The sequence below is a fragment of the Electrophorus electricus genome, chromosome 1 (assembly GCF_041902795.1).
Source record: "Electrophorus electricus isolate QZ-2024a chromosome 1, ASM4190279v1, whole genome shotgun sequence".
Taxonomy (NCBI): domain Eukaryota; kingdom Metazoa; phylum Chordata; class Actinopteri; order Gymnotiformes; family Gymnotidae; genus Electrophorus; species Electrophorus electricus.
In genome coordinates this window covers 27887291-27959379 of record NC_137497.1, presented here as the reverse complement: position 1 = coordinate 27959379, position 72089 = coordinate 27887291, and positions in this window count along the sequence as shown.

Here is a 72089-nt window from a genome sequence, read left to right as displayed (position 1 = left end):
CTGAAACAGTGTATAAGCCGATTACAATGCATAGAAGCCCTGTTTCTTTCTGGTTAGAGGTGTAGAAACAGAGTTGCAATTACTTTAAATGGTCAAATTACAAACATGTTAAATCCCCTTGTTTCTCCCCTGTATAAAATCTTTTTACTTGAAATATGTGTTTTCTTAGGATATTGTAAGTTATTCAGTTTGCTTAAAAACAAGATGTCTTGCTCTGAAACAGTGTATAAGCCGATTACAATGCATAGAAGCCCTGTTTCTTTCTGGTTAGAGGTGTAGAAACAGAGTTGCAATTACTTTAAATGGTCAAATTACAAACATGTTAAAACACCTTGTTTCTCCCCTGTATAAAATCTTTTCACTTGAAATATGTGTTTTCTTAGCATATTGTAAGTTATTCAGTTTGGTTAAAAACAGTATTTCTTGCTCTGAAACCATGTATAAGCCGATTACAATGCATAGAAACCCTGTTTCTTTATGGTTAGAGGTGTAGAAACAGAGTTGCAATTACTTTAAATGGTCAAATTACAAACATGTTAAAACACCTTGTTTCTCCCCTGTATAAAATATTTTCACTTGAAATATGTGTTTTCTTAGGATATTGCAAGTTGTTCAGTTTGCTTAAAAACAAGATGTCTTGCTCTGAAACAGTGTATAAGCCGATTACAATGCATAGAAGCCCTGTTTCTTTCTGGTTAGAGGTGTAGAAACAGAGTTGCAATTACTTTAAATGGTCAAATTACAAACATGTTAAAACACCTTGTTTCTCCCCTGTATAAAATCTTTTTACTTGAAATATGTGTTTTCTTAGGATATTGTAAGTTATTCAGTTTGCTTAAAAACAAGATGTCTTGCTCTGAAACAGTGTATAAGCCGATTACAATGCATAGAAGCCCTGTTTCTTTCTGGTTAGAGGTGTAGAAACAGAGTTGCAATTACTTTAAATGGTCAAATTACAAACATGTTAAATCCCCTTGTTTCTCCCCTGTATAAAATCTTTTTACTTGAAATATGTGTTTTCTTAGGATATTGTAAGTTATTCAGTTTGCTTAAAAACAAGATGTCTTGCTCTGAAACAGTGTATAAGCCGATTACAATGCATAGAAGCCCTGTTTCTTTCTGGTTAGAGGTGTAGAAACAGAGTTGCAATTACTTTAAATGGTCAAATTACAAACATGTTAAATCCCCTTGTTTCTCCCCTGTATAAAATCTTTTTACTTGAAATATGTGTTTTCTTAGGATATTGTAAGTTATTCAGTTTGCTTAAAAACAAGATGTCTTGCTCTGAAACAGTGTATAAGCCGATTACAATGCATAGAAGCCCTGTTTCTTTCTGGTTAGAGGTGTAGAAACAGAGTTGCAATTACTTTAAATGGTCAAATTACAAACATGTTAAAACACCTTGTTTCTCCCCTGTATAAAATCTTTTCACTTGAAATATGTGTTTTCTTAGGATATTATAAGTTATTCAGTTTGGTTAAAAACAGTATTTCTTGCTCTGAAACCATGTATAAGCCGATTACAATGCATAGAAACCCTGTTTCTTTCTGGTTAGAGGTGTAGAAACAGAGTTGCAATTACTTTAAATGGTCAAATTACAAACATGTTAAAACACCTTGTTTCTCCCCTGTATAAAATCTTTTCACTTGAAATATGTGTTTTCTTAGCATATTGTAAGTTATTCAGTTTGGTTAAAAACAGTATTTCTTGCTCTGAAACCATGTATAAGCCGATTACAATGCATAGAAACCCTGTTTCTTTATGGTTAGAGGTGTAGAAACAGAGTTGCAATTACTTTAAATGGTCAAATTACAAACATGTTAAAACACCTTGTTTCTCCCCTGTATAAAATATTTTTGCTTGAAATATGTGTTTTCTTAGGATATTGTAAGTTGTTCAGTTTGCTTAAAAACAAGATGTCTTGCTCTTAAACAGTGTATAAGCCGATTACAATGCATAGAAGCCCTGTTTCTTTCTGGTTAGAGGTGTAGAAACAGAGTTGCAATTACTTTAAATGGTCAAATTACAAACATGTTAAAACACCTTGTTTCTCCCCTGTATAAAATCTTTTCACTTGAAATATGTGTTTTCTTAGGATATTGTAAGTTATTCACTTTGGTTAAAAACAGTATTTCTTGCTCTGAAACCATGTATAAGCCGATTACAATGCATAGAAACCCTGTTTCTTTCTGGTTAGAGGTGTAGAAACAGAGTTGCAATTACTTTAAATGGTCAAATTACAAACATGTTAAAACACCTTGTTTCTCCCCTGTATAAAATCTTTTTACTTGAAATATGTGTTTTCTTAGGATATTGTAAGTTTTTCAGTTTGCTTAAAAACAAGATGTCTTGCTCTGAAACAGTGTATAAGCTGATTACAATGCATAGAAGCCCTGTTTCTTTCTGGTTAGAGGTGTAGAAACAGAGTTGCAATTACTTTAAATGGTCAAATTACAAACATGTTAAAACCCCTTGTTTCTCCCCTGGATAAAATCTGTTTATATGTGTTTTCTTAGGATATTGTAAGTTGTTCAGTTTGCTTAAAAACAAGATGTCTTGCTCTGAAACAGTGTATAAGCCGATTACAATACTTCGAAACGTTGCCTCCTTGTGGTTAGAGGTGTAGAAACAGAGTTGCAATTACTTTAAATGGTCAAATTACAAACATGTTAAAACACCTTGTTTCTCCCCTGGATAAAATCTGTTTATATGAAATATGTGTTTTCTTAGGATATTGTAAGTTGTTCAGTTTGCTTAAAAACAAGATGTCTTGCTCTGAAACAGTGTATAAGCCGATTACAATGCATAGAAGCCCTGTTTCTTTCTGGTTAGAGGTGTAGAAACAGAGTTGCAATTACTTTAAATGGTCAAATTACAAACATGTTAAATCCCCTTGTTTCTCCCCTGTATAAAATCTTTTTACTTGAAATATGTGTTTTCTTAGGATATTGTAAGTTATTCAGTTTGCTTAAAAACAAGATGTCTTGCTCTGAAACAGTGTATAAGCCGATTACAATGCATAGAAGCCCTGTTTCTTTCTGGTTAGAGGTGTAGAAACAGAGTTGCAATTACTTTAAATGGTCAAATTACAAACATGTTAAAACACCTTGTTTCTCCCCTGTATAAAATCTTTTCACTTGAAATATGTGTTTTCTTAGGATATTATAAGTTATTCAGTTTGGTTAAAAACAGTATTTCTTGCTCTGAAACCATGTATAAGCCGATTACAATGCATAGAAACCCTGTTTCTTTCTGGTTAGAGGTGTAGAAACAGAGTTGCAATTACTTTAAATGGTCAAATTACAAACATGTTAAAACACCTTGTTTCTCCCCTGTATAAAATCTTTTCACTTGAAATATGTGTTTTCTTAGCATATTGTAAGTTATTCAGTTTGGTTAAAAACAGTATTTCTTGCTCTGAAACCATGTATAAGCCGATTACAATGCATAGAAACCCTGTTTCTTTATGGTTAGAGGTGTAGAAACAGAGTTGCAATTACTTTAAATGGTCAAATTACAAACATGTTAAAACAACTTGTTTCTCCCCTGTATAAAATATTTTCACTTGAAATATGTGTTTTCTTAGGATATTGTAAGTTGTTCAGTTTGCTTAAAAACAAGATGTCTTGCTCTGAAACAGTGTATAAGCCGATTACAATGCATAGAAGCCCTGTTTCTTTCTGGTTAGAGGTGTAGAAACAGAGTTGCAATTACTTTAAATGGTCAAATTACAAACATGTTAAAACACCTTGTTTCTCCCCTGTATAAAATCTTTTCACTTGAAATATGTGTTTTCTTAGGATATTGTAAGTTATTCAGTTTGGTTAAAAACAGTATTTCTTGCTCTGAAACCATGTATAAGCCGATTACAATGCATAGAAACCCTGTTTCTTTCTGGTTAGAGGTTTAGAAACAGAGTTGCAATTACTTTAAATGGTCAAATTACAAACATGTTAAAACACCTTGTTTCTCCCCTGTATAAAATCTTTTTACTTGAAATATGTGTTTTCTTAGGATATTGTAAGTTTTTCAGTTTGCTTAAAAACAAGATGTCTTGCTCTGAAACAGTGTATAAGCTGATTACAATGCATAGAAGCCCTGTTTCTTTCTGGTTAGAGGTGTAGAAACAGAGTTGCAATTACTTTAAATGGTCAAATTACAAACATGTTAAAACCCCTTGTTTCTCCCCTGGATAAAATCTGTTTATATGTGTTTTCTTAGGATATTGTAAGTTGTTCAGTTTGCTTAAAAACAAGATGTCTTGCTCTGAAACAGTGTATAAGCCGATTACAATACTTCGAAACGTTGCCTCCTTGTGGTTAGAGGTGTAGAAACAGAGTTGCAATTACTTTAAATGGTCAAATTACAAACATGTTAAAACACCTTGTTTCTCCCCTGGATAAAATCTGTTTATATGAAATATGTGTTTTCTTAGGATATTGTAAGTTGTTCAGTTTGCTTAAAAACAAGATGTCTTGCTCTGAAACAGTGTATAAGCCGATTACAATGCATAGAAGCCCTGTTTCTTTCTGGTTAGAGGTGTAGAAACAGAGTTGCAATTACTTTAAATGGTCAAATTACAAACATGTTAAATCCCCTTGTTTCTCCCCTGTATAAAATCTTTTTACTTGAAATATGTGTTTTCTTAGGATATTGTAAGTTATTCAGTTTGCTTAAAAACAAGATGTCTTGCTCTGAAACAGTGTATAAGCCGATTACAATGCATAGAAGCCCTGTTTCTTTCTGGTTAGAGGTGTAGAAACAGAGTTGCAATTACTTTAAATGGTCAAATTACAAACATGTTAAAACACCTTGTTTCTCCCCTGTATAAAATCTTTTCACTTGAAATATGTGTTTTCTTAGGATATTATAAGTTATTCAGTTTGGTTAAAAACAGTATTTCTTGCTCTGAAACCATGTATAAGCCGATTACAATGCATAGAAACCCTGTTTCTTTCTGGTTAGAGGTGTAGAAACAGAGTTGCAATTACTTTAAATGGTCAAATTACAAACATGTTAAAACACCTTGTTTCTCCCCTGTATAAAATCTTTTCACTTGAAATATGTGTTTTCTTAGCATATTGTAAGTTATTCAGTTTGGTTAAAAACAGTATTTCTTGCTCTGAAACCATGTATAAGCCGATTACAATGCATAGAAACCCTGTTTCTTTATGGTTAGAGGTGTAGAAACAGAGTTGCAATTACTTTAAATGGTCAAATTACAAACATGTTAAAACAACTTGTTTCTCCCCTGTATAAAATATTTTCACTTGAAATATGTGTTTTCTTAGGATATTGTAAGTTGTTCAGTTTGCTTAAAAACAAGATGTCTTGCTCTGAAACAGTGTATAAGCCGATTACAATGCATAGAAGCCCTGTTTCTTTCTGGTTAGAGGTGTAGAAACAGAGTTGCAATTACTTTAAATGGTCAAATTACAAACATGTTAAAACACCTTGTTTCTCCCCTGTATAAAATCTTTTCACTTGAAATATGTGTTTTCTTAGGATATTGTAAGTTATTCAGTTTGGTTAAAAACAGTATTTCTTGCTCTGAAACCATGTATAAGCCGATTACAATGCATAGAAACCCTGTTTCTTTCTGGTTAGAGGTTTAGAAACAGAGTTGCAATTACTTTAAATGGTCAAATTACAAACATGTTAAAACACCTTGTTTCTCCCCTGTATAAAATCTTTTTACTTGAAATATGTGTTTTCTTAGGATATTGTAAGTTTTTCAGTTTGCTTAAAAACAAGATGTCTTGCTCTGAAACAGTGTATAAGCTGATTACAATGCATAGAAGCCCTGTTTCTTTCTGGTTAGAGGTGTAGAAACAGAGTTGCAATTACTTTAAATGGTCAAATTACAAACATGTTAAAACCCCTTGTTTCTCCCCTGGATAAAATCTGTTTATATGTGTTTTCTTAGGATATTGTAAGTTGTTCAGTTTGCTTAAAAACAAGATGTCTTGCTCTGAAACAGTGTATAAGCCGATTACAATACTTCGAAACGTTGCCTCCTTGTGGTTAGAGGTGTAGAAACAGAGTTGCAATTACTTTAAATGGTCAAATTACAAACATGTTAAAACACCTTGTTTCTCCCCTGGATAAAATCTGTTTATATGAAATATGTGTTTTCTTAGGATATTGTAAGTTATTCAGTTTGGTTAAAAACAGTATTTCTTGCTCTGAAACCATGTATAAGCCGATTACAATGCATGGAAACATTGCCTCCTTGTGGTTAGAGGTGTAGAAACAGAGTTGCAATTACTTTAAATGGTCAAATTACAAACATGTTAAAACCCCTTGTTTCTCCCCTGGATAAAATCTGTTTATATGAAATATGTGTTTTCTTAGGATATTGTAAGTTTTTCAGTTTGCTTAAAAACAAGATGTCTTGCTCTGAAACAGTGTATAAGCTGATTACAATGCATAGAAGCCCTGTTTCTTTATGGTTAGAGGTGTAGAAACAGAGTTGCAATTACTTTAAATGGTCAAATTACAAACATTTTAAAACACCTTGTTTATCCCCTGTATAAAATCTTTTTACTTGAAATATGTGTTTTCTTAGGATATTGTAAGTTATTCAGTTTGCTTAAAAACAAGATGTCTTGCTCTGAAACAGTGTATAAGCCGATTACAATGCATAGAAGCCCTGTTTCTTTCTGGTTAGAGGTGTAGAAACAGAGTTGCAATTACTTTAAATGGTCAAATTACAAACATGTTAAATCCCCTTGTTTCTCCCCTGTATAAAATCTTTTTACTTGAAATATGTGTTTTCTTAGGATATTGTAAGTTATTCAGTTTGCTTAAAAACAAGATGTCTTGCTCTGAAACAGTGTATAAGCTTATTACAATGCATAGAAGCCCTGTTTCTTTCTGGTTAGAGGAGTAGAAACAGAGTTGCAATTACTTTAAATGGTCAAATTACAAACATGATAAAACACCTTGTTTCTCCCCTGTATAAAATCTTTTCACTTGAAATATGTGTTTTCTTAGCATATTGTAAGTTATTCAGTTTGGGTAAAAACAGTATTTCTTGCTCTGAAACCATGTATAAGCCGATTACAATGCATAGAAACCCTGTTTCTTTATGGTTAGAGGTGTAGAAACAGAGTTGCAATTACTTTAAATGGTCAAATTACAAACATGTTAAAACACCTTGTTTCTCCCCTGTATAAAATCTTTTTACTTGAAATATGTGTTTTCTTAGGATATTGTAAGTTTTTCAGTTTGCTTAAAAACAAGATGTCTTGCTCTGAAACAGTGTATAAGCTGATTACAATGCATAGAAGCCCTGTTTCTTTCTGGTTAGAGGTGTAGAAACAGAGTTGCAATTACTTTAAATGGTCAAATTACAAACATGTTAAAACCCCTTGTTTCTCCCCTGGATAAAATCTGTTTATATGTGTTTTCTTAGGATATTGTAAGTTGTTCAGTTTGCTTAAAAACAAGATGTCTTGCTCTGAAACAGTGTATAAGCCGATTACAATACTTCGAAACGTTGCCTCCTTGTGGTTAGAGGTGTAGAAACAGAGTTGCAATTACTTTAAATGGTCAAATTACAAACATGTTAAAACACCTTGTTTCTCCCCTGGATAAAATCTGTTTATATGAAATATGTGTTTTCTTAGGATATTGTAAGTTGTTCAGTTTGCTTAAAAACAAGATGTCTTGCTCTGAAACAGTGTATAAGCCGATTACAATGCATAGAAGCCCTGTTTCTTTCTGGTTAGAGGTGTAGAAACAGAGTTGCAATTACTTTAAATGGTCAAATTACAAACATGTTAAATCCCCTTGTTTCTCCCCTGTATAAAATCTTTTTACTTGAAATATGTGTTTTCTTAGGATATTGTAAGTTATTCAGTTTGCTTAAAAACAAGATGTCTTGCTCTGAAACAGTGTATAAGCCGATTACAATGCATAGAAGCCCTGTTTCTTTCTGGTTAGAGGTGTAGAAACAGAGTTGCAATTACTTTAAATGGTCAAATTACAAACATGTTAAAACACCTTGTTTCTCCCCTGTATAAAATCTTTTCACTTGAAATATGTGTTTTCTTAGGATATTATAAGTTATTCAGTTTGGTTAAAAACAGTATTTCTTGCTCTGAAACCATGTATAAGCCGATTACAATGCATAGAAACCCTGTTTCTTTCTGGTTAGAGGTGTAGAAACAGAGTTGCAATTACTTTAAATGGTCAAATTACAAACATGTTAAAACACCTTGTTTCTCCCCTGTATAAAATCTTTTCACTTGAAATATGTGTTTTCTTAGCATATTGTAAGTTATTCAGTTTGGTTAAAAACAGTATTTCTTGCTCTGAAACCATGTATAAGCCGATTACAATGCATAGAAACCCTGTTTCTTTATGGTTAGAGGTGTAGAAACAGAGTTGCAATTACTTTAAATGGTCAAATTACAAACATGTTAAAACAACTTGTTTCTCCCCTGTATAAAATATTTTCACTTGAAATATGTGTTTTCTTAGGATATTGTAAGTTGTTCAGTTTGCTTAAAAACAAGATGTCTTGCTCTGAAACAGTGTATAAGCCGATTACAATGCATAGAAGCCCTGTTTCTTTCTGGTTAGAGGTGTAGAAACAGAGTTGCAATTACTTTAAATGGTCAAATTACAAACATGTTAAAACACCTTGTTTCTCCCCTGTATAAAATCTTTTCACTTGAAATATGTGTTTTCTTAGGATATTGTAAGTTATTCAGTTTGGTTAAAAACAGTATTTCTTGCTCTGAAACCATGTATAAGCCGATTACAATGCATAGAAACCCTGTTTCTTTCTGGTTAGAGGTGTAGAAACAGAGTTGCAATTACTTTAAATGGTCAAATTACAAACATGTTAAAACACCTTGTTTCTCCCCTGTATAAAATCTTTTTACTTGAAATATGTGTTTTCTTAGGATATTGTAAGTTTTTCAGTTTGCTTAAAAACAAGATGTCTTGCTCTGAAACAGTGTATAAGCTGATTACAATGCATAGAAGCCCTGTTTCTTTCTGGTTAGAGGTGTAGAAACAGAGTTGCAATTACTTTAAATGGTCAAATTACAAACATGTTAAAACCCCTTGTTTCTCCCCTGGATAAAATCTGTTTATATGTGTTTTCTTAGGATATTGTAAGTTGTTCAGTTTGCTTAAAAACAAGATGTCTTGCTCTGAAACAGTGTATAAGCCGATTACAATACTTCGAAACGTTGCCTCCTTGTGGTTAGAGGTGTAGAAACAGAGTTGCAATTACTTTAAATGGTCAAATTACAAACATGTTAAAACACCTTGTTTCTCCCCTGGATAAAATCTGTTTATATGAAATATGTGTTTTCTTAGGATATTGTAAGTTATTCAGTTTGGTTAAAAACAGTATTTCTTGCTCTGAAACCATGTATAAGCCGATTACAATGCATGGAAACATTGCCTCCTTGTGGTTAGAGGTGTAGAAACAGAGTTGCAATTACTTTAAATGGTCAAATTACAAACATGTTAAAACCCCTTGTTTCTCCCCTGGATAAAATCTGTTTATATGAAATATGTGTTTTCTTAGGATATTGTAAGTTTTTCAGTTTGCTTAAAAACAAGATGTCTTGCTCTGAAACAGTGTATAAGCTGATTACAATGCATAGAAGCCCTGTTTCTTTATGGTTAGAGGTGTAGAAACAGAGTTGCAATTACTTTAAATGGTCAAATTACAAACATTTTAAAACACCTTGTTTATCCCCTGTATAAAATCTTTTTACTTGAAATATGTGTTTTCTTAGGATATTGTAAGTTATTCAGTTTGCTTAAAAACAAGATGTCTTGCTCTGAAACAGTGTATAAGCCGATTACAATGCATAGAAGCCCTGTTTCTTTCTGGTTAGAGGTGTAGAAACAGAGTTGCAATTACTTTAAATGGTCAAATTACAAACATGTTAAATCCCCTTGTTTCTCCCCTGTATAAAATCTTTTTACTTGAAATATGTGTTTTCTTAGGATATTGTAAGTTATTCAGTTTGCTTAAAAACAAGATGTCTTGCTCTGAAACAGTGTATAAGCTTATTACAATGCATAGAAGCCCTGTTTCTTTCTGGTTAGAGGAGTAGAAACAGAGTTGCAATTACTTTAAATGGTCAAATTACAAACATGATAAAACACCTTGTTTCTCCCCTGTATAAAATCTTTTCACTTGAAATATGTGTTTTCTTAGCATATTGTAAGTTATTCAGTTTGGGTAAAAACAGTATTTCTTGCTCTGAAACCATGTATAAGCCGATTACAATGCATAGAAACCCTGTTTCTTTATGGTTAGAGGTGTAGAAACAGAGTTGCAATTACTTTAAATGGTCAAATTACAAACATGTTAAAACACCTTGTTTCTCCCCTGTATAAAATCTTTTTACTTGAAATATGTGTTTTCTTAGGATATTGTAAGTTTTTCAGTTTGCTTAAAAACAAGATGTCTTGCTCTGAAACAGTGTATAAGCTGATTACAATGCATAGAAGCCCTGTTTCTTTCTGGTTAGAGGTGTAGAAACAGAGTTGCAATTACTTTAAATGGTCAAATTACAAACATGTTAAAACCCCTTGTTTCTCCCCTGGATAAAATCTGTTTATATGTGTTTTCTTAGGATATTGTAAGTTGTTCAGTTTGCTTAAAAACAAGATGTCTTGCTCTGAAACAGTGTATAAGCCGATTACAATACTTCGAAACGTTGCCTCCTTGTGGTTAGAGGTGTAGAAACAGAGTTGCAATTACTTTAAATGGTCAAATTACAAACATGTTAAAACACCTTGTTTCTCCCCTGGATAAAATCTGTTTATATGAAATATGTGTTTTCTTAGGATATTGTAAGTTATTCAGTTGGGTTAAAAACAGTATTTCTTGCTCTGAAACCATGTATAAGCCGATTACAATGCATGGAAACGTTGCCTCCTTGTGGTTAGAGGTGTAGAAACAGAGTTGCAATTACTTTAAATGGTCAAATTACAAACATGTTAAAACCCCTTGTTTCTCCCCTGGATAAAATCTGTTTATATGAAATATGTGTTTTCTTAGGATATTGTAAGTTTTTCAGTTTGCTTAAAAACAAGATGTCTTGCTCTGAAACAGTGTATAAGCTGATTACAATGCATAGAAGCCCTGTTTCTTTATGGTTAGAGGTGTAGAAACAGAGTTGCAATTACTTTAAATGGTCAAATTACAAACATTTTAAAACACCTTGTTTCTCCCCTGTATAAAATCTTTTTACTTGAAATATGTGTTTTCTTAGGATATTGTAAGTTATTCAGTTTGCTTAAAAACAAGATGTCTTGCTCTGAAACAGTGTATAAGCCGATTACAATGCATAGAAGCCCTGTTTCTTTCTGGTTAGAGGTGTAGAAACAGAGTTGCAATTACTTTAAATGGTCAAATTACAAACATGTTAAATCCCCTTGTTTCTCCCCTGTATAAAATCTTTTTACTTGAAATATGTGTTTTCTTAGGATATTGTAAGTTATTCAGTTTGCTTAAAAACAAGATGTCTTGCTCTGAAACAGTGTATAAGCTGATTACAATGCATAGAAGCCCTGTTTCTTTCTGGTTAGAGGAGTAGAAACAGAGTTGCAATTACTTTAAATGGTCAAATTACAAACATGATAAAACACCTTGTTTCTCCCCTGTATAAAATCTTTTCACTTGAAATATGTGTTTTCTTAGCATATTGTAAGTTATTCAGTTTGGGTAAAAACAGTATTTCTTGCTCTGAAACCATGTATAAGCCGATTACAATGCATAGAAACCCTGTTTCTTTATGGTTAGAGGTGTAGAAACAGAGTTGCAATTACTTTAAATGGTCAAATTACAAACATGATAAAACACCTTGTTTCTCCCCTGTATAAAATCTTTTCACTTGAAATATGTGTTTTCTTAGCATATTGTAAGTTATTCAGTTTGGGTAAAAACAATATTTCTTGCTCTGAAACCATGTATAAGCCGATTACAATGCATAGAAACCCTGTTTCTTTATGGTTAGAGGTGTAGAAACAGAGTTGCAATTACTTTAAATGGTCAAATTACAAACATGTTAAAACACCTTGTTTCTCCCCTGTATAAAATATTTTCACTTGAAATATGTGTTTTCTTAGGATATTGTAAGTTGTTCAGTTTGCTTAAAAACAAGATGTCTTGCTCTGAAACAGTGTATAAGCCGATTAGAATGCATAGAAGCCTTGTTTCTTTCTGGTTAGAGGTGTAGAAACAGAGTTGCAATTACTTTAAATGGTCAAATTACAAACATGTTAAAACACCTTGTTTCTCCCCTGTATAAAATCTTTTTACTTGAAATATGTGTTTTCTTAGGATATTGTAAGTTATTCAGTTTGCTTAAAAACAAGATGTCTTGCTCTGAAACAGTGTATAAGCCGATTACAATGCATAGAAGCCCTGTTTCTTTCTGGTTAGAGGTGTAGAAACAGAGTTGCAATTACTTTAAATGGTCAAATTACAAACATGTTAAAACACCTTGTTTCTCCCCTGTATAAAATCTTTTCACTTGAAATATGTGTTTTCTTAGGATATTGTAAGTTATTCAGTTTGGTTAAAAACAGTATTTCTTGCTCTGAAACCATGTATAAGCCGATTACAATGCATAGAAACCCTGTTTCTTTCTGGTTAGAGGTGTAGAAACAGAGTTGCAATTACTTTAAAAGGTCAAATTACAAACATGTTAAAACCCCTTGTTTCTCCCCTGGATAAAATCTGTTTATATGAAATATGTGTTTTCTTAGGATATTGTAAGTTATTCAGTTTGGTTAAAAACAGTATTTCTTGCTCTGAAACCATGTATAAGCCGATTACAATGCATGGAAACGTTGCCTCCTTGTGGTTAGAGGTGTAGAAACAGAGTTGCAATTACTTTAAATGGTCAAATTACAAACATGTTAAAACCCCTTGTTTCTCCCCTGGATAAAATCTGTTTATATGAAATATGTGTTTTCTTAGGATATTGTAAGTTGTTCAGTTTGCTTAAAAACAAGATGTCTTGCTCTGAAACAGTGTATAAGCTGATTACAATGCATAGAAGCCCTGTTTCTTTCTGGTTAGAGGAGTAGAAACAGAGTTGCAATTACTTTAAATGGTCAAATTACAAACATGATAAAACACCTTGTTTCTCCCCTGTATAAAATCTTTTCACTTGAAATATGTGTTTTCTTAGCATATTGTAAGTTATTCAGTTTGGGTAAAAACAGTATTTCTTGCTCTGAAACCATGTATAAGCCGATTACAATGCATAGAAACCCTGTTTCTTTATGGTTAGAGGTGTAGAAACAGAGTTGCAATTACTTTAAATGGTCAAATTACAAACATGATAAAACACCTTGTTTCTCCCCTGTATAAAATCTTTTTACTTGAAATATGTGTTTTCTTAGGATATTGTAAGTTATTCAGTTTGCTTAAAAACAAGATGTCTTGCTCTGAAACAGTGTATAAGCTGATTACAATGCATAGAAGCCCTGTTTCTTTCTGGTTAGAGGAGTAGAAACAGAGTTGCAATTACTTTAAATGGTCAAATTACAAACATGATAAAACACCTTGTTTCTCCCCTGTATAAAATCTTTTCACTTGAAATATGTGTTTTCTTAGCATATTGTAAGTTATTCAGTTTGGGTAAAAACAGTATTTCTTGCTCTGAAACCATGTATAAGCCGATTACAATGCATAGAAGCCCTGTTTCTTTCTGGTTAGAGGTGTAGAAACAGAGTTGCAATTACTTTAAATGGTCAAATTACAAACATGTTAAATCCCCTTGTTTCTCCCCTGTATAAAATCTTTTCACTTGAAATATGTGTTTTCTTAGCATATTGTAAGTTATTCAGTTTGGGTAAAAACAGTATTTCTTGCTCTGAAACCATGTATAAGCCGATTACAATGCATAGAAGCCTTGTTTCTTTCTGGTTAGAGGTGTAGAAACAGAGTTGCAATTACTTTAAATGGTCAAATTACAAACATGTTAAAACACCTTGTTTCTCCCCTGTATAAAATCTTTTTACTTGAAATATGTGTTTTCTTAGGATATTGTAAGTTATTCAGTTTGCTTAAAAACAAGATGTCTTGCTCTGAAACAGTGTATAAGCCGATTACAATGCATAGAAGCCCTGTTTCTTTCTGGTTAGAGGTGTAGAAACAGAGTTGCAATTACTTTAAATGGTCAAATTACAAACATGTTAAAACACCTTGTTTCTCCCCAGTATAAAATCTTTTCACTTGAAATATGTGTTTTCTTAGGATATTGTAAGTTATTCAGTTTGGTTAAAAACAGTATTTCTTGCTCTGAAACCATGTATAAGCCGATTACAATGCATAGAAACCCTGTTTCTTTCTGGTTAGAGGTGTAGAAACAGAGTTGCAATTACTTTAAAAGGTCAAATTACAAACATGTTAAAACCCCTTGTTTCTCCCCTGGATAAAATCTGTTTATATGAAATATGTGTTTTCTTAGGATATTGTAAGTTATTCAGTTTGGTTAAAAACAGTATTTCTTGCTCTGAAACCATGTATAAGCCGATTACAATGCATGGAAACGTTGCCTCCTTGTGGTTAGAGGTGTAGAAACAGAGTTGCAATTACTTTAAATGGTCAAATTACAAACATGTTAAAACCCCTTGTTTCTCCCCTGGATAAAATCTGTTTATATGAAATATGTGTTTTCTTAGGATATTGTAAGTTGTTCAGTTTGCTTAAAAACAAGATGTCTTGCTCTGAAACAGTGTATAAGCTGATTACAATGCATAGAAGCCCTGTTTCTTTCTGGTTAGAGGAGTAGAAACAGAGTTGCAATTACTTTAAATGGTCAAATTACAAACATGATAAAACACCTTGTTTCTCCCCTGTATAAAATCTTTTCACTTGAAATATGTGTTTTCTTAGGATATTGTAAGTTATTCAGTTTGGGTAAAAACAGTATTTCTTGCTCTGAAACCATGTATAAGCCGATTACAATGCATAGAAACCCTGTTTCTTTATGGTTAGAGGTGTAGAAACAGAGTTGCAATTACTTTAAATGGTCAAATTACAAACATTTTAAAACACCTTGTTTCTCCCCTGTATAAAATCTTTTTACTTGAAATATGTGTTTTCTTAGGATATTGTAAGTTATTCAGTTTGCTTAAAAACAAGATGTCTTGCTCTGAAACAGTGTATAAGCCGATTACAATGCATAGAAGCCCTGTTTCTTTCTGGTTAGAGGTGTAGAAACAGAGTTGCAATTACTTTAAATGGTCAAATTACAAACATGTTAAATCCCCTTGTTTCTCCCCTGTATAAAATCTTTTTACTTGAAATATGTGTTTTCTTAGGATATTGTAAGTTATTCAGTTTGCTTAAAAACAAGATGTCTTGCTCTGAAACAGTGTATAAGCCGATTACAATGCATAGAAGCCCTGTTTCTTTCTGGTTAGAGGTGTAGAAACAGAGTTGCAATTACTTTAAATGGTCAAATTACAAACATGTTAAATCCCCTTGTTTCTCCCCTGTATAAAATCTTTTTACTTGAAATATGTGTTTTCTTAGGATATTGTAAGTTATTCAGTTTGCTTAAAAACAAGATGTCTTGCTCTGAAACAGTGTATAAGCTGATTACAATGCATAGAAGCCCTGTTTCTTTCTGGTTAGAGGAGTAGAAACAGAGTTGCAATTACTTTAAATGGTCAAATTACAAACATGATAAAACACCTTGTTTCTCCCCTGTATAAAATCTTTTCACTTGAAATATGTGTTTTCTTAGCATATTGTAAGTTATTCAGTTTGGGTAAAAACAGTATTTCTTGCTCTGAAACCATGTATAAGCCGATTACAATGCATAGAAACCCTGTTTCTTTATGGTTAGAGGTGTAGAAACAGAGTTGCAATTACTTTAAATGGTCAAATTACAAACATTTTAAAACACCTTGTTTCTCCCCTGTATAAAATCTTTTTACTTGAAATATGTGTTTTCTTAGGATATTGTAAGTTATTCAGTTTGCTTAAAAACAAGATGTCTTGCTCTGAAACAGTGTATAAGCCGATTACAATGCATAGAAGCCCTGTTTCTTTCTGGTTAGAGGTGTAGAAACAGAGTTGCAATTACTTTAAATGGTCAAATTACAAACATGTTAAATCCCCTTGTTTCTCCCCTGTATAAAATCTTTTCACTTGAAATATGTGTTTTCTTAGCATATTGTAAGTTATTCAGTTTGGGTAAAAACAGTATTTCTTGCTCTGAAACCATGTATAAGCCGATTACAATGCATAGAAACCCTGTTTCTTTATGGTTAGAGGTGTAGAAACAGAGTTGCAATTACTTTAAATGGTCAAATTACAAACATGATAAAACACCTTGTTTCTCCCCTGTATAAAATCTTTTCACTTGAAATATGTGTTTTCTTAGCATATTGTAAGTTATTCAGTTTGGGTAAAAACAGTATTTCTTGCTCTGAAACCATGTATAAGCCGATTACAATGCATAGAAACCCTGTTTCTTTATGGTTAGAGGTGTAGAAACAGAGTTGCAATTACTTTAAATGGTCAAATTACAAACATTTTAAAACACCTTGTTTCTCCCCTGTATAAAATCTTTTTTCTTGAAATATGTGTTTTCTTAGGATATTGTAAGTTATTCAGTTTGCTTAAAAACAAGATGTCTTGCTCTGAAACAGTGTATAAGCCGATTACAATGCATAGAAGCCCTGTTTCTTTCTGGTTAGAGGTGTAGAAACAGAGTTGCAATTACTTTAAATGGTCAAATTACAAACATGTTAAATCCCCTTGTTTCTCCCCTGTATAAAATCTTTTTACTTGAAATATGTGTTTTCTTAGGATATTGTAAGTTATTCAGTTTGCTTAAAAACAAGATGTCTTGCTCTGAAACAGTGTATAAGCTGATTACAATGCATAGAAGCCCTGTTTCTTTCTGGTTAGAGGAGTAGAAACAGAGTTGCAATTACTTTAAATGGTCAAATTACAAACATGATAAAACACCTTGTTTCTCCCCTGTATAAAATCTTTTCACTTGAAATATGTGTTTTCTTAGCATATTGTAAGTTATTCAGTTTGGGTAAAAACAGTATTTCTTGCTCTGAAACCATGTATAAGCCGATTACAATGCATAGAAACCCTGTTTCTTTATGGTTAGAGGTGTAGAAACAGAGTTGCAATTACTTTAAATGGTCAAATTACAAACATGTTAAAACACCTTGTTTCTCCCCTGTATAAAATATTTTCACTTGAAATATGTGTTTTCTTAGGATATTGTAAGTTGTTCAGTTTGCTTAAAAACAAGATGTCTTGCTCTGAAACAGAGTATAAGCCGATTACAATGCATAGAAGCCTTGTTTCTTTCTGGTTAGAGGTGTAGAAACAGAGTTGCAATTACTTTAAATGGTCAAATTACAAACATGTTAAAACACCTTGTTTCTCCCCTGTATAAAATCTTTTTACTTGAAATATGTGTTTTCTTAGGATATTGTAAGTTATTCAGTTTGCTTAAAAACAAGATGTCTTGCTCTGAAACAGTGTATAAGCCGATTACAATGCATAGAAGCCCTGTTTCTTTCTGGTTAGAGGTGTAGAAACAGAGTTGCAATTACTTTAAATGGTCAAATTACAAACATGTTAAATCCCCTTGTTTCTCCCCTGTATAAAATCTTTTTACTTGAAATATGTGTTTTCTTAGGATATTGTAAGTTATTCAGTTTGCTTAAAAACAAGATGTCTTGCTCTGAAACAGTGTATAAGCTGATTACAATGCATAGAAGCCCTGTTTCTTTCTGGTTAGAGGAGTAGAAACAGAGTTGCAATTACTTTAAATGGTCAAATTACAAACATGATAAAACACCTTGTTTCTCCCCTGTATAAAATCTTTTCACTTGAAATATGTGTTTTCTTAGCATATTGTAAGTTATTCAGTTTGGGTAAAAACAGTATTTCTTGCTCTGAAACCATGTATAAGCCGATTACAATGCATAGAAACCCTGTTTCTTTATGGTTAGAGGTGTAGAAACAGAGTTGCAATTACTTTAAATGGTCAAATTACAAACATTTTAAAACACCTTGTTTCTCCCCTGTATAAAATCTTTTTACTTGAAATATGTGTTTTCTTAGGATATTGTAAGTTATTCAGTTTGCTTAAAAACAAGATGTCTTGCTCTGAAACAGTGTATAAGCCGATTACAATGCATAGAAGCCCTGTTTCTTTCTGGTTAGAGGTGTAGAAACAGAGTTGCAATTACTTTAAATGGTCAAATTACAAACATGTTAAATCCCCTTGTTTCTCCCCTGTATAAAATCTTTTCACTTGAAATATGTGTTTTCTTAGCATATTGTAAGTTATTCAGTTTGGGTAAAAACAGTATTTCTTGCTCTGAAACCATGTATAAGCCGATTACAATGCATAGAAGCCCTGTTTCTTTCTGGTTAGAGGTGTAGAAACAGAGTTGCAATTACTTTAAATGGTCAAATTACAAACATGATAAAACACCTTGTTTCTCCCCTGTATAAAATCTTTTCACTTGAAATATGTGTTTTCTTAGCATATTGTAAGTTATTCAGTTTGGTTAAAAACAGTATTTCTTGCTCTGAAACCATGTATAAGCCGATTACAATGCATAGAAACCCTGTTTCTTTATGGTTAGAGGTGTAGAAACAGAGTTGCAATTACTTTAAATGGTCAAATTACAAACATGTTAAAACACCTTGTTTCTCCCCTGTATAAAATATTTTCACTTGAAATATGTGTTTTCTTAGGATATTGTAAGTTGTTCAGTTTGCTTAAAAACAAGATGTCTTGCTCTGAAACAGTGTATAAGCCGATTACAATGCATAGAAGCCCTGTTTCTTTCTGGTTAGAGGTGTAGAAACAGAGTTGCAATTACTTTAAATGGTCAAATTACAAACATGTTAAAACACCTTGTTTCTCCCCTGTATAAAATCTTTTCACTTGAAATATGTGTTTTCTTAGGATATTGTAAGTTATTCAGTTTGGTTAAAAACAGTATTTCTTGCTCTGAAACCATGTATAAGCCGATTACAATGCATAGAAACCCTGTTTCTTTCTGGTTAGAGGTGTAGAAACAGAGTTGCAATTACTTTAAATGGTCAAATTACAAACATGTTAAATCCCCTTGTTTCTCCCCTGTATAAAATCTTTTTACTTGAAATATGTGTTTTCTTAGGATATTGTAAGTTATTCAGTTTGCTTAAAAACAAGATGTCTTGCTCTGAAACAGTGTATAAGCCGATTACAATGCATAGAAGCCCTGTTTCTTTCTGGTTAGAGGTGTAGAAACAGAGTTGCAATTACTTTAAATGGTCAAATTACAAACATGTTAAAACACCTTGTTTCTCCCCTGTATAAAATCTTTTTACTTGAAATATGTGTTTTCTTAGGATATTGTAAGTTTTTCAGTTTGCTTAAAAACAAGATGTCTTGCTCTGAAACAGTGTATAAGCCGATTACAATGCATAGAAGCCCTGTTTCTTTCTGGTTAGAGGTGTAGAAACAGAGTTGCAATTACTTTAAATGGTCAAATTACAAACATGTTAAAACACCTTGTTTCTCCCCTGTATAAAATCTTTTCACTTGAAATATGTGTTTTCTTAGGATATTGTAAGTTATTCAGTTTGGGTAAAAACAGTATTTCTTGCTCTGAAACCATGTATAAGCCGATTACAATGCATAGAAACCCTGTTTCTTTCTGGTTAGAGGTGTAGAAACAGAGTTGCAATTACTTTAAATGGTCAAATTACAAACATGTTAAAACCCCTTGTTTCTCCCCTGGATAAAATCTGTTTATATGAAATATGTGTTTTCTTAGGATATTGTAAGTTATTTAGTTTGGTTAAAAACAGTATTTCTTGCTCTGAAACCATGTATAAGCCGATTACAATGCATGGAAACGTTGCCTCCTTGTGGTTAGAGGTGTAGAAACAGAGTTGCAATTACTTTAAATGGTCAAATGACAAACATTTTAAAACACCTTGTTTCTCCCCTGTATAAAATCTTTTTACTTGAAATATGTGTTTTCTTAGGATATTGTAAGTTATTCAGTTTGCTTAAAAACAGTATTTCTTGCTCTGAAACCATGTATAAGCCGATAACAATGCATAGAAACCCTGTTTCTTTATGGTTAGAGGTGTAGAAACAGAGTTGCAATTACTTTAAATGGTCAAATTACAAACATTTTAAAACACCTTGTTTCTCCCCTGTATAAAATCTTTTTACTTGAAATATGTGTTTTCTTAGGATATTGTAAGTTTTTCAGTTTGCTTAAAAACAAGATGTCTTGCTCTGAAACAGTGTATAAGCCGATTACAATGCATAGAAGCCCTGTTTCTTTCTGGTTAGAGGTGTAGAAACAGAGTTGCAATTACTTTAAATGGTCAAATTACAAACATGTTAAATCCCCTTGTTTCTCCCCTGTATAAAATCTTTTCACTTGAAATATGTGTTTTCTTAGGATATTGTAAGTTATTCAGTTTGGGTAAAAACAGTATTTCTTGCTCTGAAACCATGTATAAGCCGATTACAATGCATAGAAACCCTGTTTCTTTCTGGTTAGAGGTGTAGAAACAGAGTTGCAATTACTTTAAATGGTCAAATTACAAACATGATAAAACACCTTGTTTCTCCCCTGTATAAAATCTTTTCACTTGAAATATGTGTTTTCTTAGCATATTGTAAGTTATTCAGTTTGGGTAAAAACAGTATTTCTTGCTCTGAAACCATGTATAAGCCGATTACAATGCATAGAAACCCTGTTTCTTTATGGTTAGAGGTGTAGAAACAGAGTTGCAATTACTTTAAATGGTCAAATTACAAACATTTTAAAACACCTTGTTTCTCCCCTGGATAAAATCTGTTTATATGAAATATGTGTTTTCTTAGGATATTGTAAGTTATTCAGTTTGCTTAAAAACAAGATGTCTTGCTCTGAAACAGTGTATAAGCCGATTACAATGCATAGAAGCCCTGTTTCTTTCTGGTTAGAGGTGTAGAAACAGAGTTGCAATTACTTTAAATGGTCAAATTACAAACATGTAAAACACCTTGTTTCTCCCCTGTATAAAATCTTTTTACTTGAAATATGTGTTTTCTTAGGATATTGTAAGTTATTCAGTTTGCTTAAAAACAAGATGTCTTGCTCTGAAACAGTGTATAAGCCGATTACAATGCATAGAAGCCCTGTTTCTTTCTGGTTAGAGGTGTAGAAACAGAGTTGCAATTACTTTAAATGGTCAAATTACAAACATGATAAAACACCTTGTTTCTCCCCTGTATAAAATCTTTTCACTTGAAATATGTGTTTTCTTAGCATATTGTAAGTTATTCAGTTTGGGTAAAAACAGTATTTCTTGCTCTGAAACCATGTATAAGCCGATTACAATGCATAGAAACCCTGTTTCTTTATGGTTAGAGGTGTAGAAACAGAGTTGCAATTACTTTAAATGGTCAAATTACAAACATGATAAAACACCTTGTTTCTCCCCTGTATAAAATCTTTTCACTTGAAATATGTGTTTTCTTAGCATATTGTAAGTTATTCAGTTTGGTTAAAAACAGTATTTCTTGCTCTGAAACCATGTATAAGCCGATTACAATGCATGGAAACGTTGCCTCCTTGTGGTTAGAGGTGTAGAAACAGAGTTGCAATTACTTTAAATGGTCAAATTACAAACATGTTAAAACACCTTGTTTCTCCCCTGTATAAAATCTTTTTACTTGAAATATGTGTTTTCTTAGGATATTGTAAGTTTTTCAGTTTGCTTAAAAACAAGATGTCTTGCTCTGAAACAGTGTATAAGCTGATTACAATGCATAGAAGCCCTGTTTCTTTCTGGTTAGAGGTGTAGAAACAGAGTTGCAATTACTTTAAATGGTCAAATTACAAACATGTTAAAACAACTTGTTTCTCCCCTGTATAAAATATTTTCACTTGAAATATGTGTTTTCTTAGGATATTGTAAGTTGTTCAGTTTGCTTAAAAACAAGATGTCTTGCTCTGAAACAGTGTATAAGCTGATTACAATGCATAGAAGCCCTGTTTCTTTCTGGTTAGAGGTGTAGAAACAGAGTTGCAATTACTTTAAATGGTCAAATTACAAACATGTTAAAACACCTTGTTTCTCCCCTGTATAAAATCTTTTCACTTGAAATATGTGTTTTCTTAGCATATTGTAAGTTATTCAGTTTGGTTAAAAACAGTATTTCTTGCTCTGAAACCATGTATAAGCCGATTACAATGCATAGAACCCTGTTTCTTTATGGTTAGAGGTGTAGAAACAGAGTTGCAATTACTTTAAATGGTCAAATTACAAACATGATAAAACACCTTGTTTCTCCCCTGTATAAAATCTTTTCACTTGAAATATGTGTTTTCTTAGCATATTGTAAGTTATTCAGTTTGGGTAAAAACAGTATTTCTTGCTCTGAAACCATGTATAAGCCGATTACAATGCATAGAAACCCTGTTTCTTTATGGTTAGAGGTGTAGAAACAGAGTTGCAATTACTTTAAATGGTCAAATTACAAACATGTTAAAACACCTTGTTTCTCCCCTGTATAAAATATTTTCACTTGAAATATGTGTTTTCTTAGGATATTGTAAGTTGTTCAGTTTGCTTAAAAACAAGATGTCTTGCTCTGAAACCATGAATAAGCTGATTACAATGCATAGAAACCCTGTTTCTTTCTGGTTAGAGGTGTAGAAACAGAGTTGCAATTACTTTAAATGGTCAAATTACAAACATGTTAAAACCCCTTGTTTCTCCCCTGGATAAAATCTGTTTATATGAAATATGTGTTTTCTTAGGATATTGTAAGTTATTCAGTTTGGTTAAAAACAGTATTTCTTGCTCTGAAACCATGTATATCCCGATTACAATGCATGGAAACGTTGCCTCCTTGTGGTTAGAGGTGTAGAAACAGAGTTGCAATTACTTTAAATGGTCAAATTACAAACATGTTAAATCCCCTTGTTTCTCCCCTGTATAAAATCTTTTTACTTGAAATATGTGTTTTCTTAGGATATTGTAAGTTATTCAGTTTGCTTAAAAACAAGATGTCTTGCTCTGAAACAGTGTATAAGCCGATTACAATGCATAGAAGCCCTGTTTCTTTCTGGTTAGAGGTGTAGAAACAGAGTTGCAATTACTTTAAATGGTCAAATTACAAACATGTTAAATCCCCTTGTTTCTCCCCTGTATAAAATCTTTTTACTTGAAATATGTGTTTTCTTAGGATATTGTAAGTTGTTCAGTTTGCTTAAAAACAAGATGTCTTGCTCTGAAACAGTGTATAAGCTGATTACAATGCATAGAAGCCCTGTTTCTTTCTGGTTAGAGGTGTAGAAACAGAGTTGCAATTACTTTAAATGGTCAAATTACAAACATGTTAAATCCCCTTGTTTCTCCCCTGGATAAAATCTGTTTATATGAAATATGTGTTTTCTTAGGATATTGTAAGTTGTTCAGTTTGCTTAAAAACAAGATGTCTTGCTCTGAAACAGTGTATAAGCCGATTACAATGCATCGAAACGTTGCCTCCTTGTGGTTAGAGGTGTAGAAACAGAGTTGCAATTACTTTAAATGGTCAAATTACAAACATGTTAAATCCCCTTGTTTCTCCCCTGTATAAAATATTTTCACTTGAAATATGTGTTTTCTTAGGATATTGTAAGTTGTTCAGTTTGCTTAAAAACAAGATGTCTTGCTCTGAAACAGTGTATAAGCTGATTACAATGCATAGAAGCCCTGTTTCTTTCTGGTTAGAGGTGTAGAAACAGAGTTGCAATTACTTTAAATGGTCAAATTACAAACATGTTAAAACACCTTGTTTCTCCCCTGTATAAAATATTTTCACTTGAAATATGTGTTTTCTTAGGATATTGTAAGTTGTTCAGTTTGCTTAAAAACAAGATGTCTTGCTCTGAAACAGTGTATAAGCTGATTACAATGCATAGAAGCCCTGTTTCTTTCTGGTTAGAGGTGTAGAAACAGAGTTGCAATTACTTTAAATGGTCAAATTACAAACATGTTAAAACCCCTTGTTTCTCCCCTGGATAAAATCTGTTTATATGTGTTTTCTTAGGATATTGTAAGTTGTTCAGTTTGCTTAAAAACAAGATGTCTTGCTCTGAAACAGTGTATAAGCCGATTACAATGCATAGAAGCCCTGTTTCTTTCTGGTTAGAGGTGTAGAAACAGAGTTGCAATTACTTTAAATGGTCAAATTACAAACATGTTAAATCCCCTTGTTTCTCCCCTGTATAAAATCTTTTTACTTGAAATATGTGTTTTCTTAGGATATTGTAAGTTATTCAGTTTGCTTAAAAACAAGATGTCTTGCTCTGAAACAGTGTATAAGCCGATTACAATGCATAGAAGCCCTGTTTCTTTCTGGTTAGAGGTGTAGAAACAGAGTTGCAATTACTTTAAATGGTCAAATTACAAACATGTTAAAACACCTTGTTTCTCCCCTGTATAAAATCTTTTCACTTGAAATATGTGTTTTCTTAGGATATTGTAAGTTATTCAGTTTGGTTAAAAACAGTATTTCTTGCTCTGAAACCATGTATAAGCCGATTACAATGCATAGAAACCCTGTTTCTTTATGGTTAGAGGTGTAGAAACAGAGTTGCAATTACTTTAAATGGTCAAATTACAAACATGTTAAAACACCTTGTTTCTCCCCTGTATAAAATATTTTCACTTGAAATATGTGTTTTCTTAGGATATTGTAAGTTGTTCAGTTTGCTTAAAAACAAGATGTCTTGCTCTGAAACAGTGTATAAGCCGATTACAATGCATAGAAGCCCTGTTTCTTTCTGGTTAGAGGTGTAGAAACAGAGTTGCAATTACTTTAAATGGTCAAATTACAAACATGTTACAGCACCTTGTTTCTCCCCTGTATAAAATCTTTTTACTTGAAATATGTGTTTTCTTAGGATATTGTAAGTTATTCAGTTTGCTTAAAAACAAGATGTCTTGCTCTGAAACAGTGTATAAGCCGATTACAATGCATAGAAGCCCTGTTTCTTTCTGGTTAGAGGTGTAGAAACAGAGTTGCAATTACTTTAAATGGTCAAATTACAAACATGTTAAATCCCCTTGTTTCTCCCCTGTATAAAATCTTTTTACTTGAAATATGTGTTTTCTTAGGATATTGTAAGTTGTTCAGTTTGCTTAAAAACAAGATGTCTTGCTCTGAAACAGTGTATAAGCCGATTACAATGCATCGAAACGTTGCCTCCTTGTGGTTAGAGGTGTAGAAACAGAGTTGCAATTACTTTAAATGGTCAAATTACAAACATGTTAAATCCCCTTGTTTCTCCCCTGTATAAAATATTTTCACTTGAAATATGTGTTTTCTTAGGATATTGTAAGTTGTTCAGTTTGCTTAAAAACAAGATGTCTTGCTCTGAAACAGTGTATAAGCTGATTACAATGCATAGAAGCCCTGTTTCTTTCTGGTTAGAGGTGTAGAAACAGAGTTGCAATTACTTTAAATGGTCAAATTACAAACATGTTAAAACACCTTGTTTCTCCCCTGTATAAAATATTTTCACTTGAAATATGTGTTTTCTTAGGATATTGTAAGTTGTTCAGTTTGCTTAAAAACAAGATGTCTTGCTCTGAAACAGTGTATAAGCTGATTACAATGCATAGAAGCCCTGTTTCTTTCTGGTTAGAGGTGTAGAAACAGAGTTGCAATTACTTTAAATGGTCAAATTACAAACATGTTAAAACCCCTTGTTTCTCCCCTGGATAAAATCTGTTTATATGTGTTTTCTTAGGATATTGTAAGTTGTTCAGTTTGCTTAAAAACAAGATGTCTTGCTCTGAAACAGTGTATAAGCCGATTACAATGCATAGAAGCCCTGTTTCTTTCTGGTTAGAGGTGTAGAAACAGAGTTGCAATTACTTTAAATGGTCAAATTACAAACATGTTAAATCCCCTTGTTTCTCCCCTGTATAAAATCTTTTTACTTGAAATATGTGTTTTCTTAGGATATTGTAAGTTATTCAGTTTGCTTAAAAACAAGATGTCTTGCTCTGAAACAGTGTATAAGCCGATTACAATGCATAGAAGCCCTGTTTCTTTCTGGTTAGAGGTGTAGAAACAGAGTTGCAATTACTTTAAATGGTCAAATTACAAACATGTTAAAACACCTTGTTTCTCCCCTGTATAAAATCTTTTCACTTGAAATATGTGTTTTCTTAGGATATTGTAAGTTATTCAGTTTGGTTAAAAACAGTATTTCTTGCTCTGAAACCATGTATAAGCCGATTACAATGCATAGAAACCCTGTTTCTTTATGGTTAGAGGTGTAGAAACAGAGTTGCAATTACTTTAAATGGTCAAATTACAAACATGTTAAAACACCTTGTTTCTCCCCTGTATAAAATATTTTCACTTGAAATATGTGTTTTCTTAGGATATTGTAAGTTGTTCAGTTTGCTTAAAAACAAGATGTCTTGCTCTGAAACAGTGTATAAGCCGATTACAATGCATAGAAGCCCTGTTTCTTTCTGGTTAGAGGTGTAGAAACAGAGTTGCAATTACTTTAAATGGTCAAATTACAAACATGTTAAAGCACCTTGTTTCTCCCCTGTATAAAATCTTTTTACTTGAAATATGTGTTTTCTTAGGATATTGTAAGTTATTCAGTTTGCTTAAAAACAAGATGTCTTGCTCTGAAACAGTGTATAAGCCGATTACAATGCATAGAAGCCCTGTTTCTTTCTGGTTAGAGGTGTAGAAACAGAGTTGCAATTACTTTAAATGGTCAAATTACAAACATGTTAAATCCCCTTGTTTCTCCCCTGTATAAAATCTTTTTACTTGAAATATGTGTTTTCTTAGGATATTGTAAGTTATTCAGTTTGCTTAAAAACAAGATGTCTTGCTCTGAAACAGTGTATAAGCCGATTACAATGCATAGAAGCCCTGTTTCTTTCTGGTTAGAGGTGTAGAAACAGAGTTGCAATTACTTTAAATGGTCAAATTACAAACATGTTAAATCCCCTTGTTTCTCCCCTGTATAAAATCTTTTTACTTGAAATATGTGTTTTCTTAGGATATTGTAAGTTATTCAGTTTGCTTAAAAACAAGATGTCTTGCTCTGAAACAGTGTATAAGCCGATTACAATGCATAGAAGCCCTGTTTCTTTCTGGTTAGAGGTGTAGAAACAGAGTTGCAATTACTTTAAATGGTCAAATTACAAACATGTTAAATCCCCTTGTTTCTCCCCTGTATAAAATCTTTTTACTTGAAATATGTGTTTTCTTAGGATATTGTAAGTTATTCAGTTTGCTTAAAAACAAGATGTCTTGCTCTGAAACAGTGTATAAGCCGATTACAATGCATAGAAGCCCTGTTTCTTTCTGGTTAGAGGTGTAGAAACAGAGTTGCAATTACTTTAAATGGTCAAATTACAAACATGTTAAAACACCTTGTTTCTCCCCTGTATAAAATCTTTTTACTTGAAATATGTGTTTTCTTAGGATATTGTAAGTTTTTCAGTTTGCTTAAAAACAAGATGTCTTGCTCTGAAACAGTGTATAAGCCGATTACAATGCATAGAAGCCCTGTTTCTTTCTGGTTAGAGGTGTAGAAACAGAGTTGCAATTACTTTAAATGGTCAAATTACAAACATGTTAAAACACCTTGTTTCTCCCCTGTATAAAATCTTTTCACTTGAAATATGTGTTTTCTTAGGATATTGTAAGTTATTCAGTTTGGTTAAAAACAGTATTTCTTGCTCTGAAACCATGTATAAGCCGATTACAATGCCTAGAAACCCTGTTTCTTTCTGGTTAGAGGTGTAGAAACAGAGTTGCAATTACTTTAAATGGTCAAATTACAAACATGTTAAAACCCCTTGTTTCTCCCCTGGATAAAATCTGTTTATATGAAATATGTGTTTTCTTAGGATATTGTAAGTTATTTAGTTTGGTTAAAAACAGTATTTCTTGCTCTGAAACCATGTATAAGCCGATTACAAGGCATGGAAACGTTGCCTCCTTGTGGTTAGAGGTGTAGAAACAGAGTTGCAATTACTTTAAATGGTCAAATTACAAACATGTTAAAACCCCTTGTTTCTCCCCTGGATAAAATCTGTTTATATGAAATATGTGTTTTATTAGGATATTGTAAGTTATTCAGTTTGCTTAAAAACAAGATGTCTTGCTCTGAAACAGTGTATAAGCCGATTACAATGCATAGAAGCCCTGTTTCTTTCTGGTTAGAGGTGTAGAAACAGAGTTGCAATTACTTTAAATGGTCAAATTACAAACATGTAAAACACCTTGTTTCTCCCCTGTATAAAATCTTTTCACTTGAAATATGTGTTTTCTTAGCATATTGTAAGTTATTCAGTTTGGGTAAAAACAGTATTTCTTGCTCTGAAACCATGTATAAGCCGATTACAATGCATAGAAACCCTGTTTCTTTATGGTTAGAGGTGTAGAAACAGAGTTGCAATTACTTTAAATGGTCAAATGACAAACATTTTAAAACACCTTGTTTATCCCCTGTATAAAATCTTTTTACTTGAAATATGTGTTTTCTTAGGATATTGTAAGTTGTTCAGTTTGCTTAAAAACAAGATGTCTTGCTCTGAAACAGTGTATAAGCTGATTACAATGCATAGAAGCCCTGTTTCTTTCTGGTTAGAGGTGTAGAAACAGAGTTGCAATTACTTTAAATGGTCAAATTACAAACATGTTAAAACACCTTGTTTCTCCCCTGTATAAAATATTTTCACTTGAAATATGTGTTTTCTTAGGATATTGTAAGTTGTTCAGTTTGCTTAAAAACAAGATGTCTTGCTCTGAAACAGTGTATAAGCTGATTACAATGCATAGAAGCCCTGTTTCTTTCTGGTTAGAGGTGTAGAAACAGAGTTGCAATTACTTTAAATGGTCAAATTACAAACATGTTAAAACCCCTTGTTTCTCCCCTGGATAAAATCTGTTTATATGTGTTTTCTTAGGATATTGTAAGTTGTTCAGTTTGCTTAAAAACAAGATGTCTTGCTCTGAAACAGTGTATAAGCCGATTACAATGCATAGAAGCCCTGTTTCTTTCTGGTTAGAGGTGTAGAAACAGAGTTGCAATTACTTTAAATGGTCAAATTACAAACATGTTAAATCCCCTTGTTTCTCCCCTGTATAAAATCTTTTTACTTGAAATATGTGTTTTGTTAGGATATTGTAAGTTATTCAGTTTGCTTAAAAACAAGATGTCTTGCTCTGAAACAGTGTATAAGCCGATTACAATGCATAGAAACCCTGTTTCTTTATGGTTAGAGGTGTAGAAACAGAGTTGCAATTACTTTAAATGGTCAAATTACAAACATGTTAAAACACCTTGTTTCTCCCCTGTATAAAATATTTTCACTTGAAATATGTGTTTTCTTAGGATATTGTAAGTTGTTCAGTTTGCTTAAAAACAAGATGTCTTGCTCTGAAACAGTGTATAAGCCGATTACAATGCATAGAAGCCCTGTTTCTTTCTGGTTAGAGGTGTAGAAACAGAGTTGCAATTACTTTAAATGGTCAAATTACAAACATGTTAAAGCACCTTGTTTCTCCCCTGTATAAAATCTTTTTACTTGAAATATGTGTTTTCTTAGGATATTGTAAGTTATTCAGTTTGCTTAAAAACAAGATGTCTTGCTCTGAAACAGTGTATAAGCCGATTACAATGCATAGAAGCCCTGTTTCTTTCTGGTTAGAGGTGTAGAAACAGAGTTGCAATTACTTTAAATGGTCAAATTACAAACATGTTAAAACACCTTGTTTCTCCCCTGTATAAAATCTTTTTACTTGAAATATGTGTTTTCTTAGGATATTGTAAGTTGTTCAGTTTGCTTAAAAACAAGATGTCTTGCTCTGAAACAGTGTATAAGCCGATTACAATGCATAGAAGCCCTGTTTCTTTCTGGTTAGAGGTGTAGAAACAGAGTTGCAATTACTTTAAATGGTCAAATTACAAACATGTTAAAGCACCTTGTTTCTCCCCTGTATAAAATCTTTTTACTTGAAATATGTGTTTTCTTAGGATATTGTAAGTTATTCAGTTTGCTTAAAAACAAGATGTCTTGCTCTGAAACAGTGTATAAGCCGATTACAATGCATAGAAGCCCTGTTTCTTTCTGGTTAGAGGTGTAGAAACAGAGTTGCAATTACTTTAAATGGTCAAATTACAAACATGTTAAATCCCCTTGTTTCTCCCCTGTATAAAATCTTTTTACTTGAAATATGTGTTTTCTTAGGATATTGTAAGTTATTCAGTTTGCTTAAAAACAAGATGTCTTGCTCTGAAACAGTGTATAAGCCGATTACAATGCATAGAAACCCTGTTTCTTTCTGGTTAGAGGTGTAGAAACAGAGTTGCAATTACTTTAAATGGTCAAATTACAAACATGTTAAATCCCCTTGTTTCTCCCCTGTATAAAATCTTTTTACTTGAAATATGTGTTTTCTTAGGATATTGTAAGTTATTCAGTTTGCTTAAAAACAAGATGTCTTGCTCTGAAACAGTGTATAAGCCGATTACAATGCATAGAAGCCCTGTTTCTTTCTGGTTAGAGGTGTAGAAACAGAGTTGCAATTACTTTAAATGGTCAAATTACAAACATGTTAAATCCCCTTGTTTCTCCCCTGTATAAAATCTTTTTACTTGAAATATGTGTTTTCTTAGGATATTGTAAGTTATTCAGTTTGCTTAAAAACAAGATGTCTTGCTCTGAAACAGTATATAAGCCGATTACAATGCATAGAAGCCCTGTTTCTTTCTGGTTAGAGGTGTAGAAACAGAGTTGCAATTACTTTAAATGGTCAAATTACAAACATGTTAAAACACCTTGTTTCTCCCCTGTATAAAATCTTTTTACTTGAAATATGTGTTTTCTTAGGATATTGTAAGTTTTTCAGTTTGCTTAAAAACAAGATGTCTTGCTCTGAAACAGTGTATAAGCCGATTACAATGCATAGAAGCCCTGTTTCTTTCTGGTTAGAGGTGTAGAAACAGAGTTGCAATTACTTTAAATGGTCAAATTACAAACATGTTAAAACACCTTGTTTCTCCCCTGTATAAAATCTTTTCACTTGAAATATGTGTTTTCTTAGGATATTGTAAGTTATTCAGTTTGGTTAAAAACAGTATTTCTTGCTCTGATACCATGTATAAGCCGATTACAATGCATGGAAACGTTGCCTCCTTGTGGTTAGAGGTGTAGAAACAGAGTTGCAATTACTTTAAATGGTCAAATTACAAACATGTTAAAACCCCTTGTTTCTCCCCTGGATAAAATCTGTTTATATGAAATATGTGTTTTCTTAGGATATTGTAAGTTGTTCAGTTTGCTTAAAAACAAGATGTCTTGCTCTGAAACAGTGTATAAGCTGATTACAATGCATAGAAGCCCTGTTTCTTTCTGGTTAGAGGTGTAGAAACAGAGTTGCAATTACTTTAAATGGTCAAATTACAAACATGTTAAAACACCTTGTTTCTCCCCTGTATAAAATCTTTTTACTTGAAATATGTGTTTTCTTAGGATATTGTAAGTTTTTCAGTTTGCTTAAAAACAAGATGTCTTGCTCTGAAACAGTGTATAAGCTGATTACAATGCATAGAAGCCCTGTTTCTTTCTGGTTAGAGGTGTAGAAACAGAGTTGCAATTACTTTAAATGGTCAAATTACAAACATGTTAAAACAACTTGTTTCTCCCCTGTATAAAATATTTTCACTTGAAATATGTGTTTTCTTAGGATATTGTAAGTTGTTCAGTTTGCTTAAAAACAAGATGTCTTGCTCTGAAACAGTGTATAAGCTGATTACAATGCATAGAAGCCCTGTTTCTTTCTGGTTAGAGGTGTAGAAACAGAGTTGCAATTACTTTAAATGGTCAAATTACAAACATGTTAAAACACCTTGTTTCTCCCCTGTATAAAATCTTTTCACTTGAAATATGTGTTTTCTTAGCATATTGTAAGTTATTCAGTTTGGTTAAAAACAGTATTTCTTGCTCTGAAACCATGTATAAGCCGATTACAATGCATAGAAACCCTGTTTCTTTATGGTTAGAGGTGTAGAAACAGAGTTGCAATTACTTTAAATGGTCAAATTACAAACATGATAAAACACCTTGTTTCTCCCCTGTATAAAATCTTTTCACTTGAAATATGTGTTTTCTTAGCATATTGTAAGTTATTCAGTTTGGGTAAAAACAGTATTTCTTGCTCTGAAACCATGTATAAGCCGATTACAATGCATAGAAACCCTGTTTCTTTATGGTTAGAGGTGTAGAAACAGAGTTGCAATTACTTTAAATGGTCAAATTACAAACATGTTAAAACACCTTGTTTCTCCCCTGTATAAAATATTTTCACTTGAAATATGTGTTTTCTTAGGATATTGTAAGTTGTTCAGTTTGCTTAAAAACAAGATGTCTTGCTCTGAAACCATGAATAAGCTGATTACAATGCATAGAAACCCTGTTTCTTTCTGGTTAGAGGTGTAGAAACAGAGTTGCAATTACTTTAAATGGTCAAATTACAAACATGTTAAAACCCCTTGTTTCTCCCCTGGATAAAATCTGTTTATATGAAATATGTGTTTTCTTAGGATATTGTAAGTTATTCAGTTTGGTTAAAAACAGTATTTCTTGCTCTGAAACCATGTATATCCCGATTACAATGCATGGAAACGTTGCCTCCTTGTGGTTAGAGGTGTAGAAACAGAGTTGCAATTACTTTAAATGGTCAAATTACAAACATGTTAAATCCCCTTGTTTCTCCCCTGTATAAAATCTTTTTACTTGAAATATGTGTTTTCTTAGGATATTGTAAGTTATTCAGTTTGCTTAAAAACAAGATGTCTTGCTCTGAAACAGTGTATAAGCCGATTACAATGCATAGAAGCCCTGTTTCTTTCTGGTTAGAGGTGTAGAAACAGAGTTGCAATTACTTTAAATGGTCAAATTACAAACATGTTAAATCCCCTTGTTTCTCCCCTGTATAAAATCTTTTTACTTGAAATATGTGTTTTCTTAGGATATTGTAAGTTGTTCAGTTTGCTTAAAAACAAGATGTCTTGCTCTGAAACAGTGTATAAGCTGATTACAATGCATAGAAGCCCTGTTTCTTTCTGGTTAGAGGTGTAGAAACAGAGTTGCAATTACTTTAAATGGTCAAATTACAAACATGTTAAATCCCCTTGTTTCTCCCCTGGATAAAATCTGTTTATATGAAATATGTGTTTTCTTAGGATATTGTAAGTTGTTCAGTTTGCTTAAAAACAAGATGTCTTGCTCTGAAACAGTGTATAAGCCGATTACAATGCATCGAAACGTTGCCTCCTTGTGGTTAGAGGTGTAGAAACAGAGTTGCAATTACTTTAAATGGTCAAATTACAAACATGTTAAATCCCCTTGTTTCTCCCCTGTATAAAATATTTTCACTTGAAATATGTGTTTTCTTAGGATATTGTAAGTTGTTCAGTTTGCTTAAAAACAAGATGTCTTGCTCTGAAACAGTGTATAAGCTGATTACAATGCATAGAAGCCCTGTTTCTTTCTGGTTAGAGGTGTAGAAACAGAGTTGCAATTACTTTAAATGGTCAAATTACAAACATGTTAAAACACCTTGTTTCTCCCCTGTATAAAATCTTTTCACTTGAAATATGTGTTTTCTTAGGATATTGTAAGTTATTCAGTTTGGTTAAAAACAGTATTTCTTGCTCTGAAACCATGTATAAGCCGATTACAATGCCTAGAAACCCTGTTTCTTTCTGGTTAGAGGTGTAGAAACAGAGTTGCAATTACTTTAAATGGTCAAATTACAAACATGTTAAAACCCCTTGTTTCTCCCCTGGATAAAATCTGTTTATATGAAATATGTGTTTTCTTAGGATATTGTAAGTTATTTAGTTTGGTTAAAAACAGTATTTCTTGCTCTGAAACCATGTATAAGCCGATTACAAGGCATGGAAACGTTGCCTCCTTGTGGTTAGAGGTGTAGAAACAGAGTTGCAATTACTTTAAATGGTCAAATTACAAACATGTTAAAACCCCTTGTTTCTCCCCTGGATAAAATCTGTTTATATGAAATATGTGTTTTATTAGGATATTGTAAGTTATTCAGTTTGCTTAAAAACAAGATGTCTTGCTCTGAAACAGTGTATAAGCCGATTACAATGCATAGAAGCCCTGTTTCTTTCTGGTTAGAGGTGTAGAAACAGAGTTGCAATTACTTTAAATGGTCAAATTACAAACATGTAAAACACCTTGTTTCTCCCCTGTATAAAATCTTTTCACTTGAAATATGTGTTTTCTTAGCATATTGTAAGTTATTCAGTTTGGGTAAAAACAGTATTTCTTGCTCTGAAACCATGTATAAGCCGATTACAATGCATAGAAACCCTGTTTCTTTATGGTTAGAGGTGTAGAAACAGAGTTGCAATTACTTTAAATGGTCAAATGACAAACATTTTAAAACACCTTGTTTATCCCCTGTATAAAATCTTTTTACTTGAAATATGTGTTTTCTTAGGATATTGTAAGTTGTTCAGTTTGCTTAAAAACAAGATGTCTTGCTCTGAAACAGTGTATAAGCTGATTACAATGCATAGAAGCCCTGTTTCTTTCTGGTTAGAGGTGTAGAAACAGAGTTGCAATTACTTTAAATGGTCAAATTACAAACATGTTAAAACACCTTGTTTCTCCCCTGTATAAAATATTTTCACTTGAAATATGTGTTTTCTTAGGATATTGTAAGTTGTTCAGTTTGCTTAAAAACAAGATGTCTTGCTCTGAAACAGTGTATAAGCTGATTACAATGCATAGAAGCCCTGTTTCTTTCTGGTTAGAGGTGTAGAAACAGAGTTGCAATTACTTTAAATGGTCAAATTACAAACATGTTAAAACCCCTTGTTTCTCCCCTGGATAAAATCTGTTTATATGTGTTTTCTTAGGATATTGTAAGTTGTTCAGTTTGCTTAAAAACAAGATGTCTTGCTCTGAAACAGTGTATAAGCCGATTACAATGCATAGAAGCCCTGTTTCTTTCTGGTTAGAGGTGTAGAAACAGAGTTGCAATTACTTTAAATGGTCAAATTACAAACATGTTAAATCCCCTTGTTTCTCCCCTGTATAAAATCTTTTTACTTGAAATATGTGTTTTGTTAGGATATTGTAAGTTATTCAGTTTGCTTAAAAACAAGATGTCTTGCTCTGAAACAGTGTATAAGCCGATTACAATGCATAGAAACCCTGTTTCTTTATGGTTAGAGGTGTAGAAACAGAGTTGCAATTACTTTAAATGGTCAAATTACAAACATGTTAAAACACCTTGTTTCTCCCCTGTATAAAATATTTTCACTTGAAATATGTGTTTTCTTAGGATATTGTAAGTTGTTCAGTTTGCTTAAAAACAAGATGTCTTGCTCTGAAACAGTGTATAAGCCGATTACAATGCATAGAAGCCCTGTTTCTTTCTGGTTAGAGGTGTAGAAACAGAGTTGCAATTACTTTAAATGGTCAAATTACAAACATGTTAAAGCACCTTGTTTCTCCCCTGTATAAAATCTTTTTACTTGAAATATGTGTTTTCTTAGGATATTGTAAGTTATTCAGTTTGCTTAAAAACAAGATGTCTTGCTCTGAAACAGTGTATAAGCCGATTACAATGCATAGAAGCCCTGTTTCTTTCTGGTTAGAGGTGTAGAAACAGAGTTGCAATTACTTTAAATGGTCAAATTACAAACATGTTAAAACACCTTGTTTCTCCCCTGTATAAAATCTTTTTACTTGAAATATGTGTTTTCTTAGGATATTGTAAGTTGTTCAGTTTGCTTAAAAACAAGATGTCTTGCTCTGAAACAGTGTATAAGCCGATTACAATGCATAGAAGCCCTGTTTCTTTCTGGTTAGAGGTGTAGAAACAGAGTTGCAATTACTTTAAATGGTCAAATTACAAACATGTTAAAGCACCTTGTTTCTCCCCTGTATAAAATCTTTTTACTTGAAATATGTGTTTTCTTAGGATATTGTAAGTTATTCAGTTTGCTTAAAAACAAGATGTCTTGCTCTGAAACAGTGTATAAGCCGATTACAATGCATAGAAGCCCTGTTTCTTTCTGGTTAGAGGTGTAGAAACAGAGTTGCAATTACTTTAAATGGTCAAATTACAAACATGTTAAATCCCCTTGTTTCTCCCCTGTATAAAATCTTTTTACTTGAAATATGTGTTTTCTTAGGATATTGTAAGTTATTCAGTTTGCTTAAAAACAAGATGTCTTGCTCTGAAACAGTGTATAAGCCGATTACAATGCATAGAAACCCTGTTTCTTTCTGGTTAGAGGTGTAGAAACAGAGTTGCAATTACTTTAAATGGTCAAATTACAAACATGTTAAATCCCCTTGTTTCTCCCCTGTATAAAATCTTTTTACTTGAAATATGTGTTTTCTTAGGATATTGTAAGTTATTCAGTTTGCTTAAAAACAAGATGTCTTGCTCTGAAACAGTGTATAAGCCGATTACAATGCATAGAAGCCCTGTTTCTTTCTGGTTAGAGGTGTAGAAACAGAGTTGCAATTACTTTAAATGGTCAAATTACAAACATGTTAAATCCCCTTGTTTCTCCCCTGTATAAAATCTTTTTACTTGAAATATGTGTTTTCTTAGGATATTGTAAGTTATTCAGTTTGCTTAAAAACAAGATGTCTTGCTCTGAAACAGTATATAAGCCGATTACAATGCATAGAAGCCCTGTTTCTTTCTGGTTAGAGGTGTAGAAACAGAGTTGCAATTACTTTAAATGGTCAAATTACAAACATGTTAAAACACCTTGTTTCTCCCCTGTATAAAATCTTTTTACTTGAAATATGTGTTTTCTTAGGATATTGTAAGTTTTTCAGTTTGCTTAAAAACAAGATGTCTTGCTCTGAAACAGTGTATAAGCCGATTACAATGCATAGAAGCCCTGTTTCTTTCTGGTTAGAGGTGTAGAAACAGAGTTGCAATTACTTTAAATGGTCAAATTACAAACATGTTAAAACACCTTGTTTCTCCCCTGTATAAAATCTTTTCACTTGAAATATGTGTTTTCTTAGGATATTGTAAGTTATTCAGTTTGGTTAAAAACAGTATTTCTTGCTCTGATACCATGTATAAGCCGATTACAATGCATGGAAACGTTGCCTCCTTGTGGTTAGAGGTGTAGAAACAGAGTTGCAATTACTTTAAATGGTCAAATTACAAACATGTTAAAACCCCTTGTTTCTCCCCTGGATAAAATCTGTTTATATGAAATATGTGTTTTCTTAGGATATTGTAAGTTGTTCAGTTTGCTTAAAAACAAGATGTCTTGCTCTGAAACAGTGTATAAGCTGATTACAATGCATAGAAGCCCTGTTTCTTTCTGGTTAGAGGTGTAGAAACAGAGTTGCAATTACTTTAAATGGTCAAATTACAAACATGTTAAAACACCTTGTTTCTCCCCTGTATAAAATCTTTTTACTTGAAATATGTGTTTTCTTAGGATATTGTAAGTTTTTCAGTTTGCTTAAAAACAAGATGTCTTGCTCTGAAACAGTGTATAAGCTGATTACAATGCATAGAAGCCCTGTTTCTTTCTGGTTAGAGGTGTAGAAACAGAGTTGCAATTACTTTAAATGGTCAAATTACAAACATGTTAAAACAACTTGTTTCTCCCCTGTATAAAATATTTTCACTTGAAATATGTGTTTTCTTAGGATATTGTAAGTTGTTCAGTTTGCTTAAAAACAAGATGTCTTGCTCTGAAACAGTGTATAAGCTGATTACAATGCATAGAAGCCCTGTTTCTTTCTGGTTAGAGGTGTAGAAACAGAGTTGCAATTACTTTAAATGGTCAAATTACAAACATGTTAAAACACCTTGTTTCTCCCCTGTATAAAATCTTTTCACTTGAAATATGTGTTTTCTTAGCATATTGTAAGTTATTCAGTTTGGTTAAAAACAGTATTTCTTGCTCTGAAACCATGTATAAGCCGATTACAATGCATAGAAACCCTGTTTCTTTATGGTTAGAGGTGTAGAAACAGAGTTGCAATTACTTTAAATGGTCAAATTACAAACATGATAAAACACCTTGTTTCTCCCCTGTATAAAATCTTTTCACTTGAAATATGTGTTTTCTTAGCATATTGTAAGTTATTCAGTTTGGGTAAAAACAGTATTTCTTGCTCTGAAACCATGTATAAGCCGATTACAATGCATAGAAACCCTGTTTCTTTATGGTTAGAGGTGTAGAAACAGAGTTGCAATTACTTTAAATGGTCAAATTACAAACATGTTAAAACACCTTGTTTCTCCCCTGTATAAAATATTTTCACTTGAAATATGTGTTTTCTTAGGATATTGTAAGTTGTTCAGTTTGCTTAAAAACAAGATGTCTTGCTCTGAAACCATGAATAAGCTGATTACAATGCATAGAAACCCTGTTTCTTTCTGGTTAGAGGTGTAGAAACAGAGTTGCAATTACTTTAAATGGTCAAATTACAAACATGTTAAAACCCCTTGTTTCTCCCCTGGATAAAATCTGTTTATATGAAATATGTGTTTTCTTAGGATATTGTAAGTTATTCAGTTTGGTTAAAAACAGTATTTCTTGCTCTGAAACCATGTATATCCCGATTACAATGCATGGAAACGTTGCCTCCTTGTGGTTAGAGGTGTAGAAACAGAGTTGCAATTACTTTAAATGGTCAAATTACAAACATGTTAAATCCCCTTGTTTCTCCCCTGTATAAAATCTTTTTACTTGAAATATGTGTTTTCTTAGGATATTGTAAGTTATTCAGTTTGCTTAAAAACAAGATGTCTTGCTCTGAAACAGTGTATAAGCCGATTACAATGCATAGAAGCCCTGTTTCTTTCTGGTTAGAGGTGTAGAAACAGAGTTGCAATTACTTTAAATGGTCAAATTACAAACATGTTAAATCCCCTTGTTTCTCCCCTGTATAAAATCTTTTTACTTGAAATATGTGTTTTCTTAGGATATTGTAAGTTGTTCAGTTTGCTTAAAAACAAGATGTCTTGCTCTGAAACAGTGTATAAGCTGATTACAATGCATAGAAGCCCTGTTTCTTTCTGGTTAGAGGTGTAGAAACAGAGTTGCAATTACTTTAAATGGTCAAATTACAAACATGTTAAATCCCCTTGTTTCTCCCCTGGATAAAATCTGTTTATATGAAATATGTGTTTTCTTAGGATATTGTAAGTTGTTCAGTTTGCTTAAAAACAAGATGTCTTGCTCTGAAACAGTGTATAAGCCGATTACAATGCATCGAAACGTTGCCTCCTTGTGGTTAGAGGTGTAGAAACAGAGTTGCAATTACTTTAAATGGTCAAATTACAAACATGTTAAATCCCCTTGTTTCTCCCCTGTATAAAATATTTTCACTTGAAATATGTGTTTTCTTAGGATATTGTAAGTTGTTCAGTTTGCTTAAAAACAAGATGTCTTGCTCTGAAACAGTGTATAAGCTGATTACAATGCATAGAAGCCCTGTTTCTTTCTGGTTAGAGGTGTAGAAACAGAGTTGCAATTACTTTAAATGGTCAAATTACAAACATGTTAAAACACCTTGTTTCTCCCCTGTATAAAATCTTTTTACTTGAAATATGTATTTTCTTAGGATATTGTAAGTTATTCAGTTTGCTTAAAAACAAGATGTCTTGCTCTGAAACAGTGTATAAGCCGATTACAATGCATAGAAGCCCTGTTTCTTTCTGGTTAGAGGTGTAGAAACAGAGTTGCAATTACCTTAAATGGTCAAATTACAAACATGTTAAATCCCCTTGTTTCTCCCCTGTATAAAATCTTTTTACTTGAAATATGTGTTTTCTTAGGATATTGTAAGTTATTCAGTTTGCTTAAAAACAAGATGTCTTGCTCTGAAACAGTGTATAAGCCGATTACAATGCATAGAAGCCCTGTTTCTTTCTGGTTAGAGGTGTAGAAACAGAGTTGCAATTACTTTAAATGGTCAAATTACAAACATGTTAAATCCCCTTGTTTCTCCCCTGTATAAAATCTTTTTACTTGAAATATGTGTTTTCTTAGGATATTGTAAGTTATTCAGTTTGCTTAAAAACAAGATGTCTTGCTCTGAAACAGTGTATAAGCCGATTACAATGCATAGAAGCCCTGTTTCTTTCTGGTTAGAGGTGTAGAAACAGAGTTGCAATTACTTTAAATGGTCAAATTACAAACATGTTAAAACACCTTGTTTCTCCCCTGTATAAAATCTTTTTACTTGAAATATGTGTTTTCTTAGGATATTGTAAGTTTTTCAGTTTGCTTAAAAACAAGATGTCTTGCTCTGAAACAGTGTATAAGCCGATTACAATGCATAGAAGCCCTGTTTCTTTCTGGTTAGAGGTGTAGAAACAGAGTTGCAATTACTTTAAATGGTCAAATTACAAACATGTTAAAACACCTTGTTTCTCCCCTGTATAAAATCTTTTCACTTGAAATATGTGTTTTCTTAGGATATTGTAAGTTATTCAGTTTGGTTAAAAACAGTATTTCTTGCTCTGAAACCATGTATAAGCCGATTACAATGCCTAGAAACCCTGTTTCTTTCTGGTTAGAGGTGTAGAAACAGAGTTGCAATTACTTTAAATGGTCAAATTACAAACATGTTAAAACCCCTTGTTTCTCCCCTGGATAAAATCTGTTTATATGAAATATGTGTTTTCTTAGGATATTGTAAGTTATTTAGTTTGGTTAAAAACAGTATTTCTTGCTCTGAAACCATGTATAAGCCGATTACAATGCATGGAAACGTTGCCTCCTTGTGGTTAGAGGTGTAGAAACAGAGTTGCAATTACTTTAAATGGTCAAATTACAAACATGTTAAAACCCCTTGTTTCTCCCCTGTATAAAATATTTTCACTTGAAATATGTGTTTTCTTAGGATATTGTAAGTTGTTCAGTTTGCTTAAAAACAAGATGTCTTGCTCTGAAACAGTGTATAAGCTGATTACAATGCATAGAAGCCCTGTTTCTTTCTGGTTAGAGGTGTAGAAACAGAGTTGCAATTACTTTAAATGGTCAAATTACAAACATGTTAAAACCCCTTGTTTCTCCCCTGGATAAAATCTGTTTATATGTGTTTTCTTAGGATATTGTAAGTTGTTCAGTTTGCTTAAAAACAAGATGTCTTGCTCTGAAACAGTGTATAAGCTGATTACAATGCATAGAAGCCCTGTTTCTTTCTGGTTAGAGGTGTAGAAACAGAGTTGCAATTACTTTAAATGGTCAAATTACAAACATGTTAAAACACCTTGTTTCTCCCCTGTATAAAATCTTTTTACTTGAAATATGTATTTTCTTAGGATATTGTAAGTTATTCAGTTTGCTTAAAAACAAGATGTCTTGCTCTGAAACAGTGTATAAGCCGATTACAATGCATAGAAGCCCTGTTTCTTTCTGGTTAGAGGTGTAGAAACAGAGTTGCAATTACCTTAAATGGTCAAATTACAAACATGTTAAATCCCCTTGTTTCTCCCCTGTATAAAATCTTTTTACTTGAAATATGTGTTTTCTTAGGATATTGTAAGTTATTCAGTTTGCTTAAAAACAAGATGTCTTGCTCTGAAACAGTGTATAAGCCGATTACAATGCATAGAAGCCCTGTTTCTTTCTGGTTAGAGGTGTAGAAACAGAGTTGCAATTACTTTAAATGGTCAAATTACAAACATGTTAAATCCCCTTGTTTCTCCCCTGTATAAAATCTTTTTACTTGAAATATGTGTTTTCTTAGGATATTGTAAGTTATTCAGTTTGCTTAAAAACAAGATGTCTTGCTCTGAAACAGTGTATAAGCCGATTACAATGCATAGAAGCCCTGTTTCTTTCTGGTTAGAGGTGTAGAAACAGAGTTGCAATTACTTTAAATGGTCAAATTACAAACATGTTAAATCCCCTTGTTTCTCCCCTGTATAAAATCTTTTTACTTGAAATATGTGTTTTCTTAGGATATTGTAAGTTATTCAGTTTGCTTAAAAACAAGATGTCTTGCTCTGAAACAGTGTATAAGCCGATTACAATGCATAGAAGCCCTGTTTCTTTCTGGTTAGAGGTGTAGAAACAGAGTTGCAATTACTTTAAATGGTCAAATTACAAACATGTTAAAACACCTTGTTTCTCCCCTGTATAAAATCTTTTTACTTGAAATATGTGTTTTCTTAGGATATTGTAAGTTTTTCAGTTTGCTTAAAAACAAGATGTCTTGCTCTGAAACAGTGTATAAGCCGATTACAATGCATAGAAGCCCTGTTTCTTTCTGGTTAGAGGTGTAGAAACAGAGTTGCAATTACTTTAAATGGTCAAATTACAAACATGTTAAAACACCTTGTTTCTCCCCTGTATAAAATCTTTTCACTTGAAATATGTGTTTTCTTAGGATATTGTAAGTTATTCAGTTTGGTTAAAAACAGTATTTCTTGCTCTGAAACCATGTATAAGCCGATTACAATGCCTAGAAACCCTGTTTCTTTCTGGTTAGAGGTGTAGAAACAGAGTTGCAATTACTTTAAATGGTCAAATTACAAACATGTTAAAACCCCTTGTTTCTCCCCTGGATAAAATCTGTTTATATGAAATATGTGTTTTCTTAGGATATTGTAAGTTATTTAGTTTGGTTAAAAACAGTATTTCTTGCTCTGAAACCATGTATAAGCCGATTACAATGCATGGAAACGTTGCCTCCTTGTGGTTAGAGGTGTAGAAACAGAGTTGCAATTACTTTAAATGGTCAAATTACAAACATGTTAAAACCCCTTGTTTCTCCCCTGGATAAAATCTGTTTATATGAAATATGTGTTTTATTAGGATATTGTAAGTTATTCAGTTTGCTTAAAAACAAGATGTCTTGCTCTGAAACAGTGTATAAGCCGATTACAATGCATAGAAGCCCAGTTTCTTTCTGGTTAGAGGTGTAGAAACAGAGTTGCAATTACTTTAAATGGTCAAATTACAAACATGTAAAACACCTTGTTTCTCCCCTGTATAAAATCTTTTCACTTGAAATATGTGTTTTCTTAGCATATTGTAAGTTATTCAGTTTGGGTAAAAACAGTATTTCTTGCTCTGAAACCATGTATAAGCCGATTACAATGCATAGAAACCCTGTTTCTTTATGGTTAGAGGTGTAGAAACAGAGTTGCAATTACTTTAAATGGTCAAATGACAAACATTTTAAAACACCTTGTTTATCCCCTGTATAAAATCTTTTTACTTGAAATATGTGTTTTCTTAGGATATTGTAAGTTGTTCAGTTTGCTTAAAAACAAGATGTCTTGCTCTGAAACAGTGTATAAGCTGATTACAATGCATAGAAGCCCTGTTTCTTTCTGGTTAGAGGTGTAGAAACAGAGTTGCAATTACTTTAAATGGTCAAATTACAAACATGTTAAAACACCTTGTTTCTCCCCTGTATAAAATATTTTCACTTGAAATATGTGTTTTCTTAGGATATTGTAAGTTGTTCAGTTTGCTTAAAAACAAGATGTCTTGCTCTGAAACAGTGTATAAGCTGATTACAATGCATAGAAGCCCTGTTTCTTTCTGGTTAGAGGTGTAGAAACAGAGTTGCAATTACTTTAAATGGTCAAATTACAAACATGTTAAAACCCCTTGTTTCTCCCCTGGATAAAATCTGTTTATATGTGTTTTCTTAGGATATTGTAAGTTGTTCAGTTTGGTTAAAAACAGTATTTCTTGCTCTGAAACCATGTATAAGCCGATTACAATGCATAGAAACCCTGTTTCTTTATGGTTAGAGGTGTAGAAACAGAGTTGCAATTACTTTAAATGGTCAAATTACAAACATGTTAAAACACCTTGTTTCTCCCCTGTATAAAATATTTTCACTTGAAATATGTGTTTTCTTAGGATATTGTAAGTTGTTCAGTTTGCTTAAAAACAAGATGTCTTGCTCTGAAACAGTGTATAAGCCGATTACAATGCATAGAAGCCCTGTTTCTTTCTGGTTAGAGGTGTAGAAACAGAGTTGCAATTACTTTAAATGGTCAAATTACAAACATGTTAAAGCACCTTGTTTCTCCCCTGTATAAAATCTTTTTACTTGAAATATGTGTTTTCTTAGGATATTGTAAGTTATTCAGTTTGCTTAAAAACAAGATGTCTTGCTCTGAAACAGTGTATAAGCCGATTACAATGCATAGAAGCCCTGTTTCTTTCTGGTTAGAGGTGTAGAAACAGAGTTGCAATTACTTTAAATGGTCAAATTACAAACATGTTAAAACACCTTGTTTCTCCCCTGTATAAAATCTTTTTACTTGAAATATGTGTTTTCTTAGGATATTGTAAGTTGTTCAGTTTGCTTAAAAACAAGATGTCTTGCTCTGAAACAGTGTATAAGCCGATTACAATGCATAGAAGCCCTGTTTCTTTCTGGTTAGAGGTGTAGAAACAGAGTTGCAATTACTTTAAATGGTCAAATTACAAACATGTTAAAGCACCTTGTTTCTCCCCTGTATAAAATCTTTTTACTTGAAATATGTGTTTTCTTAGGATATTGTAAGTTATTCAGTTTGCTTAAAAACAAGATGTCTTGCTCTGAAACAGTGTATAAGCCGATTACAATGCATAGAAGCCCTGTTTCTTTCTGGTTAGAGGTGTAGAAACAGAGTTGCAATTACTTTAAATGGTCAAATTACAAACATGTTAAATCCCGTTGTTTCTCCCCTGTATAAAATCTTTTTACTTGAAATATGTGTTTTCTTAGGATATTGTAAGTTATTCAGTTTGCTTAAAAACAAGATGTCTTGCTCTGAAACAGTGTATAAGCCGATTACAATGCATAGAAACCCTGTTTCTTTCTGGTTAGAGGTGTAGAAACAGAGTTGCAATTACTTTAAATGGTCAAATTACAAACATGTTAAATCCCCTTGTTTCTCCCCTGTATAAAATCTTTTTACTTGAAATATGTGTTTTCTTAGGATATTGTAAGTTATTCAGTTTGCTTAAAAACAAGATGTCTTGCTCTGAAACAGTGTATAAGCCGATTACAATGCATAGAAGCCCTGTTTCTTTCTGGTTAGAGGTGTAGAAACAGAGTTGCAATTACTTTAAATGGTCAAATTACAAACATGTTAAATCCCCTTGTTTCTCCCCTGTATAAAATCTTTTTACTTGAAATATATGTTTTCTTAGGATATTGTAAGTTATTCAGTTTGCTTAAAAACAAGATGTCTTGCTCTGAAACAGTATATAAGCCGATTACAATGCATAGAAGCCCTGTTTCTTTCTGGTTAGAGGTGTAGAAACAGAGTTGCAATTACTTTAAATGGTCAAATTACAAACATGTTAAAACACCTTGTTTCTCCCCTGTATAAAATCTTTTTACTTGAAATATGTGTTTTCTTAGGATATTGTAAGTTTTTCAGTTTGCTTAAAAACAAGATGTCTTGCTCTGAAACAGTGTATAAGCCGATTACAATGCATAGAAGCCCTGTTTCTTTCTGGTTAGAGGTGTAGAAACAGAGTTGCAATTACTTTAAATGGTCAAATTACAAACATGTTAAAACACCTTGTTTCTCCCCTGTATAAAATCTTTTCACTTGAAATATGTGTTTTCTTAGGATATTGTAAGTTATTCAGTTTGGTTAAAAACAGTATTTCTTGCTCTGAAACCATGTATAAGCCGATTACAATGCATAGAAACCCTGTTTCTTTCTGGTTAGAGGTGTAGAAACAGAGTTGCAATTACTTTAAATGGTCAAATTACAAACATGTTAAAACCCCTTGTTTCTCCCCTGGATAAAATCTGTTTATATGAAATATGTGTTTTCTTAGGATATTGTAAGTTATTTAGTTTGGTTAAAAACAGTATTTCTTGCTCTGAAACCATGTATAAGCCGATTACAATGCATGGAAACGTTGCCTCCTTGTGGTTAGAGGTGTAGAAACAGAGTTGCAATTACTTTAAATGGTCAAATGACAAACATTTTAAAACACCTTGTTTCTCCCCTGTATAAAATCTTTTTACTTGAAATATGTGTTTTCTTAGGATATTGTAAGTTTTTCAGTTTGCTTAAAAACAAGATGTCTTGCTCTGAAACAGTGTATAAGCTGATTACAATGCATAGAAGCCCTGTTTCTTTCTGGTTAGAGGTGTAGAAACAGAGTTGCAATTACTTTAAATGGTCAAATTACAAACATGTTAAAACACCTTGTTTCTCCCCTGTATAAAATATTTTCACTTGAAATATGTGTTTTCTTAGGATATTGTAAGTTGTTCAGTTTGCTTAAAAACAAGATGTCTTGCTCTGAAACAGTGTATAAGCTGATTACAATGCATAGAAGCCCTGTTTCTTTCTGGTTAGAGGTGTAGAAACAGAGTTGCAATTACTTTAAATGGTCAAATTACAAACATGTTAAAACCCCTTGTTTCTCCCCTGGATAAAATCTGTTTATATGTGTTTTCTTAGGATATTGTAAGTTGTTCAGTTTGCTTAAAAACAAGATGTCTTGCTCTGAAACAGTGTATAAGCCGATTACAATGCATAGAAGCCCTGTTTCTTTCTGGTTAGAGGTGTAGAAACAGAGTTGCAATTACTTTAAATGGTCAAATTACAAACATGTTAAATCCCCTTGTTTCTCCCCTGTATAAAATCTTTTTACTTGAAATATGTGTTTTGTTAGGATATTGTAAGTTATTCAGTTTGCTTAAAAACAAGATGTCTTGCTCTGAAACAGTGTATAAGCCGATTACAATGCATAGATGCCCTGTTTCTTTCTCGTTAGAGGTGTAGAAACAGAGTTGCAATTACTTTAAATGGTCAAATTACAAACATGTTAAAACACCTTGTTTCTCCCCTGTATAAAATCTTTTCACTTGAAATATGTGTTTTCTTAGCATATTGTAAGTTATTCAGTTTGGTTAAAAACAGTATTTCTTGCTCTGAAACCATGTATAAGCCGATTACAATGCATAGAAACCCTGTTTCTTTATGGTTAGAGGTGTAGAAACAGAGTTGCAATTACTTTAAATGGTCAAATTACAAACATGTTAAAACACCTTGTTTCTCCCCTGTATAAAATATTTTCACTTGAAATATGTGTTTTCTTAGGATATTGTAAGTTGTTCAGTTTGCTTAAAAACAAGATGTCTTGCTCTGAAACAGTGTATAAGCCGATTACAATGCATAGAAGCCCTGTTTCTTTCTGGTTAGAGGTGTAGAAACAGAGTTGCAATTACTTTAAATGGTCAAATTACAAACATGTTAAAGCACCTTGTTTCTCCCCTGTATAAAATCTTTTTACTTGAAATATGTGTTTTCTTAGGATATTGTAAGTTATTCAGTTTGCTTAAAAACAAGATGTCTTGCTCTGAAACAGTGTATAAGCCGATTACAATGCATAGAAGCCCTGTTTCTTTCTGGTTAGAGGTGTAGAAACAGAGTTGCAATTACTTTAAATGGTCAAATTACAAACATGTTAAAACACCTTGTTTCTCCCCTGTATAAAATCTTTTTACTTGAAATATGTGTTTTCTTAGGATATTGTAAGTTGTTCAGTTTGCTTAAAAACAAGATGTCTTGCTCTGAAACAGTGTATAAGCCGATTACAATGCATAGAAGCCCTGTTTCTTTCTGGTTAGAGGTGTAGAAACAGAGTTGCAATTACTTTAAATGGTCAAATTACAAACATGTTAAAGCACCTTGTTTCTCCCCTGTATAAAATCTTTTTACTTGAAATATGTGTTTTCTTAGGATATTGTAAGTTATTCAGTTTGCTTAAAAACAAGATGTCTTGCTCTGAAACAGTGTATAAGCCGATTACAATGCATAGAAGCCCTGTTTCTTTCTGGTTAGAGGTGTAGAAACAGAGTTGCAATTACTTTAAATGGTCAAATTACAAACATGTTAAATCCCCTTGTTTCTCCCCTGTATAAAATCTTTTTACTTGAAATATGTGTTTTCTTAGGATATTGTAAGTTATTCAGTTTGCTTAAAAACAAGATGTCTTGCTCTGAAACAGTGTATAAGCCGTATACAATGCATAGAAACCCTGTTTCTTTCTGGTTAGAGGTGTAGAAACAGAGTTGCAATTACTTTAAATGGTCAAATTACAAACATGTTAAATCCCCTTGTTTCTCCCCTGTATAAAATCTTTTTACTTGAAATATGTGTTTTCTTAGGATATTGTAAGTTATTCAGTTTGCTTAAAAACAAGATGTCTTGCTCTGAAACAGTGTATAAGCCGATTACAATGCATAGAAGCCCTGTTTCTTTCTGGTTAGAGGTGTAGAAACAGAGTTGCAATTACTTTAAATGGTCAAATTACAAACATGTTAAATCCCCTTGTTTCTCCCCTGTATAAAATCTTTTTACTTGAAATATGTGTTTTCTTAGGATATTGTAAGTTATTCAGTTTGCTTAAAAACAAGATGTCTTGCTCTGAAACAGTATATAAGCCGATTACAATGCATAGAAGCCCTGTTTCTTTCTGGTTAGAGGTGTAGAAACAGAGTTGCAATTACTTTAAATGGTCAAATTACAAACATGTTAAAACACCTTGTTTCTCCCCTGTATAAAATCTTTTTACTTGAAATATGTGTTTTCTTAGGATATTGTAAGTTTTTCAGTTTGCTTAAAAACAAGATGTCTTGCTCTGAAACAGTGTATAAGCCGATTACAATGCATAGAAGCCCTGTTTCTTTCTGGTTAGAGGTGTAGAAACAGAGTTGCAATTACTTTAAATGGTCAAATTACAAACATGTTAAAACACCTTGTTTCTCCCCTGTATAAAATCTTTTCACTTGAAATATGTGTTTTCTTAGGATATTGTAAGTTATTCAGTTTGGTTAAAAACAGTATTTCTTGCTCTGAAACCATGTATAAGCCGATTACAATGCATAGAAACCCTGTTTCTTTCTGGTTAGAGGTGTAGAAACAGAGTTGCAATTACTTTAAATGGTCAAATTACAAACATGTTAAAACCCCTTGTTTCTCCCCTGGATAAAATCTGTTTATATGAAATATGTGTTTTCTTAGGATATTGTAAGTTATTTAGTTTGGTTAAAAACAGTATTTCTTGCTCTGAAACCATGTATAAGCCGATTACAATGCATGGAAACGTTGCCTCCTTGTGGTTAGAGGTGTAGAAACAGAGTTGCAATTACTTTAAATGGTCAAATGACAAACATTTTAAAACACCTTGTTTCTCCCCTGTATAAAATCTTTTTACTTGAAATATGTGTTTTCTTAGGATATTGTAAGTTTTTCAGTTTGCTTAAAAACAAGATGTCTTGCTCTGAAACAGTGTATAAGCTGATTACAATGCATAGAAGCCCTGTTTCTTTCTGGTTAGAGGTGTAGAAACAGAGTTGCAATTACTTTAAATGGTCAAATTACAAACATGTTAAAACACCTTGTTTCTCCCCTGTATAAAATATTTTCACTTGAAATATGTGTTTTCTTAGGATATTGTAAGTTGTTCAGTTTGCTTAAAAACAAGATGTCTTGCTCTGAAACAGTGTATAAGCTGATTACAATGCATAGAAGCCCTGTTTCTTTCTGGTTAGAGGTGTAGAAACAGAGTTGCAATTACTTTAAATGGTCAAATTACAAACATGTTAAAACACCTTGTTTCTCCCCTGTATAAAATCTTTTCACTTGAAATATGTGTTTTCTTAGCATATTGTAAGTTATTCAGTTTGGTTAAAAACAGTATTTCTTGCTCTGAAACCATGTATAAGCCGATTACAATGCATAGAAACCCTGTTTCTTTATGGTTAGAGGTGTAGAAACAGAGTTGCAATTACTTTAAATGGTCAAATTACAAACATGTTAAAACCCCTTGTTTCTCCCCTGGATAAAATCTGTTTATATGTGTTTTCTTAGGATATTGTAAGTTGTTCAGTTTGCTTAAAAACAAGATGTCTTGCTCTGAAACAGTGTATAAGCCGATTACAATGCATCGAAACGTTGCCTCCTTGTGGTTAGAGGTGTAGAAACAGAGTTGCAATTACTTTAAATGGTCAAATTACAAACATGTTAAATCCCCTTGTTTCTCCCCTGTATAAAATCTTTTTACTTGAAATATGTGTTTTCTTAGGATATTGTAAGTTATTCAGTTTGCTTAAAAACAAGATGTCTTGCTCTGAAACAGTGTATAAGCCGATTAAAATGCATAGAAGCCCTGTTTATTTCTGGTTAGAGGTGTAGAAACAGAGTTGCAATTACTTTAAATGGTCAAATTACAAACATGTTAAAACACCTTGTTTCTCCCCTGTATAAAATCTTTTCACTTGAAATATGTGTTTTCTTAGCATATTGTAAGTTATTCAGTTTGGGTAAAAATAGTATTTCTTGCTCTGAAACCATGTATAAGCCGATTACAATGCATAGAAACCCTGTTTCTTTATGGTTAGAGGTGTAGAAACAGAGTTGCAATTACTTTAAATGGTCAAATTACAAACATGTTAAAACACCTTGTTTCTCCCCTGTATAAAATCTTTTCACTTGAAATATGTGTATCTTAGGATATTGTAAGTTATTCAGTTTGCTTAAAAACAAGATGTCTTGCTCTGAAACAGTGTATAAGCCGATTACAATGCATAGAAGCCCTGTTTCTTTCTGGTTAGAGGTGTAGAAACAGAGTTGCAATTACTTTAAATGGTCAAATTACAAACATGTTAAATCCCCTTGTTTCTCCCCTGTATAAAATCTTTTTACTTGAAATATGTGTTTTCTTAGGATATTGTAAGTTATTTAGTTTGGTTAAAAACAGTATTTCTTGCTCTGAAACCATGTATAAGCCGATTACAATGCATGGAAACGTTGCCTCCTTGTGGTTAGAGGTGTAGAAACAGAGTTGCAATTACTTTAAATGGTCAAATGACAAACATTTTAAAACACCTTGTTTCTCCCCTGTATAAAATCTTTTTACTTGAAATATGTGTTTTCTTAGGATATTGTAAGTTTTTCAGTTTGCTTAAAAACAAGATGTCTTGCTCTGAAACAGTGTATAAGCTGATTACAATGCATAGAAGCCCTGTTTCTTTCTGGTTAGAGGTGTAGAAACAGAGTTGCAATTACTTTAAATGGTCAAATTACAAACATGTTAAAACACCTTGTTTCTCCCCTGTATAAAATATTTTCACTTGAAATATGTGTTTTCTTAGGATATTGTAAGTTGTTCAGTTTGCTTAAAAACAAGATGTCTTGCTCTGAAACAGTGTATAAGCTGATTACAATGCATAGAAGCCCTGTTTCTTTCTGGTTAGAGGTGTAGAAACAGAGTTGCAATTACTTTAAATGGTCAAATTACAAACATGTTAAAACACCTTGTTTCTCCCCTGTATAAAATCTTTTCACTTGAAATATGTGTTTTCTTAGCATATTGTAAGTTATTCAGTTTGGTTAAAAACAGTATTTCTTGCTCTGAAACCATGTATAAGCCGATTACAATGCATAGAAACCCTGTTTCTTTCTGGTTAGAGGTGTAGAAACAGAGTTGCAATTACTTTAAATGGTCAAATTACAAACATGTTAAAACCCCTTGTTTCTCCCCTGGATAAAATCTGTTTATATGTGTTTTCTTAGGATATTGTAAGTTGTTCAGTTTGCTTAAAAACAAGATGTCTTGCTCTGAAACAGTGTATAAGCCGATTACAATGCATCGAAACGTTGCCTCCTTGTGGTTAGAGGTGTAGAAACAGAGTTGCAATTACTTTAAATGGTCAAATTACAAACATGTTAAATCCCCTTGTTTCTCCCCTGTATAAAATCTTTTTACTTGAAATATGTGTTTTCTTAGGATATTGTAAGTTATTCAGTTTGCTTAAAAACAAGATGTCTTGCTCTGAAACAGTGTATAAGCCGATTACAATGCATAGAAGCCCTGTTTCTTTCTGGTTAGAGGTGTAGAAACAGAGTTGCAATTACTTTAAATGGTCAAATTACAAACATGTTAAATCCCCTTGTTTCTCCCCTGTATAAAATCTTTTTACTTGAAATATGTGTTTTCTTAGGATATTGTAAGTTATTCAGTTTGCTTAAAAACAAGATGTCTTGCTCTGAAACAGTGTATAAGCCGATTACAATGCATAGAAGCCCTGTTTCTTTCTGGTTAGAGGTGTAGAAACAGAGTTGCAATTACTTTAAATGGTCAAATTACAAACATGTTAAATCCCCTTGTTTCTCCCCTGTATAAAATCTTTTTACTTGAAATATGTGTTTTCTTAGGATATTGTAAGTTATTCAGTTTGCTTAAAAACAAGATGTCTTGCTCTGAAACAGTGTATAAGCCGATTACAATGCATAGAAGCCCTGTTTCTTTCTGGTTAGAGGTGTAGAAACAGAGTTGCAATTACTTTAAATGGTCAAATTACAAACATGTTAAAACACCTTGTTTCTCCCCTGTATAAAATCTTTTCACTTGAAATATGTGTTTTCTTAGGATATTGTAAGTTATTCAGTTTGGTTAAAAACAGTATTTCTTGCTCTGAAACCATGTATAAGCCGATTACAATGCATAGAAACCCTGTTTCTTTCTGGTTAGAGGTGTAGAAACAGAGTTGCAATTACTTTAAATGGTCAAATTACAAACATGTTAAAACCCCTTGTTTCTCCCCTGGATAAAATCTGTTTATATGAAATATGTATTTTCTTAGGATATTGTAAGTTATTCAGTTTGCTTAAAAACAAGATGTCTTGCTCTGAAACAGTGTATAAGCCGATTACAATGCATAGAAGCCCTGTTTCTTTCTGGTTAGAGGTGTAGAAACAGAGTTGCAATTACTTTAAATGGTCAAATTACAAACATGATAAAACACCTTGTTTCTCCCCTGTATAAAATCTTTTCACTTGAAATATGTGTTTTCTTAGCATATTGTAAGTTATTCAGTTTGGTTAAAAACAGTATTTCTTGCTCTGAAACCATGTATAAGCCGATTACAATGCATAGAAACCCTGTTTCTTTATGGTTAGAGGTGTAGAAACAGAGTTGCAATTACTTTAAATGGTCAAATTACAAACATGTTAAAACCCCTTGTTTCTCCCCTGGATAAAATCTGTTTATATGTGTTTTCTTAGGATATTGTAAGTTGTTCAGTTTGCTTAAAAACAAGATGTCTTGATCTGAAACAGTGTATAAGCCGATTACAATGCATAGAAGCCCTGTTTCTTTCTGGTTAGAGGTGTAGAAACAGAGTTGCAATTACTTTAAATGGTCAAATTACAAACATGTTAAAACACCTTGTTTCTCCCCTGTATAAAATCTTTTCACTTGAAATATGTGTTTTCTTAGGATATTGTAAGTTATTCAGTTTGGTTAAAAACAGTATTTCTTGCTCTGAAACCATGTATAAGCCGATTACAATGCATAGAAACCCTGTTTCTTTCTGGTTAGAGGTGTAGAAACAGAGTTGCAATTACTTTAAATGGTCAAATTACAAACATGTTAAAACCCCTTGTTTCTCCCCTGGATAAAATCTGTTTATATGAAATATGTATTTTCTTAGGATATTATAAGTCATTCAGTTTGCTTAAAAACAAGATGTCTTGCTCTGAAACAGTGTATAAGCCGATTACAATGCATAGAAGCCCTGTTTCTTTCTGGTTAGAGGTGTAGAAACAGAGTTGCAATTACTTTAAATGGTCAAATTACAAACATGATAAAACACCTTGTTTCTCCCCTGTATAAAATCTTTTCACTTGAAATATGTGTTTTCTTAGCATATTGTAAGTTATTCAGTTTGGTTAAAAACAGTATTTCTTGCTCTGAAACCATGTATAAGCCGATTACAATGCATAGAAACCCTGTTTCTTTATGGTTAGAGGTGTAGAAACAGAGTTGCAATTACTTTAAATGGTCAAATTCCAAACATGTTAAAACACCTTGTTTCTCCCCTGTATAAAATATTTTCACTTAAAATATGTGTTTTCTTAGGATATTGTAAGTTGTTCAGTTTGCTTAAAAACAAGATGTCTTGCTCTGAAACAGTGTATAAGCCGATTACAATGCATAGAAGCCCTGTTTCTTTCTGGTTAGAGGTGTAGAAACAGAGTTGCAATTACTTTAAATGGTCAAATTACAAACATGTTAAAACACCTTGTTTCTCCCCTGTATAAAATCTTTTCACTTGAAATATGTGTTTTCTTAGGATATTGTAAGTTATTCAGTTTGGTTAAAAACAGTATTTCTTGCTCTGAAACCATGTATAAGCCGATTACAATGCATAGAAACCCTGTTTCTTTCTGGTTAGAGGTGTAGAAACAGAGTTGCAATTACTTTAAATGGTCAAATTACAAACATGTTAAAACCCCTTGTTTCTCCCCTGGATAAAATCTGTTTATATGAAATATGTGTTTTCTTAGGATATTGTAAGTTATTCAGTTTGGTTAAAAACAGTATTTCTTGCTCTGAAACCATGTATAAACCGATTACAATGCATGGAAACGTTGCCTCCTTGTGGTTAGAGGTGTAGAAACAGAGTTGCAATTACTTTAAATGGTCAAATTACAAACATGTTAAAACCCCTTGTTTCTCCCCTGGATAAAATCTGTTTATATGAAATATGTGTTTTCTTAGGATATTGTAAGTTATTCAGTTTGCTTAAAAACAAGATGTCTTGCTCTGAAACAGTGTATAAGCCGATTACAATGCATAGAAGCCCTGTTTCTTTCTGGTTAGAGGTGTAGAAACAGAGTTGCAATTACTTTAAATGGTCAAATTACAAACATGTAAAACACCTTGTTTCTCCCCTGTATAAAATCTTTTTACTTGAAATATGTGTTTTCTTAGGATATTGTAAGTTATTCAGTTTGCTTAAAAACAAGATGTCTTGCTCTGAAACAGTGTATAAGCCGATTACAATGCATAGAAGCCCTGTTTCTTTCTGGTTAGAGGTGTAGAAACAGAGTTGCAATTACTTTAAATGGTCAAATTACAAACATGATAAAACACCTTGTTTCTCCCCTGTATAAAATCTTTTCACTTGAAATATGTGTTTTCTTAGCATATTGTAAGTTATTCAGTTTGGGTAAAAACAGTATTTCTTGCTCTGAAACCATGTATAAGCCGATTACAATGCATAGAAACCCTGTTTCTTTATGGTTAGAGGTGTAGAAACAGAGTTGCAATTACTTTAAATGGTCAAATGACAAACATTTTAAAACACCTTGTTTCTCCCCTGTATAAAATCTTTTTACTTGAAATATGTGTTTTCTTAGGATATTGTAAGTTATTCAGTTTGCTTAAAAACAGTATTTCTTGCTCTGAAACCATGTATAAGCCGATTACAATGCATAGAAACCCTGTTTCTTTATGGTTAGAGGTGTAGAAACAGAGTTGCAATTACTTTAAATGGTCAAATTACAAACATTTTAAAACACCTTGTGTCTCCCCTGTATAAAATCTTTTTACTTGAAATATGTGTTTTCTTAGGATATTGTAAGTTATTCAGTTTGCTTAAAAACAAGATGTCTTGCTCTGAAACAGTGTATAAGCTGATTACAATGCATAGAAGCCCTGTTTCTTTCTGGTTAGAGGTGTAGAAACAGAGTTGCAATTACTTTAAATGGTCAAATTACAAACATGTTAAAACCCCTTGTTTCTCCCCTGGATAAAATCTGTTTATATGAAATATGTGTTTTCTTAGGATATTGTAAGTTGTTCAGTTTGCTTAAAAACAAGATGTCTTGCTCTGAAACAGTGTATAAGCTGATTACAATGCATAGAAGCCCTGTTTCTTTCTGGTTAGAGGTGTAGAAACAGAGTTGCAATTACTTTAAATGGTCAAATTACAAACATGATAAAACACCTTGTTTCTCCCCTGTATAAAATCTTTTCACTTGAAATATTTGTTTTCTTAGCATATTGTAAGTTATTCAGTTTGGTTAAAAACAGTATTTCTTGCTCTGAAACCATGTATAAGCCGATTACAATGCATAGAAACCCTGTTTCTTTATGGTTAGAGGTGTAGAAACAGAGTTGCAATTACTTTAAATGGTCAAATTACAAACATGTTAAATCCCCTTGTTTCTCCCCTGTATAAAATCTTTTTACTTGAAATATGTGTTTTCTTAGGATATTGTAAGTTATTCAGTTTGCTTAAAAACAAGATGTCTTGCTCTGAAACAGTGTATAAGCCGATTACAATGCATAGAAGCCCTGTTTCTTTCTGGTTAGAGGTGTAGAAACAGAGTTGCAATTACTTTAAATGGTCAAATTACAAACATGTTAAATCCCCTTGTTTCTCCCCTGTATAAAATCTTTTTACTTGAAATATGTGTTTTCTTAGGATATTGTAAGTTATTCAGTTTGCTTAAAAACAAGATGTCTTGCTCTGAAACAGTGTATAAGCCGATTAAAATGCATAGAAGCCCTGTTTCTTTCTGGTTAGAGGTGTAGAAACAGAGTTGCAATTAATTTAAATGGTCAAATTACAAACATGTTAAAACACCTTGTTTCTCCCCTGTATAAAATCTTTTCACTTGAAATATGTGTTTTCTTAGGATATTGTAAGTTATTCAGTTTGGTTAAAAACAGTATTTCTTGCTCTGAAACCATGTATAAGCCGATTACAATGCATAGAAACCCTGTTTCTTTCTGGTTAGAGGTGTAGAAACAGAGTTGCAATTAATTTAAATGGTCAAATTACAAACATGTTAAAACCCCTTGTTTCTCCCCTGGATAAAATCTGTTTATATGAAATATGTGTTTTCTTAGGATATTGTAAGTTATTCAGTTTGGTTAAAAACAGTATTTCTTGCTCTGAAACCATGTATAAGCCGATTACAATGCATGGAAACGTTGCCTCCTTGTGGTTAGAGGTGTAGAAACAGAGTTGCAATTACTTTAAATGGTCAAATTACAAACATGTTAAAACCCCTTGTTTCTCCCCTGGATAAAATCTGTTTATATGAAATATGTGTTTTCTTAGGATATTGTAAGTTGTTCAGTTTGCTTAAAAACAAGATGTCTTGCTCTGAAACAGTGTATAAGCTGATTACAATGCATAGAAGCCCTGTTTCTTTCTGGTTAGAGGTGTAGAAACAGAGTTGCAATTACTTTAAATGGTCAAATTACAAACATGTTAAAACACCTTGTTTCTCCCCTGTATAAAATCTTTTTACTTGAAATATGTGTTTTCTTAGGATATTGTAAGTTTTTCAGTTTGCTTAAAAACAAGATGTCTTGCTCTGAAACAGTGTATAAGCTGATTACAATGCATAGAAGCCCTGTTTCTTTCTGGTTAGAGGTGTAGAAACAGAGTTGCAATTACTTTAAATGGTCAAATTACAAACATGTTAAAACAACTTGTTTCTCCCCTGTATAAAATCTGTTCACTTGAAATATGTGTTTTCTTAGGATATTGTAAGTTATTCAGTTTGGTTAAAAACAGTATTTCTTGCTCTGAAACCATGTATAAGCCGATTACAATGCATAGAAACCCTGTTTCTTTCTGGTTAGAGGTGTAGAAACAGAGTTGCAATTACTTTAAATGGTCAAATTACAAACATGTTAAAACCCCTTGTTTCTCCCCTGGATAAAATCTGTTTATATGAAATATGTATTTTCTTAGGATATTGTAAGTTATTCAGTTTGCTTAAAAACAAGATGTCTTGCTCTGAAACAGTGTATAAGCCGATTACAATGCATAGAAGCCCTGTTTCTTTCTGGTTAGAGGTGTAGAAACAGAGTTGCAATTACTTTAAATGGTCAAATTACAAACATGATAAAACACCTTGTTTCTCCCCTGTATAAAATCTTTTCACTTGAAATATGTGTTTTCTTAGCATATTGTAAGTTATTCAGTTTGGTTAAAAACAGTATTTCTTGCTCTGAAACCATGTATAAGCCGATTACAATGCATAGAAACCCTGTTTCTTTATGGTTAGAGGTGTAGAAACAGAGTTGCAATTACTTTAAATGGTCAAATTACAAACATGTTAAAACACCTTGTTTCTCCCCTGTATAAAATATTTTCACTTGAAATATGTGTTTTCTTAGGATATTGTAAGTTGTTCAGTTTGCTTAAAAACAAGATGTCTTGCTCTGAAACAGTGTATAAGCCGATTACAATGCATAGAAGCCCTGTTTCTTTCTGGTTAGAGGTGTAGAAACAGAGTTGCAATTACTTTAAATGGTCAAATTACAAACATGTTAAAACACCTTGTTTCTCCCCTGTATAAAATCTTTTCACTTGAAATATGTGTTTTCTTAGCATATTGTAAGTTATTCAGTTTGGTTAAAAACAGTATTTCTTGCTCTGAAACCATGTATAAGCCGATTACAATGCATAGAAACCCTGTTTCTTTATGGTTAGAGGTGTAGAAACAGAGTTGCAATTACTTTAAATGGTCAAATTACAAACATGTTAAAACCCCTTGTTTCTCCCCTGGATAAAATCTGTTTATATGTGTTTTCTTAGGATATTGTAAGTTGTTCAGTTTGCTTAAAAACAAGATGTCTTGCTCTGAAACAGTGTATAAGCCGATTACAATGCATAGAAGCCCTGTTTCTTTCTGGTTAGAGGTGTAGAAACAGAGTTGCAATTACTTTAAATGGTCAAATTACAAACATGTTAAAACACCTTGTTTCTCCCCTGTATAAAATCTTTTCACTTGAAATATGTGTTTTCTTAGCATATTGTAAGTTATTCAGTTTGGTTAAAAACAGTATTTCTTGCTCTGAAACCATGTATAAACCGATTACAATGCATGGAAACGTTGCCTCCTTGTGGTTAGAGGTGTAGAAACAGAGTTGCAATTACTTTAAATGGTCAAATTACAAACATGTTAAAACACCTTGTTTCTCCCCTGTATAAAATCTTTTCACTTGAAATATGTGTTTTCTTAGCATATTGTAAGTTATTCAGTTTGGTTAAAAACAGTATTTCTTGCTCTGAAACCATGTATAAGCCGATTACAATGCATAGAAACCCTGTTTCTTTATGGTTAGAGGTGTAGAAACAGAGTTGCAATTACTTTAAATGGTCAAATTACAAACATGTTAAAACCCCTTGTTTCTCCCCTGGATAAAATCTGTTTATATGTGTTTTCTTAGGATATTGTAAGTTGTTCAGTTTGCTTAAAAACAAGATGTCTTGCTCTGAAACAGTGTATAAGCCGATTACAATGCATAGAAGCCCTGTTTCTTTCTGGTTAGAGGTGTAGAAACAGAGTTGCAATTACTTTAAATGGTCAAATTACAAACATGTTAAAACACCTTGTTTCTCCCCTGTATAAAATCTTTTCACTTGAAATATGTGTTTTCTTAGGATATTGTAAGTTATTCAGTTTGGTTAAAAACAGTATTTCTTGCTCTGAAACCATGTATAAGCCGATTACAATGCATAGAAACCCTGTTTCTTTCTGGTTAGAGGTGTAGAAACAGAGTTGCAATTACTTTAAATGGTCAAATTACAAACATGTTAAAACCCCTTGTTTCTCCCCTGGATAAAATCTGTTTATATGAAATATGTGTTTTCTTAGGATATTGTAAGTTATTCAGTTTGGTTAAAAACAGTATTTCTTGCTCTGAAACCATGTATAAGCCGATTACAATGCATAGAAGCCCTGTTTCTTTCTGGTTAGAGGTGTAGAAACAGAGTTGCAATTACTTTAAATGGTCAAATTACAAACATGTTAAATCCCCTAGTTTCTCCCCTGTATAAAATCTTTTTACTTGAAATATGTGTTTTCTTAGGATATTGTAAGTTATTCAGTTTGCTTAAAAACAAGATGTCTTGCTCTGAAACAGTGTATAAGCCGATTACAATGCATAGAAGCCCTGTTTCTTTCTGGTTAGAGGTGTAGAAACAGAGTTGCAATTACTTTAAATGGTCAAATTACAAACATGATAAAACACCTTGTTTCTCCCCTGTATAAAATCTTTTCACTTGAAATATGTGTTTTCTTAGCATATTGTAAGTTATTCAGTTTGGTTAAAAACAGTATTTCTTGCTCTGAAACCATGTATAAGCCGATTACAATGCATAGAAACCCTGTTTCTTTATGGTTAGAGGTGTAGAAACAGAGTTGCAATTACTTTAAATGGTCAAATTACAAACATGATAAAACACCTTGTTTCTCCCCTGTATAAAATCTTTTCACTTGAAATATGTGTTTTCTTAGGATATTGTAAGTTATTCAGTTTGGTTAAAAACAAGATGTCTTGCTCTGAAACAGTGTATAAGCCGATTACAATGCATAGAAGCCCTGTTTCTTTCTGGTTAGAGGTGTAGAAACAGAGTTGCAATTACTTTAAATGGTCAAATTACAAACATGTTAAAACCCCTTGTTTCTCCCCTGGATAAAATCTGTTTATATGAAATATGTGTTTTCTTAGGATATTGTAAGTTATTCAGTTTGGTTAAAAACAGTATTTCTTGCTCTGAAACCATGTATAAGCCGATTACAATGCATGGAAACGTTGCCTCCTTGTGGTTAGAGGTGTAGAAACAGAGTTGCAATTACTTTAAATAGTCAAATTACAAACATGTTAAAACCCCTTGTTTCTCCCCTGGATAAAATCTGTTTATATGAAATATGTGTTTTCTTAGGATATTGTAAGTTGTTCAGTTTGCTTAAAAACAAGATGTCTTGCTCTGAAACAGTGTATAAGCTGATTACAATGCATAGAAGCCCTGTTTCTTTCTGGTTAGAGGTGTAGAAACAGAGTTGCAATTACTTTAAATGGTCAAATTACAAACATGTTAAAACACCTTGTTTCTCCCCTGTATAAAATCTTTTCACTTGAAATATGTGTTTTCTTAGCATATTGTAAGTTATTCAGTTTGGTTAAAAACAGTATTTCTTGCTCTGAAACCATGTATAAGCCGATTACAATGCATAGAAACCCTGTTTCTTTCTGGTTAGAGGTGTAGAAACAGAGTTGCAATTACTTTAAATGGTCAAATTACAAACATGTTAAAACCCCTTGTTTCTCCCCTGGATAAAATCTGTTTATATGTGTTTTCTTAGGATATTGTAAGTTGTTCAGTTTGCTTAAAAACAAGATGTCTTGCTCTGAAACAGTGTATAAGCCGATTACAATGCATAGAAGCCCTGTTTCTTTCTGGTTAGAGGTGTAGAAACAGAGTTGCAATTACTTTAAATGGTCAAATTACAAACATGTTAAAACACCTTGTTTCTCCCCTGTATAAAATCTTTTCACTTGAAATATGTGTTTTCTTAGGATATTGTAAGTTATTCATTTTGGTTAAAAACAGTATTTCTTGCTCTGAAACCATGTATAAGCCGATTACAATGCATAGAAACCCTGTTTCTTTCTGGTTAGAGGTGTAGAAACAGAGTTGCAATTACTTTAAATGGTCAAATTACAAACATGTTAAAACCCCTTGTTTCTCCCCTGGATAAAATCTGTTTATATGAAATATGTGTTTTCTTAGGATATTGTAAGTTATTCAGTTTGGTTAAAAACAGTATTTCTTGCTCTGAAACCATGTATAAGCCGATTACAATGCATAGAAGCCCTGTTTCTTTCTGGTTAGAGGTGTAGAAACAGAGTTGCAATTACTTTAAATGGTCAAATTACAAACATGTTAAAACACCTTGTTTCTCCCCTGTATAAAATCTTTTCACTTGAAATATGTGTTTTCTTAGCATATTGTAAGTTATTCAGTTTGCTTAAAAACAAGATGTCTTGCTCTGAAACAGTGTATAAGCCGATTACAATGCATAGAAGCCCTGTTTCTTTCTGGTTAGAGGTGTAGAAACAGAGTTGCAATTACTTTAAATGGTCAAATTACAAACATGTTAAATCCCCTTGTTTCTCCCCTGTATAAAATCTTTTTACTTGAAATATGTGTTTTCTTAGGATATTGTAAGTTATTCAGTTTGCTTAAAAACAAGATGTCTTGCTCTGAAACAGTGTATAAGCCGATTACAATGCATAGAAGCCCTGTTTCTTTCTGGTTAGAGGTGTAGAAACAGAGTTGCAATTACTTTAAATGGTCAAATTACAAACATGTTAAAACACCTTGTTTCTCCCCTGTATAAAATCTTTTCACTTGAAATATGTGTTTTCTTAGGATATTGTAAGTTATTCAGTTTGGTTAAAAACAGTATTTCTTGCTCTGAAACCATGTATAAGCCGATTACAATGCATAGAAACCCTGTTTCTTTCTGGTTAGAGGTGTAGAAACAGAGTTGCAATTACTTTAAATGGTCAAATTACAAACATGTTAAAACCCCTTGTTTCTCCCCTGGATAAAATCTGTTTATATGAAATATGTGTTTTCTTAGGATATTGTAAGTTATTTAGTTTGGTTAAAAACAGTATTTCTTGCTCTGAAACCATGTATAAGCCGATTACAATGCATGGAAACGTTGCCTCCTTGTGGTTAGAGGTGTAGAAACAGAGTTGCAATTACTTTAAATGGTCAAATTACAAACATGTTAAAACCCCTTGTTTCTCCCCTGTATAAAATCTTTTTACTTGAAATATGTGTTTTCTTAGGATATTGTAAGTTATTCAGTTTGCTTAAAAACAAGATGTCTTGCTCTGAAACAGTGTATAAGCCGATTACAATGCATAGAAGCCCTGTTTCTTTCTGGTTAGAGGTGTAGAAACAGAGTTGCAATTACTTTAAATGGTCAGATTACAAACATGATAAAACACCTTGTTTCTCCCCTGTATAAAATCTTTTCACTTGAAATATGTGTTTTCTTAGCATATTGTAAGTTATTCAGTTTGGGTAAAAACAGTATTTCTTGCTCTGAAACCATGTATAAGCCGATTACAATGCATAGAAACCCTGTTTCTTTATGGTTAGAGGTGTAGAAACAGAGTTGCAATTACTTTAAATGGTCAAATGACAAACATTTTAAAACACCTTGTTTCTCCCCTGTATAAAATCTTTTTACTTGAAATATGTGTTTTCTTAGGATATTGTAAGTTTTTCAGTTTGCTTAAAAACAAGATGTCTTGCTCTGAAACAGTGTATAAGCTGATTACAATGCATAGAAGCCCTGTTTCTTTCTGGTTAGAGGTGTAGAAACAGAGTTGCAATTACTTTAAATGGTCAAATTACAAACATGTTAAAACACCTTGTTTCTCCCCTGTATAAAATATTTTCACTTGAAATATGTGTTTTCTTAGGATATTGTAAGTTGTTCAGTTTGCTTAAAAACAAGATGTCTTGCTCTGAAACAGTGTATAAGCTGATTACAATGCATAGAAGCCCTGTTTCTTTCTGGTTAGAGGTGTAGAAACAGAGTTGCAATTACTTTAAATGGTCAAATTACAAACATGTTAAAACACCTTGTTTCTCCCCTGTATAAAATCTTTTCACTTGAAATATGTGTTTTCTTAGCATATTGTAAGTTATTCAGTTTGGTTAAAAACAGTATTTCTTGCTCTGAAACCATGTATAAGCCGATTACAATGCATAGAAACCCTGTTTCTTTATGGTTAGAGGTGTAGAAACAGAGTTGCAATTACTTTAAATGGTCAAATTACAAACATGTTAAAACCCCTTGTTTCTCCCCTGGATAAAATCTGTTTATATGTGTTTTCTTAGGATATTGTAAGTTGTTCAGTTTGCTTAAAAACAAGATGTCTTGCTCTGAAACAGTGTATAAGCCGATTACAATGCATCGAAACGTTGCCTCCTTGTGGTTAGAGGTGTAGAAACAGAGTTGCAATTACTTTAAATGGTCAAATTACAAACATGTTAAATCCCCTTGTTTCTCCCCTGTATAAAATCTTTTTACTTGAAATATGTGTTTTCTTAGGATATTGTAAGTTATTCAGTTTGCTTAAAAACAAGATGTCTTGCTCTGAAACAGTGTATAAGCCGATTAAAATGCATAGAAGCCCTGTTTCTTTCTGGTTAGAGGTGTAGAAACAGAGTTGCAATTACTTTAAATGGTCAAATTACAAACATGTTAAAACACCTTGTTTCTCCCCTGTATAAAATCTTTTCACTTGAAATATGTGTTTTCTTAGCATATTGTAAGTTATTCAGTTTGGGTAAAAACAGTATTTCTTGCTCTGAAACCATGTATAAGCCGATTACAATGCATAGAAACCCTGTTTCTTTATGGTTAGAGGTGTAGAAACAGAGTTGCAATTACTTTAAATGGTCAAATTACAAACATTTTAAAACACCTTGTTTCTCCCCTGTATAAAATCTTTTTACTTGAAATATGTGTTTTCTTAGGATATTGTAAGTTATTCAGTTTGCTTAAAAACAAGATGTCTTGCTCTGAAACAGTGTATAAGCCGATTACAATGCATAGAAGCCCTGTTTCTTTCTGGTTAGAGGTGTAGAAACAGAGTTGCAATTACTTTAAATGGTCAAATTACAAACATGTTAAATCCCCTTGTTTCTCCCCTGTATAAAATCTTTTTACTTGAAATATGTGTTTTCTTAGGATATTGTAAGTTATTCAGTTTGCTTAAAAACAAGATGTCTTGCTCTGAAACAGTGTATAAGCCGATTACAATGCATAGAAGCCCTGTTTCTTTCTGGTTAGAGGTGTAGAAACAGAGTTGCAATTACTTTAAATGGTCAAATTACAAACATGTAAAACACCTTGTTTCTCCCCTGTATAAAATCTTTTTACTTGAAATATGTGTTTTCTTAGGATATTGTAAGTTATTCAGTTTGCTTAAAAACAAGATGTCTTGCTCTGAAACAGTGTATAAGCCGATTACAATGCATAGAAGCCCTGTTTCTTTCTGGTTAGAGGTGTAGAAACAGAGTTGCAATTACTTTAAATGGTCAAATTACAAACATGATAAAACACCTTGTTTCTCCCCTGTATAAAATCTTTTCACTTGAAATATGTGTTTTCTTAGCATATTGTAAGTTATTCAGTTTGGGTAAAAACAGTATTTCTTGCTCTGAAACCATGTATAAGCCGATTACAATGCATAGAAACCCTGTTTCTTTATGGTTAGAGGTGTAGAAACAGAGTTGCAATTACTTTAAATGGTCAAATGACAAACATTTTAAATCACCTTGTTTCTCCCCTGTATAAAATCTTTTCACTTGAAATATGTGTTTTCTTAGGATATTGTAAGTTATTCAGTTTGGTTAAAAACAGTATTTCTTGCTCTGAAACCATGTATAAGCCGATTACAATGCATAGAAACCCTGTTTCTTTCTGGTTAGAGGTGTAGAAACACAGTTGCAATTACTTTAAATGGTCAAATTACAAACATGTTAAAACCCCTTGTTTCTCCCCTGGATAAAATCTGTTTATATGAAATATGTGTTTTCTTAGGATATTGTAAGTTATTCAGTTTGCTTAAAAACAAGATGTCTTGCTCTGAAACAGTGTATAAGCCGATTACAATGCATAGAAGCCCTGTTTCTTTCTGGTTAGAGGTGTAGAAACAGAGTTGCAATTACTTTAAATGGTCAAATTACAAACATGATAAAACACCTTGTTTCTCCCCTGTATAAAATCTTTTCACTTGAAATATGTGTTTTCTTAGCATATTGTAAGTTATTCAGTTTGGGTAAAAACAGTATTTCTTGCTCTGAAACCATGTATAAGCCGATTACAATGCATAGAAACCCTGTTTCTTTATGGTTAGAGGTGTAGAAACAGAGTTGCAATTACTTTAAATGGTCAAATGACAAACATTTTAAAACACCTTGTTTCTCCCCTGTATAAAATCTTTTCACTTGAAATATGTGTTTTCTTAGGATATTGTAAGTTATTCAGTTTGGTTAAAAACAGTATTTCTTGCTCTGAAACCATGTATAAGTCGATTACAATGCATAGAAACCCTGTTTCTTTCTGGTTAGAGGTGTAGAAACAGAGTTGCAATTACTTTAAATGGTCAAATTACAAACATGTTAAAACCCCTTGTTTCTCCCCTGGATAAAATCTGTTTATATGAAATATGTGTTTTCTTAGGATATTGTAAGTTATTCAGTTTGGTTAAAAACAGTATTTCTTGCTCTGAAACCATGTATAAGCCGATTACAATGCATGGAAACGTTGCCTCCTTGTGGTTAGAGGTATAGAAACAGAGTTGCAATTACTTTAAATGGTCAAATTACAAACATGTTAAAACCCCTTGTTTCTCCCCTGGATAAAATCTGTTTATATGAAATATGTGTTTTCTTAGGATATTGTAAGTTATTCAGTTTGCTTAAAAACAAGATGTCTTGCTCTGAAACAGTGTATAAGCCGATTACAATGCATAGAAGCCCTGTTTCTTTCTGGTTAGAGGTGTAGAAACAGAGTTGCAATTACTTTAAATGGTCAAATTACAAACATGTAAAACACCTTGTTTCTCCCCTGTATAAAATCTTTTTACTTGAAATATGTGTTTTCTTAGGATATTGTAAGTTATTCAGTTTGCTTAAAAACAAGATGTCTTGCTCTGAAACAGTGTATAAGCCGATTACAATGCATAGAAGCCCTGTTTCTTTCTGGTTAGAGGTGTAGAAACAGAGTTGCAATTACTTTAAATGGTCAAATTACAAACATGATAAAACACCTTGTTTCTCCCCTGTATAAAATCTTTTCACTTGAAATATGTGTTTTCTTAGCATATTGTAAGTTATTCAGTTTGGGTAAAAACAGTATTTCTTGCTCTGAAACCATGTATAAGCCGATTACAATGCATAGAAACCCTGTTTCTTTATGGTTAGAGGTGTAGAAACAGAGTTGCAATTACTTTAAATGGTCAAATGACAAACATTTTAAAACACCTTGTTTCTCCCCTGTATAAAATCTTTTTACTTGAAATATGTGTTTTCTTAGGATATTGTAAGTTATTCAGTTTGCTTAAAAACAAGATGTCTTGCTCTGAAACAGTGTATAAGCCGATTACAATGCATAGAAGCCCTGTTTCTTTCTGGTTAGAGGTGTAGAAACAGAGTTGCAATTACTTTAAATGGTCAAATTACAAACATGTTAAATCCCCTTGTTTCTCCCCTGTATAAAATCTTTTTACTTGAAATATGTGTTTTCTTAGGATATTGTAAGTTATTCAGTTTGCTTAAAAACAAGATGTCTTGCTCTGAAACAGTGTATAAGCCGATTACAATGCATAGAAGCCCTGTTTCTTTCTGGTTAGAGGTGTAGAAACAGAGTTGCAATTACTTTAAATGGTCAAATTACAAACATGTTAAATCCCCTTGTTTCTCCCCTGTATAAAATCTTTTTACTTGAAATATGTGTTTTCTTAGGATATTGTAAGTTATTCAGTTTGCTTAAAAACAAGATGTCTTGCTCTGAAACAGTGTATAAGCCGATTACAATGCATAGAAGCCCTGTTTCTTTCTGGTTAGAGGTGTAGAAACAGAGTTGCAATTACTTTAAATGGTCAAATTACAAACATGTTAAAACACCTTGTTTCTCCCCTGTATAAAATCTTTTCACTTGAAATATGTGTTTTCTTAGGATATTGTAAGTTATTCAGTTTGGTTAAAAACAGTATTTCTTGCTCTGAAACCATGTATAAGCCGATTACAATGCATAGAAACCCTGTTTCTTTCTGGTTAGAGGTGTAGAAACAGAGTTGCAATTACTTTAAATGGTCAAATTACAAACATGTTAAAACCCCTTGTTTCTCCCCTGGATAAAATCTGTTTATATGAAATATGTATTTTCTTAGGATATTGTAAGTTATTCAGTTTGCTTAAAAACAAGATGTCTTGCTCTGAAACAGTGTATAAGCCGATTACAATGCATAGAAGCCCTGTTTCTTTCTGGTTAGAGGTGTAGAAACAGAGTTGCAATTACTTTAAATGGTCAAATTACAAACATGATAAAACACCTTGTTTCTCCCCTGTATAAAATCTTTTCACTTGAAATATGTGTTTTCTTAGCATATTGTAAGTTATTCAGTTTGGTTAAAAACAGTATTTCTTGCTCTGAAACCATGTATAAGCCGATTACAATGCATAGAAACCCTGTTTCTTTATGGTTAGAGGTGTAGAAACAGAGTTGCAATTACTTTAAATGGTCAAATTACAAACATGTTAAAACACCTTGTTTCTCCCCTGTATAAAATATTTTCACTTGAAATATGTGTTTTCTTAGGATATTGTAAGTTGTTCAGTTTGCTTAAAAACAAGATGTCTTGCTCTGAAACAGTGTATAAGCCGATTACAATGCATAAAAGCCCTGTTTCTTTCTGGTTAGAGGTGTAGAAACAGAGTTGCAATTACTTTAAATGGTCAAATTACAAACATGTTAAAACACCTTGTTTCTCCCCTGTATAAAATCTTTTCACTTGAAATATGTGTTTTCTTAGGATATTGTAAGTTATTCAGTTTGGTTAAAAACAGTATTTCTTGCTCTGAAACCATGTATAAGCCGATTACAATGCATAGAAACCCTGTTTCTTTCTGGTTAGAGGTGTAGAAACAGAGTTGCAATTACTTTAAATGGTCAAATTACAAACATGTTAAAACCCCTTGTTTCTCCCCTGGATAAAATCTGTTTATATGAAATATGTGTTTTCTTAGGATATTGTAAGTTATTCAGTTTGGTTAAAAACAGTATTTCTTGCTCTGAAACCATGTATAAACCGATTACAATGCATGGAAACGTTGCCTCCTTGTGGTTAGAGGTGTAGAAACAGAGTTGCAATTACTTTAAATGGTCAAATTACAAACATGTTAAAACCCCTTGTTTCTCCCCTGGATAAAATCTGTTTATATGAAATATGTGTTTTCTTAGGATATTGTAAGTTATTCAGTTTGCTTAAAAACAAGATGTCTTGCTCTGAAACAGTGTATAAGCCGATTACAATGCATAGAAGCCCTGTTTCTTTCTGGTTAGAGGTGTAGAAACAGAGTTGCAATTACTTTAAATGGTCAAATTACAAACATGTAAAACACCTTGTTTCTCCCCCGTATAAAATCTTTTTACTTGAAATATGTGTTTTCTTAGGATATTGTAAGTTATTCAGTTTGCTTAAAAACAAGATGTCTTGCTCTGAAACAGTGTATAAGCCGATTACAATGCATAGAAGCCCTGTTTCTTTCTGGTTAGAGGTGTAGAAACAGAGTTGCAATTCCTTTAAATGGTCAAATTACAAACATGATAAAACACCTTGTTTCTCCCCTGTATAAAATCTTTTCACTTGAAATATGTGTTTTCTTAGCATATTGTAAGTTATTCAGTTTGGGTAAAAACAGTATTTCTTGCTCTGAAACCATGTATAAGCCGATTACAATGCATAGAAACCCTGTTTCTTTATGGTTAGAGGTGTAGAAACAGAGTTGCAATTACTTTAAATGGTCAAATGACAAACATTTTAAAACACCTTGTTTCTCCCCTGTATAAAATCTTTTTACTTGAAATATGTGATTTCTTAGGATATTGTAAGTTATTCAGTTTGCTTAAAAACAGTATTTCTTGCTCTGAAACCATGTATAAGCCGATTACAATGCATAGAAACCCTGTTTCTTTATGGTTAGAGGTGTAGAAACAGAGTTGCAATTACTTTAAATGGTCAAATTACAAACATTTTAAAACACCTTGTTTCTCCCCTGTATAAAATCTTTTTACTTGAAATATGTGTTTTCTTAGGATATTGTAAGTTATGCAGTTTGCTTAAAAACAGTATTTCTTGCTCTGAAACCATGTATAAGCCGATTACAATGCATAGAAACCCTGTTTCTTTATGGTTAGAGGTGTAGAAACAGAGTTGCAATTACTTTAAATGGTCAAATTACAAACATTTTAAAACACCTTGTTTCTCCCCTGTATAAAATCTTTTTACTTGTAATATGTGTTTTCTTAGGATATTGTAAGTTTTTCAGTTTGCTTAAAAACAAGATGTCTTGCTCTGAAACAGTGTATAAGCTGATTACAATGCATAGAAGCCCTGTTTCTTTCTGGTTAGAGGTGTAGAAACAGAGTTGCAATTACTTTAAATGGTCAAATTACAAACATGTTAAATCCCCTTGTTTCTCCCCTGTATAAAATCTTTTTACTTGAAATATGTGTTTTCTTAGGATATTGTAAGTTATTCAGTTTGCTTAAAAACAAGATGTCTTGCTCTGAAACAGTGTATAAGCCGATTACAATGCATAGAAGCCCTGTTTCTTTCTGGTTAGAGGTGTAGAAACAGAGTTGCAATTACTTTAAATGGTCAAATTACAAACATGTAAAACACCTTGTTTCTCCCCTGTATAAAATCTTTTTACTTGAAATATGTGTTTTCTTAGGATATTGTAAGTTATTCAGTTTGCTTAAAAACAAGATGTCTTGCTCTGAAACAGTGTATAAGCCGATTACAATGCATAGAAGCCCTGTTTCTTTCTGGTTAGAGGTGTAGAAACAGAGTTGCAATTACTTTAAATGTTCAAATTACAAACATGATAAAACACCTTGTTTCTCCCCTGTATAAAATCTTTTCACTTGAAATATGTGTTTTCTTAGCATATTGTAAGTTATTCAGTTTGGGTAAAAACAGTATTTCTTGCTCTGAAACCATGTATAAGCCGATTACAATGCATAGAAACCCTGTTTCTTTATGGTTAGAGGTGTAGAAACAGAGTTGCAATTACTTTAAATGGTCAAATTACAAACATGTTAAAACCCCTTGTTTCTCCCCTGGATAAAATCTGTTTATATGTGTTTTCTTAGGATATTGTAAGTTGTTCAGTTTGCTTAAAAACAAGATGTCTTGCTCTGAAACAGTGTATAAGCCGATTACAATGCATCGAAACGTTGCCTCCTTGTGGTTAGAGGTGTAGAAACAGAGTTGCAATTACTTTAAATGGTCAAATTACAAACATGTTAAATCCCCTTGTTTCTCCCCTGTATAAAATCTTTTTACTTGAAATATGTGTTTTCTTAGGATATTGTAAGTTATTCAGTTTGCTTAAAAACAAGATGTCTTGCTCTGAAACAGTGTATAAGCCGATTAAAATGCATAGAAGCCCTGTTTCTTTCTGGTTAGAGGTGTAGAAACAGAGTTGCAATTACTTTAAATGGTCAAATTACAAACATGTTAAAACACCTTGTTTCTCCCCTGTATAAAATCTTTTCACTTGAAATATGTGTTTTCTTAGCATATTGTAAGTTATTCAGTTTGGTTAAAAACAGTATTTCTTGCTCTGAAACCATGTATAAGCCGATTACAATGCAAAGAAACCCTGTTTCTTTCTGGTTAGAGGTGTAGAAACACAGTTGCAATTACTTTAAATGGTCAAATTACAAACATTTTAAAACACCTTGTTTCTCCCCTGTATAAAATCTTTTTACTTGAAATATGTGTTTTCTTAGGATATTGTAAGTTTTTCAGTTTGCTTAAAAACAAGATGTCTTGCTCTGAAACAGTGTATAAGCTGATTACAATGCATAGAAGCCCTGTTTCTTTCTGGTTAGAGGTGTAGAAACAGAGTTGCAATTACTTTAAATGGTCAAATTACAAACATGTTAAATCCCCTTGTTTCTCCCCTGTATAAAATCTTTTTACTTGAAATATGTGTTTTCTTAGGATATTGTAAGTTATTCAGTTTGCTTAAAAACAAGATGTCTTGCTCTGAAACAGTGTATAAGCCGATTACAATGCATAGAAGCCCTGTTTCTTTCTGGTTAGAGGTGTAGAAACAGAGTTGCAATTACTTTAAATGGTCAAATTACAAACATGTTAAAACACCTTGTTTCTCCCCTGTATAAAATCTTTTCACTTGAAATATGTGTTTTCTTAGGATATTGTAAGTTATTCAGTTTGGTTAAAAACAGTATTTCTTGCTCTGAAACCATGTATAAGCCGATTACAATGCATAGAAACCCTGTTTCTTTCTGGTTAGAGGTGTAGAAACAGAGTTGCAATTACTTTAAATGGTCAAATTACAAACATGTTAAAACCCCTTGTTTCTCCCCTGGATAAAATCTGTTTATATGAAATATGTATTTTCTTAGGATATTGTAAGTTATTCAGTTTGCTTAAAAACAAGATGTCTTGCTCTGAAACAGTGTATAAGCCGATTACAATGCATAGAAGCCCTGTTTCTTTCTGGTTAGAGGTGTAGAAACAGAGTTGCAATTACTTTAAATGGTCAAATTACAAACATGATAAAACACCTTGTTTCTCCC